This window comes from Notolepis coatsorum (assembly GCF_963971535.1).
Source record: "Notolepis coatsorum genome assembly, chromosome: 12".
Taxonomy (NCBI): domain Eukaryota; kingdom Metazoa; phylum Chordata; class Actinopteri; order Aulopiformes; family Paralepididae; genus Notolepis; species Notolepis coatsorum.
This window is the reverse complement of record NC_140176.1, coordinates 51940723-52012811: the sequence shown is the minus strand read 5'-3', so window position 1 is coordinate 52012811 and position 72089 is coordinate 51940723.

Sequence of the window (72089 nt, the reverse complement as noted above, 5' to 3'; positions counted from 1 at the left end):
ATCCACGTGTAACGATCAAATGTTGCTGCTGTGTAAGCCAGTTCTGGTTGGCACTGGCAAAACTGCACCATTTCCTGTAGGGTTTTGGTAGCTCTTACATCCTGAAATTGTCATGTTGTTGGTTTCTAGCATGTTGCGATGTGGGCATTTATTTATGAAGCAATCCGCAAATACTGATGTCATTACTTGAATCTCATGTGCCCTTACTCTCCTGGTGCCAGTTACGAAACGTTAATTTGCAAAAACCTTATTAATTATTTCCGTAATTTTCAAAAATCTTTTTTTTTTCATTGTGCATTCCAGGTAATAACAATTGAAAAACTGCAGTTGGGTGGTTTTTATCAAGTAAAATACAGAGGTAACTTACTAAATCATTATCGTAAAATAGTTTTATTTCGACTCCCGGAGTCAGCATTGCCTTGGCTTGGGCTGATCGCTATACTAACTTGTTTGGCTGGGTTAGGGGGAGGGAAGCCGTGGGTGGAAAACTGGCGTTGTGGACAGCGACGCCTACAGGTCAGGTCTGGGCGCTTGCTCAGCGGAGGCAGGACTTGAGGAAGGCAGCGTGACCTCCCACGCATTACACTTCACCAATGAGAGCCCTCGCTGCCAGGTGAGAAGAGAGCCACTGGCTATCGCCGCACGTGTCGGAGGAAGCGTGCGGATACTTCAGGGTTCCCTTGTACCGACCAGTAGGAGAACATGCGCACAACAACCAGCAGGTAGGGGAGGGGGGGGGGGATTGGCACAACGACTAAATTGGGACGGGGAGAAAACAGAGAAAAATCGGAGAAAGAGAGATAAAAAAAATAAATAAAAAAAGTTTTATTTCCAATTAAAGGTCGCTTTTTTGGCAAAAGTAGATGAATCCAAGAAGATTGCAGATTCTGTGCCATATTTTCGCTACTTTACCTTAATAATTTTCAGGCTATGGCCTCAAGGAAATAAACTCACTCACATCAATATTTTGTCCAAGAAATCCATCTATAAAGATGGCTTTGAGCCAAAGATATACAGCAATTCGCTTTCAGACACACAGTCCTGGGTAGCAGCCATATGTGTATCACTGAATACTGTGCAATGATTCGCTGTAAACGGATTTATCTGGTTCCGAAAAAAAAGAAAAAACAGCACCGTCATTTGATGGTGTGGTATCATTGACTTGGAAACTGTGCATTTCATAACCAATGTGTCTGTGTAAAGTAACCACTATGCTAAACTGTTTGTGTCACATTCTGTGAGAGTCTCTAGTCTAGAGAACTATTTCACAATTTCACTATGCTTAGTGTGGGAACCTCTGTTGACTGTAAATTCTCAGGATAACAGGACAATGAAGATGTTAATGTGGTCAGCGCTAAAACAATGAGACTAAATGTCACACCTCACTGTGAGCAGATTGTAGCAGAGACAGCTGGTCTAACAGAGACCAGAGGTCACAGACTTGCTAAGGAAGAATGTAATTACATTATGTTAGACTAGAACTAAAAACAACTATATCACACTAATCTGACTTATTAGATAAAAAGGGGATATTTGAATGTCATTACAAATTCAACTGTCTGTGAAGATAATGAAATATGTTCTGCTAATTCTCTGTTGAAATGTTTATTTAAATAATCTGCAAATCTCTATAGATAGTCTGGAAAATACAGGGTTTGTGTTGTTTCCTATGGAAGATTTGGTATCAAACTGGAGACAACGACTACACTGGGTTAATACTAGATATCTATAGTTCATTACACGAACCATGTACATTGGAAAATCAAATAGTACACAAGAAAGGTCAAAATGTCTGATTCATCTACATGGTAGCCTCTACATGCCACAAACAGCAGGATGCCGGGTGTGAAAATGACATGACCATATTTGGAAAGACCAACAGATGGAAGACACTGTTTTGAATGTAACTGTTGATTGGCCAGGCAGACCCAGGCCTCTTGTTTTTAGTATCAAGACATCTCATTGGTACAAGATATATTTGGATAATAACTCTGATTGGCTAAAAGATAGTCAAACCCGTGATGTCATATAGACTATAAAGATCTGATCTGTAGGGTTAAATCATTAGGCCAGACACCCCGTCTGGTCTCCAACCCACTGCTGCCACCAGAGAATGTGCTTTGCAAATACACGTGAGTGAACCATAGATCCACTGTTTTGGTGATATTTAGTTTAAAGGTAAGGTCCCTAGTTGGGACCAGAATAACCATGTGTATTGCATAGTATATTCCCTTTCATTGACAAAGCATGCAAATATGTGTGTACAGATTTGTTTGATGTGTAAGCATCAATAACCATTTGTGCATCATGCTTGATGTAATATGAAATTATCCCTGTATGTAATAACCTGCTTTTCCACCTTTGGGCCCCTCTGCAATAAATAATATGACTTTGTATTCAAGCTTGGTTGTCCTGACTGCACAGTTATTCCCTGCTGGCTATTGGAGTCAAAGGGGAACCATTCCACATTCTATTTCTTCTATCCAGTTAGCAAACCTGTGTGCATTGTAATTAACAATGGTTTCTGCAGTTAAACGGGAACTTGCCATGCATTTTCAATGGACAACTTTTTTTATCAAAGGATGGTGTTTATTCAAATACTGATTGAACTGTGAACACTACACAGACACTCTGACTGCTGCTGTGACTTCATTGTCACCTCCACTACCATTATTTGCAATAACAATGCATAGTGCACTTTATATCATTCTACCGCTACACTGTGAACTGAATGTGTGGGTCCCTTGAATTTAATTGGGCCAGGCTCAGTAGAGGAGCGAGGGGTACTCCCCCCCACTGAGCCAAGCCTGCTACCTCCCATGTCACCAAGCACCCCACCCCACGCACAACGACCCCACAACATACAAGACCCCACTCTCCCGGGCCAAACCGCGGAAACTATGCCCCCCGCCCCCCCCGAGATCCCCCCCCCCCCCTGAGTTAAGCCCGTAGAACTCCCCCATATCCCAGGCCGATGCGAGCGGAGCCGGGCCCCCAGCGACACGGGTCCCTTGAATTAATTGGGCCAGGCCCAGTAGAGGGGAGGGAAGGGGACTCCCCCCACCGAGCCAAGCCCGCTACCTCCCATGTCACCGAGAGCCCCACCCCACGCACACCGACCCCGCAACACACAAGACCCCACTGGGCAAAGCTCAGCCGCTCTGACCCCCATAAGAGAAACCCCTCCCTCCCAACCTCCTCCCCGAGAAACAGAACACCACCATATACTGGTCCACCATGCGCGGAGCCGAACACCTAGAGCCCCCACCCGCCCCCGCCCCGACCACCAGGCCCCCGGCCCACGAAAACACCAAGTCCAGGCCCGCAAAAGGCCAAAGCACCACGCCTCAATGGCACCGTGACCCCCCACGACCCCAAGCCCGGTGTCCCCCCGGCCCGGTGACCAGACCGCCAAAGCCACGGCAGCCGAGGGCCCCAGGAAACCCCACCCCACCCATACCGATCCCACAACACGCAAGGCCCCCCTCTCCCAGGTAGAACCGCCGGAACGATGGCCCCTCCCCCCGACATTCCCCCCACTGAACTCAGCCTGCCCACTTCTGTACCTCCCATGTCACCGATATCAATATATACATAACATGACTTAAAAAATAGAACTGAAAACACAATAGATGAAAATAAAATAAGTTATATGGCTAGCACTCTTTGCCTCCGTTGGCGGGTTGGAGGGGAATCAGCTCTCCTATGGTAGAAGGCCCCCCCCCCTAGTGATGGAGATATCCCCGATGGAGATTCTCCAAGCCTCTATCATTGTCCAACATCTTTTGAATTCCTGTCCTTCACAAATGTCCATGTGCACATTTAAAGCAACTGCTATTCTAACATAACTCAGACTCTAACACAACTCAAAGAAAAAAGACATTGGTGCTCCCATGGTGTTAGAGGATCTCAATTGTATCCCTCTGTTCCCCGTTGGAAGGGTGAGGAGTAATGGCTCTCCTTGTGAGAGGGCTCCCCCTAGTGGCGAAGTGCGCACTATATAAGACCAACATTCGTTCTGTGGACAGCGTCAGAGCTCCCGGTCAATGTTCTGAATTTGTCTTTCTTATGCTCATGTTCATTTGTATTGTGTGTCACGTGTAATCCTGTAATTCATAGGTGTCAAACTCATGGCCCGCGGGCCAAATGTGGCCCGCCACGTCATTTGATGTGGCCCCCAAGAGCTCTGGTAAAAAAAAATTAAATAAAAGATTTAAACATTCATCTTGGGTTAAAAAATAGCGGTGTTAAAATAATTGTGGGTTAATGCGTTAATAAAGCTTTAACTTTGACAGCCTTAGTTATTACACATTCTTACACATACATGTATGTTGAACATCTGAGGTATTGATCGGAAAAAAGCCAAAAGCACTTACTCCTCAGACATTCTTTGACAATTTTACAGCCCAAAATACAAAAAAGATCCAGGCGGAATAGGTAACAAAGGGTTGAAGAAATATTGTCTGAACTGTCAGATGCAAACTGGCTGTGTGACATAACCGAGCATCTCGCTCAATTGAATAAGAAGCTGTAGGGACGCAAACAAGTCCCACCCAAAACTTGACCAATATAGTTGTGAACTGAGACAACCCTTATTTTGTTATTTTTTAATACAGTTACAGTTGTGTGTTCATGCAGACACATAATAGCAATTTCATTACGAATTGAAAATGGGGGACCCTGATGTAAACAAATCGAAAGTCTTTCTCTGGTCTGCATCCCCCTAACAATTGTGTGTATCGAGCTGTACTGTACTGTACCCATTCTGCAATCTGTTAATTAAAGTTAATCTTCCATTAGTTGGATGTATGGCCTCTGCAAGGTTGTGTGCAGCCATTTGTTTTTGTAACATCTGCTACATCTGTCCCACGTGTTCTTTGCAGCTCACAGTTGTTAGTTCTGCCCCTCTTGACTGTGACATTTATTTTACATTACATTAACATTTATACGGTCTTTGGCCCTTTGAGGGCAACCATAATGCTGATGTGGCCCTCTGTGAAAATGAGTTTGACACCCCTGCGTGTAGTTCCTTCATACCAGTCCATTGTGTATTATTCCCCAATATGTTTCCTAATCAGCGTGTCCCTTTTTAAAAATAAATTTCAAATTGTTTGTCTATAACATGTCTATTGTAAATCATAGTGTTAATTATTCTAAATTCTGGTGTTATAGGTTTATACTACTTGGGGTATCTGTTCAATTATATTTCCTCTGTTGTATCTATTCTCATCCCCAGGTCCCCTGTGTGTATGTTTGTATTGGGTACTCTTCCACGTTGATTTTGTCTTGTATCTTTCCTTGGACCACCATGTCCCTTCATGACCCTTTCTCGTGTCCCTTTGTCGTTCTTCATAGTTGATCTGATTTGAATCGGTTCAGGTCCCATCTTTTCCTCCTCCCGTCCTCCTCTCCTCGTCCTTGTCTCTCGGTTCTGGTCCACCTGCGTGCCCTCTCCATCCTCTGCGTCAGCATAGGCCTAGGCCTTAGGCCTCTCTCCTTCCCCTCCCGGCTCCTTCCATCCTCTCCACACCGTGTCCCTCATCGCCTCCTGCACGTTGTTGGGACCTGGTTCCTTTCTTTTTCTGAATTTTCTTTATTTCTACATAGCTCCGACATTTCCTTGCCACCTCCGTTGGATTTTTCAGTGTTTCATTGTATGCTCCACATTGCTCCTAATCCAATCTGCGTGGTGGTCTGGTTAGCTTCTATGTTAGCTTGTAAGCTAGTTTGTATGTTAGCCTGTAGCTCCTCTGCACTGCATTCAGCGTCCCGCTAGCTTGTTCTACCTGTTGCATCATTGCCTCGTGTTGAGTCTTTTCCACCGGTGTATTTACTTCATCTGGGGTTGCTTTTCTTTCATTTGTCCTCGTGTTCATTATTCCTTCTTTCTTTTGTCCTTGAATCTTCACTTTTTATTTCGTTTTGAATAGTTTTACTTCCTTTTTTTGATATTCATTGACCGGGAGCTCTTTCATGTGGCTGCTCACCAGAACGTCGCAAACCGTAAGTCCTTTATTTATCTTTTTAAGATTCTTTATTTTAGCATTAAACATTTTCTTAATTTTTTTTTATTCTAGCTTAATCCTCGAGGCACCTTAGTCGCAAAACTGGTCAAATGGGTTAGGGTTTTCTTCACGTGTGTTTGTGGATAGCGTTGGCTAGATTTTATGGATATGCAAACAAAGTAGCTCAGTATCACATCTTGGACTCACATTACAATAATCCATGTTTGTTTTAAAAAAAACAATCACTATTAAGTGTCACACCTTTCACCCTAGTCACAGAACTGGACAGGTTACGGTTAGGGTAACCCTAGGGTAACCCTAACCCTAACCCTAACCATAGGGTAACCCTAACCCTAACCCCCTAACCCTAACCTGTAACGTTCGGGGTCCTGTCCTACCTTAGGATGGTACCCTACTGTCTGTCTGGATTACTTCACCTTGTTGTTTGGGTTGCACTAATTGTATGTCACTTCTGATTTGCTGTCTCGCACTGATTGTCTGTCACATCTGGAAGCTGTCACTGGCTGTCATTCTGGCTGTCACTAATTGACACGTTGGAATGTTGGAATGTGGCTTTATAATGAATGCTCTGTTCTCTTGTTCTTTGCTAGAGCTTCACTATATCCTACGAGCAGGACCGCCTGAACCAGTGCTGACTCAACTCTCTGTTCTGTTCTCTGTTGACGCTTGGCGTCTATATATTCCGTTACTACTTGTTCTCTTAATAAAGAGAATACCTTGTTTTGACAAGCAAACACTTCTCCGTCTCTTTCCTCGACCATTGGAACTCCCACTTACCTGCTATCGTAACAGAAGCTCTAGCCAAAAATGAGTTCCACCGAGGAGATGCGGGAGGAGATGGTAGCTCAGCGGGCCCAGCTGAGGAGTCGAGCTGGGTCGACTGGGAGACCTATCCGTTGTATCTCAGGAGACAGCTGATTCAGCGTTAGCTGCGGCTAACGAAGCGTGCTCTGCAGCCGCTGGGACGGCATCCACGATGGGCGCAGCGTCGGGAGCTTCACCGGTCGGCGTGGAAGGAGAGCTGAGGTATCCTTTGGGTCGTGAGGAATTCCGGGAGCCACGTCTGCCGTCACTCAGTGTGCTCTCGTATTCCAACTACAACCTCGTACTTTTCCTACTGATGTGTCTCGGGTAGCATATATTATCACCCTCCTCACAGGCCGTGCTCTCAGTTGGGCTACAGCAGAATGGGAGAATGGGTCTGTAATCTGCCGCAGTGTGGATGCCTTCATCCTGGAGTTACGCCACGTATTCGATACATCCAGGGTGATATCCATTTATGAAGCCGGCGGTCGACTGCCGGCAAGGCATTCGCGCTGTAGCAGATTACGCCATTGACTTCCGTATTGTAGCTCGAGAGGCGGCCTGGCCAGAGATCCCCTGCTGTGTCCTTTTTTTGCAGGGGCTCTCTGTGCGAATGCAGGACGAATTGTCAACACGGGAGCTACCCGAGCACCTGGACCACCTGATCAACCTGGCCATCAGGATGGACAATCGGCATCGGGAGAGGGAGCGCAAGAGGGAGGCTTCGTCACAGGTACTCTTCCGCCCCTCTTCTGGTGTCGAACGGCCGGCATACCATCCTACGAGAGAGCACCTGGGTGACGACGAGCCGATGCAGCTGGGAGCTCTGAGCCTCTCTGACGCGGAGAGACAGAGGCGGGTCAGCGAGAAGCGAAGCTTTCGCTGCGGCCGCACGGGGCATCGTTTCGCTACCTGTCGGGGTTCTCGGGAAATGGAGGGGCCCGCTAGACCTGGGGAAGGTGTTAGCAGGTGGGCACTTCTCTCCGGTCATGGATGACACACGCACGTTTTTTGATGTCACTGTGGGGGGATTCTCTTAAAACGACCAGGGCTTTGGTGTATTCAGGGGCAGCGGGCAACTTGATTCATGCGGGTGTGGCTTTAGAGTGGGGGGTTCCTTTAGAGACTCTAGAGGTACCTATTCCAGTCCGGTCGTTAGACGGTCAACCACTTGGTAGTGGAGTTATTACTCAGCGCACCGGGCAGCTGCGGGTTCAGGTGGCGGGCAACAATTGGGAGTGTTTACAATTTTATGTAGTCATGTCTCCTCACTCTGAGATTGTGTTAGGTCACCCTTGGCTTGTTGTGCATAACCCTCATATTAATTGGGCTATGGGTGAACTCTCCATGGGAAGCGGCGTCAGGGCTGACGCTGGCGAGAGTTCACCCCCCCCCCCCCTCTTTTGTCTCTCTCCAGGATGACGGTGAATGTTGCAGATTCTGTATTATCTCCCAACCCTGATTTAGCAGGTGTTCCTGCGGTCTATTTTGACCTGGCGGACGTTTTTAGTAAGACGCGTGCTAACGCACAACCGCCTTATATACCTTACGACTGCCCCATTAATCTTCTACCTGGTACTTCTCCACCCCGTGGGCGAATGTTCTCTCTCTCTCGCCCTGAGACAGTGTCCATGAACACTTATATTCAAGAGGCACTGTCCGCGTCGCATATCCTACGTCCACATCCCCTGCAGGCGCTGGCTTCTTTTTCGTGGCAAAAAAGGATGGGGGTCAGCAGCCGTGCATAGATTATAAGGGGTTGAACAACATTTCCATCAAGAACCGTTACCCTTTGCCTCTCATGGACACCGCCTTTGAGTGCTTACAGGGGGCACAGGTATTTTCTAAACTTGACTTACGTAATGCATACAACTTGGTCAGGATTAGAGAAGGAGACGAGTGGAAGACTGCATTTAATACTCCTAATGGGCATTATGAGTATTTGGTCATGCCTTTTGGTTTAGCTAATGCTCCAGCAGTTTTCCAAGCCCTGGTCAACGACGTGCTGCAGGATTTAATTGGGGTGTCAGTGTTTGTGTACTTAGATGACATCCTAATTTTTTCTCGCGATATGGTGCAACACCAACTGCACGTTCGTGAGGTGCTTCAACGTCTCCTTAAGCATCAACTATTTGTTAAGGCAGAGAAGTGTGTGTTTCACACTGACACCGTTTCCTTCCTGGGCTTTGTGTTGACGAAGGGTGATCTTCGCATGGATCCAGCCAAGGTGAGTGCAGTCTTGGATTGGCCACAGCCTTCGTCGCTCAAGGAGTTCCAAAGTTTTTTGGGCTTTGCACATTTTTACAGCCGCTTTATTCGCAATTTTTGCGCCTTAGTCAATCCCTTAACAGCTCTCACTAAGTCCTCTCTCCCTGGCTTTGAATGGTCGCCTATGGCAGAGTCGGCCTTCTGCAGTAAACGTCGATTTACCTTCGCCCCTGTACTGATCCGCCACGATGCAGAGGCTCCGTTCATTGTGGAGTTGGATGCCTCTGACACCGCAGGGGGAGGGGTGATCTCTCAGAGATGTTTAAAGGACGGTAAGGTGCATCCTTGCGCCTTTTTTTCGCGCCGGCTGTCTCCGGCCGAGCGCAACTACGAAGTGGGTAATCGGGAGTTGTTGGCAATCAAGTTGGCACTGGAGGAATGGAGACATTGGTTGGAGGGGGCGGCACATCCTTTCATTGTTTGGACTGATCATAAGAACTTGGCTTACATCCAAGGGGCTAAACGGCTTAACGTTCGCCAGGCCAGGTGGGCGTTATTCTTCACTCGATTTTGATTTTCCATCTCCTATCGACCCGGTTCCAAGAACGTCAAACCTGACGCCCTGTCACGTCAGTTTGATCCTCCGGGTCGAGAGGAGAAGCCCCACCCTATTGTTCCACAGACCTTGATTTTGGCACCTTTGTCATGGGGCATAGATAGGGTGGTAAGATCGGCTCAGGCACGGGAGCCCGATCCTGGTGGGGGTCCTCCGGGGCGGATGTATGTACCCAAGGCTGCACGCTCGCGCCTGCTGCAGTGGGCGCATACATCCTCTCTCACCGGCCACCCTGGGGCCACCAGAACCCTGGAGTTTATCCGTAGGAGGTTTTGGTGGCCAACAGAGGGGGGGGGATACACGCTCCTTTGTGGCGGCCTGCCCGGTGTGCGCGTGCAGTAAGACCTCTCGCCGTGCACCGGTGGGTCTCCTCCAACCGCTTCCTATTCCCAAACGTCCCTGGTCGCACATATCCCTGGATTTTATTTCCGGCCTTCCCCTATCGGATGGGTTCACTGCCATCCTGTTGGTGGTGGACCGGTTCTCCAAGGCGGCCCACTTCATTCCCCTTCCCAAGCTCCCCTCGGCTCGGGAGACGGCTGACCTGGTGGTGCAGCACGTCTTTCGGGTCCATGGGCTTCCAGTGGATATTGTGTCTGACCGGGGTCCTCAGCTCGCCTCCAGGTTCTGGAAGGCATTTGCCGCTGGCCTCGGTGCCTCCATCAGCCTGTCGTCTGGGTTCTAACCGCAGACGAACGGGCAGACGGAGCGCGTCAACCAGGATCTGGAGGGTGTTCTGAGGTCCTACGTTGCTGGGTGTCCGGCGACGTGGAGTAGGAGGTTGGCTTGGGCAGAGTATGCGCATAATACCCTCCTCTCCCCCTCTACTGGTATGTCTCCCTTTCAGTGTCAATATGGTTTTCAACCTCCTCTGTTTCCCGAACAAGAGCAGGAGGCTGAGGTTCCGTCGGCCCAGGCACATGTGGCTCATTGTCGCAGGACGTGGAACAGGGTACGGGCGGCGCTGCAGAAGGCCTCGGTTACGGCTCAGCGGCAGTCTAACCGTAAGCGTCGTCCGGCTCCGGTTTTCCGTCCTGGACAGCGGGTTTGGCTTTCCACCCGTGATCAAAATCAGACATACAAACAAATATGTATTTGTATTATTCTCTCATGTGTGTGTGTGTGTGTGTGTGTGTGTGTGTGTGTGTGTGTGTGTGTGTGTGTGTGTGTGTGTGTGTGTGTGTGTGTGTGTGTGTGTGTGTGTGTGTGTGTGTGTGTGTGTGTGTGTGTGTGTGTGTGTGTGTGTGCATGCTGTTGAAACTCAGTAAGCAGTGGGGAATCAAAGAATTAACGTTGAAGTGCCAGACAGGGCTGCAAGTGGCTCCTGGGAATACGGTAATGGCTCCAGCGTGGCAAAAGAGTAGCATGGGAATGAAGTAGGGGGGGCGGGGTAGTGCAGGTGGGTTAGAAGAGTTGAAGCTCTTCACATACTGCAGTGCCGAGGGAATACTGATCTCACATAAACCATCTCTGGGCGAGGTCAAAAGGCTTCTCCGTCTATTTTCTGGCTTAACTTGTACTGCACGGATTAATCTGATCTTCATTCAGAACCTCTTGACACGGTGCTGCAAACCTCATACTATATGCAATGGTTTGATGCATAAAATGGGCTGATTCCATACCTGATTCATGATAATAGGCTGCGAGTATTTATAACAAGAGTCTCCACGAATGCCCTCTCAAAGGCAGCTATGGAAGCCAGAGAGCTCCCCCGTGAAATAATATTCTTAATTTCCTGGTGTACGTGTTTGCGTTGGTATCGAGATTCAATACTGTGATTTATCGTGATTTATCACTCTGTTCTTTTCTTTCATTTGAACAATATCTGAAACAATATCCCTCATGGGATCCCTAATGGCAAGGCAACCATGTTTTATTCCATGTTCCATCATTACGGCCTTTCATTTTCAAACCCTCAGCATATTGGCCTATCTCAATCCCTACCCCCTTGATCATCCAATCACAACTGTTGCTTCCCTCTGACAATCAAGAAGAGGGCGGGGCTTGAGATAGGTCCACTGAGGGCGGCTGGGTGGCGTAGTGGAGATTGCGCTCGACACCAATGCAAGAGACTCCGGTCTCGAATCCCGGTGTCAGCATTGCCTGCGGCTTGGGCCAGTCGTCATACTATCTCAATTGACAGAGGTAGCGGGTGGAAGTCGATGGGTGGGGATTGGACGTTGTGGACAGCAACTCCTACAGGTCAGTTGGGTGACGCCTGCACAGCAGAGACAGGAAGTATCGGGGGCAGCGTGAGCCTCCCACGCGTTACTCATCGCCACTGAGAGTCCGCACGGCTGCCTCATTGTGTACCGGAGGGGACACGTGATGCAAGGCTTCTATCCTCACTACAGCCGACCAGTGGGAGGCATAGTCTAGTAACATTCAAGACAGGGGAGGGGAGAATTGGCTATACGAAATTGGGATGGGAGAAAAATAGAAAAACAAGGAGAAAAAGTGGATAAAAAAAAGAGATAGGTCCACTGGTTGGAGTCCTTTCTCAGTACAATTCTCATTAGAATCACATGAGTGGTTCCGTTGGCTAATCGCCAGCCACCACAATTTAAGTCCTTTTTTTCTTTTACAGTGGCCCCATTAAGTACAGTACACACTAGTTTTGTGGCTCACTAAGTTGGGGCTGGGTATCCAGTATGGAGCACAACATGGATTGTGCTGAGAAAGGACTCTACCCTTCAGCAGCATCATTGACGAGTATGAAAAAGGGGTTAGGGGTCCATAATTCTGAACTTTAACACTTTAGATAAGTTCATTTCAGATGAATGATTTCAGATCTTTGTCATCTATCTTTCACACCCCCAACGCACAGAAGCCATACAGTAAATTAAGTAGTGGAGGAGAGCAGGGGGGGAGGGGCTGGGGCTGTATGGTAGAGTGAATATCAGATAGAGATTCACTTCCTCCTCTTAGGGGAGGGGAAGTACCCATTTGTCAGGCAGTAATCTAATCAATGTTGTTGTGCACAACAACATAGACCGCCGCAGCGCATCATTGAACACTATTATTCTTGTTCTCATCGGCGTCCCCTCCAACTGCCCAAATCTCCTCCCATGCCTCAAAAAGCGGGTCCCGCAGAGTAAAGAGGGCGGATACACCCTGGGGCCACTGACGGTAAAAGAAGAGGTGGAACAGAGGAGGAGGTACGTGGGAGGCCATGAGAGGGTACTTTCCGCGCAGAGAGGAACCGCATTGACTGTTAATGTCATCGGAGGTGTAGCTGAGAACGCTGCATTATTATTAATACACACACAAATGCGACTGCGCGTCTTTAGCATCAGCAGGATCCGCCCGTCCAGGCAGTGCTCCTCAGACTGCCTCGTCATTTTCAGGCGGATGTTCTGTTGGGCCCCGATTGCCTATGGAGTTAATCTCCCGACTGGACGGGAGGAGGGCTCGGAGAGAGGAAAGAGAGAGAGAACGAGAGAGAACGAGAGAGAGAGAGAGAGAGAGAGAGAGAGAGAGAGAGAGAGAGAGAGAGAGAGAGAGAGAGAGAGAGAGAGAGAGAGAGAAGAGAGAGGTGGAGAGTAGCTTTTCTGATGGCAAACTGCCACGAGTTCACTCTGGGTCAGCATACACACACTGCTACACGGTCCATAAAGTTTTGTAGCTCCGGAGGAGGAGGAGGGTTAGGCGAGGAAGGCTAGTGGCAAAGTGTGTTCATATTTTCATACCACTGTGCCTATATTTAAGATGTGTTCACCATTAATTATTACGATCTCTCGTTTTCCATCTGTGCTCCCTCAATGCCCCCCCGGTGCTGTTTGTGTGTGTGTGTGAGAGAGAGAGAGAGAGAGAGAGAGAGAGAGAGAGAGAGAGAGAGAGAGAGAGAGAGAGAGAGAGAGAGAGAGAGAGAGAGAGAGAGAGACATAACTATAGACATAGCTATAGACATGAACACAAATCATGTTCTGAAGGCTGGAGTACTACATCAGAGTAATTGAGTGACAGTTGTTTCCTCCACAGAGCTCCACAGTCGACTCCACCCCTTTCTCTGGATCATCCCGGAAAACAACCAGAAGATACTCATTCTCCCATTCTGCTTTATTTCACCCTCTATGAGGATATATTGCATTCTATGGACTAACCTTTAACATTCAAAAGCCATAATATACACATCACTGCGTTTAAATAGAATAGCTTTTATATAATGCTGGTATATGGCAAGTCTTGTGAGAGTTGTGAAGTTACACATGAACCAGATTTCGTGAGATGGTTTTTCAGCTTTTCTCTTCATGGACATCAACTCACGTCACGCTAACATTTTGTCCCAAACAATCCTTCTTTAAAGATTACTTTGAGTCACTGCAATTCTCTTTTGCACACTGTTGTTGGTTATTTGTTGGGCATCATTTAAAAAGGGTAACTGTACATTGGATTATCAACGAAACCTTACTTGGTCCCAAGAAGAGGGTCTTGTGTATTATTGGGTTGGGTTAGGACATTTACAGGGGCCAGTTTCGAATTGTAGGTGCTCTTTGAGAGTGGTTTTGAAAGTGGGTAGTGATTCACATTCCTTTACAGCTGTGGGTAGGGCGTTCCACATTGATGTTGCATAATTGCGAAACGTGTTTAGTCCCTTGTTTGAGCCGAATCTGGGTTTAACATGATTTGTGGAGCTCCCTCTGGTGTTGTGGTCGTGGTATTCATCTACTATTGGATCTACTTTCTCTGTGGATGGTTTTGTGAATAAATCGCCATTATGCTTCAATTACTGTCTGTTTATTGTATAGCAATACGGTTGGGTGAATTGGGCCATTGTATAAAAGCATTACATCACTTGAAGTTGTGTGTTATACTCATTAGATCACGCCTAGGGGGGTCTAACAACCCTCCGCTGCGCCTCGGGCCTAACAACCACCCCTAGGCGTGATCTAATGAGTATAACACACTCCTGCGCGTGATGTAATACTTAAGTGCATCACCTCTGCTTGCATTCCCATACACCAAGAGAGCACACTCTCATGTGTACCACCCTCTTACACCCTCAGCCCTCCCCTCTACCTACACCGGGCTCGCATGACCAATAGCGTCACCTGTCAGCCCCAGGTTGATAGAGCGCAGAGTGACAGCTCGGCAGACCAATCACCTCAATCCCAGGGTTGTTACATTATAAAAAAAAATATTGAGAAACCCCAACATTACGTTATAGCATGAAAAGCTATCGATGTTAGCTAATTATTATTATTCAACTTCCTTGCAAAGTTATCTTTTAACCCCTAGCCATATTTTCAGAAGATTTGCCTAAAAGTTCATACCCAAGTAAATGGAAGATTGCTCCACTTCTACAAATCCATTTGCATTTTCTTGGTATCTAGGGACATCCATGTCAGAAAAAGTGTGTCTGTTACTATGCTTGAGTAAATTGTAATGAACCAAAGGTTCAGGTTTTCTCTTTAAAACCACTCTCAAGGAGCACCTACGGGAGACTGCAATTCGAAACTGGCCCCTGTAAATGTCCTAACCCAACCCCCTCCAATGTACAGTAAATGTCTGTGGTAACATTGACATTGAATTTCATAACTAATATGTGTGAATAATTAGAGAATCATAATGTAAAAGCAGGGCTCAGCAAAAGGTGATAGTATTGGTGTTACAAGAGACAGACATTCCAAAACCCCCCACTCTAACAGATGTAATCAGTGGAGAACAAAGACTGTATGTAAATATAAGTCACACCCAGCGCCTAACAGAATACAGGCAGAGAAACACAGACCAAACTTGCTTTTGCTAAGAGTTCATGGAAACTAATTCACAAACAAGTTATCTATTAATCAACTGTTTAGTATCAAAATGTAAGCCAAGAGTAAAACTGTGATACTACTAGAAGTGTGTAAATTCATATACACAGGAGATACATCTAGTAAAATGTTTATTGGAACATGCCTCTGTGCTCATCAAGAAGCCACAGCCGACGGGGGCCATGGGCCCCCCCTCTGATGCAGGAACAGGCCGACACCCACACAGGAGATCGATTAGGGACAGCCCCCACAGAAGACCACCGGATTGGACCAAAACGTACTACTAGACTGTTATGATTGGGGGAAAATGATAGTATTTAAGATCGAACACAGTGTTAATTCAGGAGCCCAGACACCCCAGGTCTGCCGCTCCCGATCCATCCAGAGAATGCTGTCTGCTGATTTTTCATGTGAGTAAGCTGGATGGAGTAGTCACTGTTTGTGATATATAGATTTAGATGCTTATCTTAAAAACCAGGCTTACTCATGTGTAAAGTGCTTACAGTAGATTCTCTATTTTCATTGATGTTAACATGACTGTTGTATGTAATCCTTTGTACAAACATGTTAATGTACTCTGAATAATCCTTGTATGTGAAAAAAGCAACCTTTTAATTCACTCTGAGCCCCGAGGCCAATAAATTAGTTTGAACCATAGTTCCTCTTTTGTCTGGCTGCACAAGCTTATTTCTCATCTGACTAAGTCAGATGAGGAGACCATTTGAATCATTGATAACCTCCTTTTCTCTTTCCAGATAGCAACCTCATTGTACTATAAAATCACCTTAGATATTGGGTAAGAATATACCACATGTCCTAACCCAGTAATACACGAGACCCTCTTCTTGGACCAAGTAAGGTTTTGTCGATAATCCAATGTACAGTTACCCCCCACCCCACCCACCCAACCACTTCCAATGTACAGGGGGATTTGTAGATACAGTACTGAATTTTGCCATCCGGACACATGCTATTTGAAATATGAATATAGAATATAGAATAGCAGGCCTATAAATGGCCTTATTATAGCCAAGTCATACGGGTCAAATCTCCTCTTTCCAATTGCAGAGTTAAATCTGGATCTAGTACGACCAGGCGCCTGTTACAGGGCAGCAAAGGCTGTGAATGAAATCTACTGTAAGTACAGTTACTTTTGTCTAATGTCCATAGCTCCATTTTTCACTGGATTGCGAGGGTTTTTATAAACGTTCATAGAAAGTTAAAGAAACAATATACGTTGTATTTTATGGCAATAACGTTGAGGTTTGTTCGACCCGTGATATAAACACAAAAATTAAGATTAAAATTACATGAAAAATCGTTGGAATTCCATTGTCGGTGGCTGGTGTGAGCTGGGTAGTGTAGTTTTATGAAATTTCAACGTCCTTCGAAAATTTTCTTAGGACTACAGTGGTTTCATGAGTGCTTCTTCTTCTTGCGTCTAAATCGTCCATTTTCCAGGGAGTATGCGCAGAGATTTTTGAAGAACACTTAAAATCGTTGGTAAACAAACGTAGTGCTGAAAATATACACTTTGACTGCTGTTTTGATAGGGTTAGGGTTTTTACTCTTGGCTACATTTGATAAAGAAACGCAACATTACTTAATATGGACTGTATTGATCTATTGACTGGGAGACAGGTTCTATTCTACAGTGGAGTAAACATTGTCATGCTGTCTGAAGTCTGCTCTGTTACCTGCCTTCAGTCCCTCTTCCTCTGATCTCCCAGATCTCTCAGGACTTCCAGTTGAGTACCAGGACTTAAGGGAGGTGTTTATCAAGGTAATTGCGCCATTGACCTCCTCCCTGGCTCATCACCACCCAAAGGGCGACTTTTCTCTCTATCAGCCCCTGAAACAGAGGACGTGGAGAGGTACATAAGTGACTCATTGGCAGCAGGCATCATCCGCTCCTCTTCATCTCCTCCCGGTGCTGTATTTTTCTTTGTGGGAAAAAAGGATAAATCCCTCCGGGGTCTGAATGATGACCATCAAAAACAGGTACCCCCTCCCATTAATTTCTTCAGCTTTTGAACTGCTGCAATATCCCACTGGGTTCACCAAGCTGGATCTCAGAAATGCTTACTACCTTGTTCGCATTCGGGAGGGGGACGAGTGGAAGATGGCGTCCAATACTCCTAGTGGCTACTACAGTATGAGTATTTGTGAGAATGGGTTTAAGCAGAGCCCAATCGCTGAACACAGGAGAAGAGAGAATGGAGCGTTTCAGGGTATTTAATATGGTTTCCCCAAGCAAACAGGTTTGACAATGAATGTGCAACAGACAGGGTTAGAATTTGTTCTTGGAGCAACGAGGAACAGGTGCACTCCAGTGCAGCTGTGGACAGAAGACACAGGTCCGTGTCAAGAGAGAGAGCAGGAACTCTTTGTATCGCTCCAGGGGGTCCAGACAGGGAGCTTCACTGGAACGGAGGTCCTGGGCACAAGAGAGGCAACATTAGAGCAGGGAATAATCACAGGAGGAGGTCTAGCAGGTCTTCAGACTGAGTCGTTGTACCTAGGTAATGAGAATAACACCACAACGAGGTCTTGGTCAGAATCTTCCGGTATAGTGTCTTGTTGATCAGGGAATGAGATACAGCTGTGTTGAGTGAGGTGCCTGGCAGCGTGTGCATCAGGAGATGAGGTGCAGCTGAGTTGAGTGATAAGCTTGACAGGGGGTGAAGGAGTGCTGACCATATATGGGTGTGAGGCTTCCGTAGTGAATGGGAGGGAGGATGAAGAGGAGTGAGGAAGGTGTGTGGTGGAAGTGGAGGGAGGACGAGGAGGAATGAAAAAGGCTCTTGCTGTGATTATGACAGTATTTGGTTATGCCTTTCGGACTCACCAATGCTCCTGCAGTGTTCCATGCCTCGGTTAACCCCTTAAGCATACCCCACATTTTGCATCAAACACCTGACGATTGCATACCCAAAGTAATTTGCGATTTATTATACTTTATACTTATACAGTAGAACATGCATGAGTCTACTTTGAGTGCTAATGTATTAGAGAAACAGAGGTTTGAACATAAAATATTTGCTCATTACTTTTGTGTTGACTTGTTGCCAGATGCCTGTTTCTGGGTTCCAGCTGAGAGGTAGGAGCTGGAAAACATAACGATTCCATAGCCTGAAGTCTTATAGTCATACCGGTCCAAAGTTTATAAAAATCCCACGGAAAATTTGTGTTTTACAAAGGTGTGTACCGCAATAATTCAGCGTGATTATCCAAAATGACCGTCCGCTTCCACTCATTCAGACGTGTGAGTCAAAACAAAGAACTTGTTGCTCTTCTTCTGCCCCCTTCTCGTTGCAATCAGCGCTCGTCTGGGATCGCTTTCGGAGCAGACGCTCCTTGGCTACAACGGTGGTCAATCATTTTCGCCATCAGTGGTGACTGGTCAGTTCAGGACCATTTACAACCGGACATGGTCACTCGTTGGAACGGCTTGTCAAAATGAGAGACTCCTGGAGAACCGGCTGTTCGCAAAGGCAGAGAAGTTTGAGTTCCATGCTGCTGAGGTGTCATTCCTGGCATTCATTATCAGAGCCGGACGCAGTCGGATGGATCCCACTAAGGTTCAAGCAGTGGTGGATTGGCCTATTCCCACCACCCAGAAGAAGCTGCAGCAGTTCCTGGGGTTTGCCAATTTCTAGCGCCAGTTTATCCGCAATTATAGTTCTGTGGCAGCTCCCCTGATGGGTCTTACTAATCACCATAAAGTACAACAAAGAACCACAAAGTACCCCAAAATATACCCCACAATACCACAAAGTACCATAAAAATACCCCAAAGTACCACAAAATACCCCAAAGTACAACAAAATACCACAAAGTATTTGGGGGTATAATTTGGGGTATTTCCTGGTACTTTGTGGTATTTTGGGGTATACTTTGTGGTATTTTGTGGTACTTTGTGGTACTGTGGGGTCTTTTGTGGTACTTTGGGGTACTTTGGGGTATTTTTAGGGTACTTTGTGGTATTTTGGGGTATACTTTGGGGTTCTTTGTGGTACTTTATGGTGATTAGTAGGACCCCCCCCCCTTACGGCTCTCACTTCCCAGAGGGTCACCTTCCAGTGGTCTCCTGCTACTGAAAGAGTGTTTGGTGAGGGTCACCTGCACCCCACTGGCCACTACACTCCTGGTCAAGGTTTGGCTGTCCACACATGACCTCCCGCTCTGGGTGGAGTCAAAGAAGTTGGCCCCACGGTTTATATGCCCTTTCCCCATCAGTAGGGTCATCAACCCTGCTGCAGTCCGTCTCCGCCTTCCCCAGTCCATGAGCATTCACCCCACTTTCCACGTCTCCAAGATCAAACCTGTTAAAGAGAGCCCCTCTACTTACCAGTGTTGTGCTAGTTACTGAAAAATAGTAACTAGTTTCCATTACTAGTTACTTCATTTAAAAAGTAACTCAGTTACTTTACTGATTACTTACACCAAAAAGTTATGCGTTACTGTGAAAAGTAACTTTTTAGTTACTTAAAAAACAAAAACAACATTATTTAAATTGCTCCCATTAACCTCTTAAGCCTGACGAGACCGGTACCGGTCTCAAAATTACATCATGTCATAAATCAATATCTCCAGACTGTTTGACAAAAGTGTCGTTTTTATTTTCAAACGTATTCAAGTATAAACATCGTAACCATGTCACAACAGCATTTATAATGTATATTATCATCAACACGTTAGTTTAGCAATATGTTAAAGTGTTATTAGATAGATTTAACTTTTCAATTTGGTCTGTTTATTTCGCGAGAGGCGACCATTTTGGAAATTTTTAACCATGGGAATTGAAGTTTTTTTGCTGCAATATTGTAGAGGACTGCTAGCTCTGGATCTGCATTGGACTTTTTCAGAACTACACTTCCTGAAAGCCTCTATGGGGTTTCAAGCTTTATAGTTCTGTATGCATTTTTTTTTTACTATTATTATTCTGGATAATAAGCCACAAAACGTAACATTATTGACAAATATTGAAGCGCAGTTAGTTTCTCTTCCATATTTTTTGCATGCAGCAGCAATTAGATTTGAAATTAGTTTGAAAACGGTTGCACCCTGATCAAAATAAAAAAGTACAGTAGATTACAGTAAATTTCATTATCTGTTGTTATGCACGCCTGGTGATACTAAATCCAAATTGAACTCGGCCATTTGAAAGATAATATATGTATATATATATAAATGTGCGAATTGGCTATAATAAGGTAATTTATAAGCCTGCTATTCTATATTCTATAATAATATTTCAAATAGCATTGGTCCGGATGGGAGAATTCAGTACTGTATCTACAGAACCTTCTGTTTAATCATCTTCGCTTTATTCATTTCCTTTTTGTACACATGATCTCAAGAAGGTACTGAACGAGATCAGGGGCAGTTCTTCATGTCTGGTCATTATTAGCATGGTGTTATTCACTGTCAAAGATGCAAAGAAAAATCATCATCTCCTTTGTTTCATCACAATTTAATCAAGCCTAGTAATAGACACAATATTTCTGACACTGGGAATACATTCACTGAGGTCCATATATGTCCCTAGATACCAAGAATATGCAAATGGCCTTGTAGAAGTGGAGCAATATTCCATTTACTTAGTCTTAGGTATGTATTTTAGGCAGATTTTCAGAAAATAGGCTCCGGGCTTAACACATTGGGTGCCACGCCCCTTTGCCCAGATAACCCTTGAGTGCCAGCGCTTTAGTCAATGGGAGGTCAGGAATATTTGCAAACGCTTAAACTATATCTTAAATTATGGCTATGGGTCTAAAACACCCCTCGCTTATCAATGACTTGCTTGCAGTCAACATGTACGAAACGGATTGTTTTTTCATTGGTACATTTTCGCTTGATACCGTTTTGAATATGAGTATAGTTTCAGAGAGTTCTAGTAATTTCAGAGCCCTTTAATGGAATACCCAAAACGCGTTGTCATTTTTCAAGTATCGATAGTATATGTGTACTTATGCACGCTAGAGAAGCGGGTTGAAAAATCTATTATCCATGACCTGGTCAGCGCTAATGTTCTGCAAAAAGATTAATCCAATTCCTGATCGCCATTCCAAATATTGATCGGGTTTATTGATCCAACATTATAGTCCGAAACACATAATCGAAGCTGCTCCCAGCCTCGCCAGTGAATGTGGTAACACGACACTGCTTGCCAGAGATGGAAAACCCTGGACCGGACTTTTTTTCTGATGCACATGGCCACTCAATCCAATCCAATGATGTGCATTACCATCCGGGATACGATAGGCGGCGGTATTTGCCCTTTTGGAGCTCAGAGCCATTCCCAATGATAACGTCAGGCTGGATGGATGAAAAATGAATGGTTATCGCTAATAAAAGAAATAACGATTAAATAACGAGAAAACTCGTCATTGGCACTCAACGCATGGCGAGTTAGGACGAGAAATCTCGTTGTTGGCACTCAAAGTGTTAAGAGGTTAATGCCCTTACAGATTCTTACAGTCAACATTTTTTGATCAACTTTCCACGGTTTCCTGGTTTACTGTCACCACCTTACAGAGGGAATTACCCCGAAGTCCGGCTAGCTGTAACAAGCATGTTATATGACCGGCACTTCGGCCCTGGAGGGTTAGGAGAACGCTCCCCTGTACTCTACTACGGTTCAGATTAATACAGGAAACGGTAACATTTTAACAATACATAAAAATAACGCAGTAACAAACCATTTAGTAATGGTAATTGAGTTACTGAATTTAAAAAGTAATGCGTTAGAGTACTAGTTACTGCCAAAAGTAATGGTGTTACTGTAACGCGTTATTTTGTAACGTGTTAGTCCCAACACTGCTGCTTACCCACTAAACTGTTCCTGCCTGCTCCCTTACTGGATTTGTTTGCCACATGGACTGATATACTGCAACTTCTGCTTTCCCATTAAACTGTTTATGCCTGCCACTGAACTGTCACTGTGTTGTTGCTGTTGGGTTCTTGTCTGCCATACTGGTGGCCGTTACAACAGGTATCTTTCTAGCTGCAAACAGTGTTCCTAGAACCCAATTTTCCTGTGAGGACAGTTTGTTATTCAGTTATGAAAATATACATAACTTTCTTTTTTCCCCTCGATCTCTGTCTCTTCCAAAACTACATAGTGCATCTTAAAAAAATAAAACAATAATAGGTAATAGATGTTATCATAGATGACTACAATCATCTCCACACCAGCTCTGTCTTAATCACAGTTCAAACGATCAATGTTATGTATCGACGATGGGGGTTAGGTTAAGTTTTGATTGGCGACTCATTTTGAATGTACGCCGTGCCAAAATTCCTTTGAGCCCAGCAATACCACTAAAAGCACCTTTATGGGAAGTAGTAAATCACGTTGGCCTCTATCATAAAAGGATGTTCCATCATTGATTTTTGTAATATAGCACACCCTGGACCTTAATGCCTGGCCTACATCTTGTCCTTCACTGTGTGCTCTTATCATGACGACAAGGTCAACCGCCTACACACTGATGAGACATCTGACAACTGTGTGTACTGTACCTGCGGGGAATCTATAATCCGGGTAGCTCATGCCATGGCTGAAGAACTGAACCCTTCAGATGAAGAAACAAGTTTTACGTTTTCAGATATTATATATATATACGTGTGACCGGTGTGGTAGGGTGTACTCTCTGACGGCGTTGTGTTAAGGACGACAGACATGGATGACTGTTGACGGACTTTATTTCCCTCCTGTTAGGTTACAAAGGCAACAATATGCAGCAGCATTAGGAACACGACATCTGCAGCACGAGTCCACGGACCTCCAGGTGGAACTGGCTCATAAGAATGACACATTTTAATATACAATTACATTGGAAAAATATACACAATTGAATACAAAACGGACACATGGGAGCTACTGTACACACATACCTGTTAGGTTACAAAGGCAACAATATGCAGCAGCATTAGGAACACGACATCTGCAGCACGAGCTATGGTTGAGAAAAGACGTGACTGCATTAACTCCCATGTCACCAGCGCACGTGTGTGCAAACTTCCTACATGCTATTAAAGTGCATTTTACCCAGTCAAACCTCCCACAAAACAACTGCACAGGTACATATTAACAACAGTAGTTACATTACAAACTCGTTTCACAGTTTTAGGAATGTAACATACAATATTTAACAACTTTTAGACCGAAGTCTTTCACTGAACATAGGTAGTAGTACTCACTCCACGGACCTCCAGGTGGAACTAACTCACCACCGGAAAGCAGGCAAGATGCGTGTCCCGGAGGACCGGAAATGTACGTGTGTCGATTTCAAAATAAAAGCCTTAACTCCCAAAAGTGCAATAAAACAAAACGAAAGGAATGAAATCAACTTAAATCAATAAAATAAAACGTTTAGGAGTATTAGTGGAATGTATTAAAGTGTATTTTGTGATGGGGTGTAATTATCTATACAAGGCAACAAGGCACTTGTTACATTCACCCCACAGAATTACACCTACATCGAAGAAAAAAAACTGTGCCTACCTCGTGTCACACTAGTCACAAGCTTACTATGAGAACCACACACTGCGGAACAATCCAACGATACCTGTCACCTAATAAAAGGCCAGGAGGGCACCAGGAGTGGCCAACTCCCACCATACCTCCAGGGATAACGACGGTGCCTTATACACCATCCAGCTACACTTGACCATACCATGACGAGGGCACATACACATAAATAAAACTGTTACTCCTCATCACCACAAAGGACACTGTATCAGGCCGTAAGTGCTATACACAACACCGTAGCTGACCTCACACATGTCTGATAGAGGCTTGTGGCTCGAAGCCCATCATACTCTCAAGTTGGACCATTGTCTCTATCAGCCGAAAGACTGGCTTGATGACCCTACCGAACCTGGACGTGTAGTGTTCAGTGGTCTGTGGACCCTGGCTCTGACCAGGCACACTGACACTCATTAGCTCAGGAGTACGCCCTGGTTGTGTGGACACAACACTGTCATCATGCTGGACTACAGCAGGGGGGGAACTCGGTGGAGCAAGCAACAGTGGGGGACTGGCGGCACTTGCCACTGGAAGCTCACTCAGAGCAGGGGACATCCCCTGGGGGGAATACGGACGTAGCCCGTCATCCTCACTCTCCACTGAAGACTGCTCTTGCACCCATGATGCGGTGCGATCCCCATCTCCCATGGAAGGCTCTGCTGCCACACTGTCCACGTCTGAGGCGCTAGCTTCAGGCATGACTGAGAGGGAGGCTTCCTCTTGCACCCATGATGCGGTGCGACCCCCATCAGGTCCATCTCCCATGGAAGGCTCTGCCGCCACACCGTCCGCGTCTGAGGCACTAGCTTCAGGCATGACTGAGAGGGAGGCTTCACCAGGCGCACAGGTGTCGCTGTCCGCGGCTAGACCCTCATCATCAAATGACCCGTCCAAGGGGAGGAAGTTGACCTGAAGCAGGAGGTTTCTGTGGACTGTCTTCTCCCGCCCAGTCCGGTCTCTGATCCGATATATGTGGCACTGTGGTCTGGAAGCGATGACGGTGTAGACGTCCGGCTCCCATTTGTCCGCCAGCTTCCGCTTCCCTCTGGCGCCCTTGTTCGCCACCAGGACCCGATCACCCACCGAGAGGGGCAAGCCCTTCATCTTTTTGTTGTACTGGTCAGCCTGATGCCCCTGTTCCACTGAGGTGTGCCTCTGGGCCAACAGCATAGCAGACTGGAGATCGGCCGCCAGGGACTTCACATAGGCATCATAGTCACAGACCACCTCGTCCTGGAGCACATTCTTAAACAGCAGATCAACTGGCAGACGCGGGACCCTCCCGAACATCAGGTAAAAGGGGGCAAAGCCAGTCGTCTCATGCTGTGTACAATTGTAGGCGAAGGTCAGGCTCTGGACCATCTGGGGCCATCTGTGCTTAGACTCCGATGGCAGGGAGCGCAGCATTCCACCCAGGGTCCGATTGAATCTCTCAGTGCCACCATTCCCCATAGGGTGATACGGAGTGGTCCGGGACTGCGTGACCCCTGCTAACTCCAGCAGCTCCGCCATCAACTCACTCTGGAAGTTCGCTCCTTGGTCCGAATGCAGGCGCTGTGGGAAGCCATACACACAGAAATAGTTGTCCCACAGCTTTTTAGCAACCTTCTTCGCGGTTTGGTCTTTGCAGGGGAAGGCGTGGGCCAGCTTTGTAAAGTGGTCAGTTATGACCAGAACATCCACAGACTTGTTGTTATTATCTTCAGCTGACCAGAAGTCGATGCACACCAGCTCCAGTGGTGCAGAGGTTATTATGCTCTCCAGAGGGGCTCTGGCCGCCGGCTCTGGAGTCTTGCTGAGTACGCATCTGGGACAGTTCCTCACATGGCCCCGCACATCCTTCTCCATGTCATACCAGTAGAAACGCTGACGTACGAGAGACAGCGTTCTAGGTTGACCTTGGTGACCAGCCAAGTCATGCACTCCAGACAGCGCCTCCGACTTCAAGGACTCAGGCAGAACATACTGGAACCTCTTGTGCCTGGTCATGTGGTCCTTCGTAACCCTGTACAATATGCCGTTCTGCATAGCGAGCCTCTCCCACTGCTTCAGCATCCTCAAGGCGGGCTGATCTTCATAGCAGCGCTCGCGTCTGGAGGGTCTGCGGCCCCTTTCAACGTAAAAGATGACTCTGGAGACGGTGGCGTCTTTTCGCTGGCGGGCCTGCAGATCGGCCAACGACAAGGAGGAGACTGCGTCGTGGTCGGCAGTGACAACAGTGGACAGGTGACCCGCCATAGATACTGCCCTGTGTCTTGGCGCAGAGTCCCAGTCTTCCTGGGAGGAAAGCACCGTGGAGGTCTCATCCGCCGACATGGACACATCAGCAACCGCACATCCAGAAGGGGTCACTAGAGCTTGGGGCTGGCATGTCAGACGGAAGATATCCTGCACCCCCCTGTTCTCCACATCACACACCTGCTCCAGAAGAGCGGAGTAAGGCTCGGTCAAGAGACGCCGGCTGAGCGGCCTCACGAAGGGATCTCTGCTCAGCGCATCGGCCACTGTATTCAGCCTCCCAGGCACATGCTTGATGTCGAAGCAGTAAGGGGCCAGCTTGGACACCCAGCGCTGCTCGCATGCGTCAAGTTTAGGCTTGGTCATGATGTACGTGAGTGGATTATTATCAGTCCACACAGTGAACTTGTGACCCTTGAGCCAGTGACTGAATTTGTCACACACTGACCATTTGAGGGCCAGGAACTCCAGTCTGTGGGCAGGATAGTTCGCTTGACTGCGGCTGAGCGACTTGCTCGCAAAGGCGATTGGTCTGGCCTTCTCCTCCCCGACAGGGACTTGAGAGAGCACTGCTCCAATACCGTCCAACGACGCGTCAGTGGAGAGGATGAACGGCCTCTCAAAGTCCGGGTGAGCCAGCACTACACATTCGACGAGCGCCCTCTTGAGCTCCTCAAACGCAGTCTCACAGGCGGGAGTCCAGTCCTCAGGAGTCAGCTTCCGGAACGTACCGGCTCTCGTACGACCAGCACTGGTCTTCCCTTTTCTCTTCTGGCCAGCTGTCAAGGCAAAGAGGGGCTTGGCTATACTGGAGCAGCCATGTATGAAATTTTGGTAATACAACACCATGCCGAGGAAGGATCTCACTCTCTTCGGAGCGGGAGTGCGGCCATCCGACTCCATCAGATCCTCTCTCTGGAAGCCAGAGATGACGGAGACCTTCTCTTGGTCGACAGATACTCCACTGGCATCGACCACATGACCCAGGAACCTGACCGACCTCTGTAAGAAGTTACATTTCTTCTGTGAGAGCTTGAGGTTGTTCACTCTGAGTCTGCAGAAGACCACCTCCAATCGCTTCAACGCCTCCTCCTCAGACGGCGCAAACACCAGCAGGTCGTCCAAGTAGCACAAGAGGCTGGAGTAGTTGAGGTCGCCAAAGATGCCGAGCATCATACGCATGAAAGATGCCGGACTGTTGCACAGGCCTTGCGGGAGTCTGTTGTACTCGTACAAGCCCAGTGGTGTTGTGAAGGCAGTGTACCGCCGGTCAGACACATGGAGAGGGACGTTGTAGAACCCTGAGGTCAGATCCATGGTGCTAAAGAAAGCGTTCCCACCAAGGGCAGCAAGGCAGTCGGACTGATGGGGCAACGGATGAGCATCTTTGACGGTCTTTGCGTTGAGCCAGCGGAAATCCGTACAGATCCTGAGGTCTCCATTCTTCTTCCACACCATGACCAGAGGTGAGGCATACTCGCTCATCGACTTGGAGATTATCCCCTTCACCTCCATCTCAGTCAACACCTCTCTCAGTTTGTGATAGTCAGCTGGGGGGACACGCCTAAAGGGCAGGCGGAACGGACGGTCGTCCGAGAGGTGGATACGGTGCACAAAGTCTTTGACCTTTCCACAGTCCAGCTTGTCCTTGGAGAAGACATCTTGATACGTCACCAGTAGGTCAGCTAGCCTCTTCTTCCCATCAGGAGACACATCACATGACTTGATGTTCACGTCCTCCAGTCCACAGTCGGCCAACATCTGCTCAGCATCTAACGAAGAGCCAGGAGAGGCGGAGGAGCTGGAGACACCAGACTGCTGCTGACACAGGCCCTGAGTGATGGACAGATCTTCAACAGCAAGACAAGGTGAGACATCAGCCAGTTTGGCATTACGACGGAGTGTGATGGGGCTCTGTGTCGGGTTCAAGACCTTCATGGGGACCCAGCGGTCGCCCCACATGGGAGTCACCACTCTCCCCACTATGATGTTGCGAGGGGCCGACCTCGCTGAGGTGGGCTCCACAATGACTGTACTCCCAGGAGACACATGTGCACTGGCTGGTAGCTTCCCCCACACTAGATACTCCTGCTGAGGGAGGAGGGTAACCGCCTGGCATAGCTTCACTGTGCCTATCACCCCGGGCGGGTCTGGGCCCGACCAGCGGGAGGTGCAGCTTAAGAGCTCAAGGAACTTCTCACACTCAGGGTCTCTGTTTCTGCAGGACACAAGCTCCCAGTACTTTTCAGTCGACTTCAGCCTTTGGAGAACGGACTTGATTACATTAGTGCCAATTATAAACTCGTCTCTCTGACCTGGCACAACCAACGTAGGAACCACAAATTTTGACCCACAAACTTCAATCTCCAAATCATAGACACACTTTGGTCGAGTAGTCAAGCCACCACAACCAACCAGCACCACATTCACAGGTGCCGGCTGGACACGAGGGAGAACACCAGCGGTTTGTAACTTTTGTTCACCTTCCTCACTGAGCGTGCATGACATACTACCAGAATCCAACATCCCCCTCAATGTGTACTTGTCACTGACTAACACTGGAGCATAAAACAGTTCACTAGCTCCGTTCACTCTCTGTGACCCAACAAAGATGGCTGTTTCGTTTTCTGGAAGTAATCTGCAGCTGTTTACATAGATGGCTTCTAAGTCTGGTTCTCTCTCGAGGGTTTCATTCACTTTGCCCATACTATCCCTCTCATTGCATGGGCTGGCTAGTTTAAAGGGGCAGCATTGACAGGATGGGTCTGAGCGGGTCTGTTGGAGGGAGATGCTGATCCAGCTGATGGCTGGGAGATGCCAGGGCATGAGTCCTCATAGTGACCAGGGCGGAAACAGCGGTGGCACAGCCGATAGAGCATACAGTGTTGATAAGTGTTATGCCTGCTGTCTTGACACACTTTGCATGGGTCGTGCTGGTTGTGCAAGTAACTCTGCTGATTCGGTCTGGCCTGGTTGCGCGAATAACCCTGCTGACTCGGTCTGGCCTGGTTGCGCGAGTAACTCTGCTGACTCGGTCTGGCCTGGTTGCGTGAGTGGTACGTCTGCCCATTACTTGGCTGGATGTGGGAGCGAGACGGCTGACCAGGCTGAGCCTGTACTGCTGGGGCCAGCGAGGCCGAACACAGTGAGAGCACACGGTCTAACAAGTCAACCACCTGATGAAGGCCAGGGTCTACAGAGGGGGGACACGCCGGGGCAGGAGTCATTAAGATGGGTGTAGGAGGGCTGAGGGCCTGCGCTGCGGCTAAGACCCTGTGGGGCTCACCAAGCTGTTCATGAGAAGAGCCAAAGGAGGGAGGCTGCTGTGACTGCACAACAACAGAAGACTGCTGGGCCCCACCATACAGGACAGGAGGGGATGGGCCACCAGCCATGGGGCTCTGACTGCATGCCGAGATGTTAATCTGCTGTGCCCGTGAACTGGATCTCCTTTGGTCTCTCTGGTAACCATCTAGACGCTCCTGGACCTCAGCTGCAGTCCACTGCTCCACAGGCTTCAGCTGGAAGGACATAGCTAGACTGGGATCTGGGCAGTGCGTGATCAACATCATCACGACCTCGGCGCTCGCATCATCAACACACCGACCCCGGCGACGTAGACACTCATCTGCAACATCGATTGCTTTATTCAGCCGGACCCAGTAATCCATCACTCCCTCACTAGGCCTGGGAACCATGGCATAGAAGTCGGCCATGGGCATACTGGAGTATGTCAGCTCGCTGAAGTTACGCTTTAAAATGTCAAACACAGCTGCAGGGGTCATATTGGCAGACAACTCAGGCCGGCTACGCAGTGACACCTTCACTATGTCTCTAGCTTTACCAGTCAACCTGCCCATCACTAGATCACACAATTCTCTGTCGGTTTTACAACTCGCTCTAGACAGATACACTAGCATCATGTCTTCCCACTCATGTATGGAGACTGGCTCAGTGCGATCACCTCTGAAGAACGGAGGTGGTTTAGTCTCCGCCTGCACTATTACTTTCATCCTTGACATGTCTGCACACCCAGAAAAACATTGTGGTTGGGGTGCGGGGACCTTGGGCTCAGGGGCGGGGACCTGGGGCTCAGGGACGGGGACCTGGGGCTGATAACTGGTCTGGTGCATGGCATGCAGAGTAGATGCAATTTGTTCTCCTATCTGTATGGCAAGGTCTGTGACGAGGCTGCCTAAATCCTCTGACCTAGCGAGTTGCGGGGCTGCATCATTGCCATGCGTGATTGGAGTAGATGTGGCCACTGGCCCCACTGCTTCAAACACTGACTGGCGAACTGTAGACTGACTCAGTTCCACAGGTCTTCCCCTCCCACACATAAGAGCTGACTGACCCCTGCCATATACAGGCATCATACCCACCATCTCCAGATCTGGTGGTCCTGCTTCAGACATGTTCAAGAATAAAAAATAAAAATGCTTTAGAGGGCTATAAACAAAAGAAAAGTATGTGTGAATGTGTTAAATGGCCGCTTGTTACTGCTCAGACTTTAAACACTAGACTACACACGAATACATGTAGGCTACTGTATGGCTATCCATTCACAATTTACCAGAACAGATGGGGGGGGGGAAAATAATATATATATATATATATATATATATCTCATTACCAGCCAACCATATAAACAAATTAGTTCCCAATTATATTTACAGTGGGCATGTGTTAGATAGCAACACTTGTTACTGCTCAAACTTTGAACATTAGACCATAGGCTATCTATTCACAATACATAACAGATGAAAGAAAAAGAAAAAAAAATACAATGGTCTTGTACAACTAGTGTCGTCTCCAATTACTGTATCATTACAATAATATTTACAATTACAATCTATAGCATATTATTATCAAACAAAAACAACCAATATCACATATGCGCTTATCCTATGCGCACACGTTAACGTTCGACGTTGTACTCAGCACAGCCAGTTGAATGAAGAAGCGGCGTGCAGACAGCGTCCCCGGTGGACAGGCGAGCGTTGTCCGTTGTCCGAGGTCAAACGGCACCACGTGTGACCGGTGTGGTAGGGTGTACTCTCTGACGGCGTTGTGTTAAGGACGACAGACATGGATGACTGTTGACTGACTTTATTTCCCTCCTGTTAGGTTACAAAGGCAACAATATGCAGCAGCATTAGGAACACGACATCTGCAGCACGAGTCCACGGACCTCCAGGTGGAACTGGCTCATAAGAATGACACATTTTAATATACAATTACATTGGAAAAATATACACAATTGAATACAAAACGGACACATGGGAGCTACTGTACACACATACCTGTTAGGTTACAAAGGCAACAATATGCAGCAGCATTAGGAACACGACATCTGCAGCACGAGCTATGGTTGAGAAAAGACGTGACTGCATTAACTCCCATGTCACCAGCGCACGTGTGTGCAAACTTCCTACATGCTATTAAAGTGCATTTTACCCAGTCAAACCTCCCACAAAACAACTGCACAGGTACATATTAACAACAGTAGTTACATTACAAACTCGTTTCACAGTTTTAGGAATGTAACATACAATATTTAACAACTTTTAGACCGAAGTCTTTCACTGAACATAAGTAGTAGTACTCACTCCACGGACCTCCAGGTGGAACTAACTCACCACCGGAAAGCAGGCAAGATGCGTGTCCCGGAGGACCGGAAATGTACGTGTGTCGATTTCAAAATAAAAGCCTTAACTCCCAAAAGTGCAATAAAACAAAACGAAAGGAATGAAATCAACTTAAATCAATAAAATAAAACGTTTAGGAGTATTAGTGGAATGTATTAAAGTGTATTTTGTGATGGGGTGTAATTATCTATACAAGGCAACAAGGCACTTGTTACATATATATATATATATATACTGTGCTGTATAATGACAATACATTTGAATCTAATATACATATATATTTATTTCCAAACAGAATTTAACTGAAGACGGTGCATTGCCGTGTTGTGTGTGCACTCATAGCTAAAGGCAGCAAAGACTTTGAGGTGTCCAAGTGATTCCTCGTCTCACGAGTTCAATTAGCAAAAGGCAGCGATCGGCTTACATTTCTTTACAGAGAGAAGTTCAAAGCTTTTTTCCTTCTGTTTCAATCCACGCAGATTTATTTTTCTATTTTTATAGGGTTCTACCCGTGCGTGCATATATCAAGGCATAAAGACAGGAAATAGCAGACAATAACTGCTCTACCAAATAAAAAGCTGCTAAAAAGTCTGCCAACAACTTTAGAAACTATATGAATCAGCCTACCATAATAACCTAATCAAGGCTGACAAACAACATTGTATGTGACCCCAACCACGTCCTGAAGAGTGAATATGAATTGTTACAAACCATCATAATAATAATAATGTATTTAATGCATAAGGCGCCTTTCAGGACACTCAAGGTTGCCGTACAACAATTAAAAACAGTTCATGTACAATCACAATCAAGTTTAAAATAAAATCAGACATACGCCTGCCTAAACAGGTGGGTTTTGAGGTGGGTTTTAAAAAAAAATATAGAGATTCAGTGTTCCACAATTCAACATGGTTAGACTGAAGCACTAAATTTAACTAAAATTAAATATATCTTATAATCTTGTCTTATCTCATTTAGCCATGGGTTCTGCTACTTTTAGATAGATTATTAGAGAGGAGGTGTTCTGGCCTATTATTAGCCAGTGATGCAATGGGCCTGTCTACACTCTCTGTATTTGACATAATTGATCACACAATTTCTTGACTAATGGCGACTTCCCTTCCCCTGAGGAGGAAATGGATGTGTGTGCGTGTGTGTCCGCGCACATGTGTGTGTATGTGTGCGCACGTGTGTGTGTGTGTGTGTGATGTATGTGCTACTCCCACCGCTGGGGACAAAGCTTTGATCTCACTAATGTATTCAAATAGGATGACCGTCCGGGACGCTCGTCTCACGGCACCTTATTGTTTAGGCTCCGAGATCCGTCTCTCCACTGACAGACACCCAAAATCATCTTCCTATCTACGGACCCAGGGCCTCTGAATACTGCAATATACAAATGGTGAGTATGCACACACACACACAAACACATTCTACATTCCATTTATCTCTCAAATGTAATGCACATCAAGCACCATACAATACAAAAGATACATCTCCAGGAATAACTATATTGTGTTATGTTGTCTGCATTGGTATTTAAAGCTTTTGAGTACTGACATGTTAGCAGCTTATTAACTAAACAATTGACAAGCAGCATGTCTGTTTGTGGCATCGCCTCACCACTGCTTACTTATTCCTTTTACTCTTTGCAGGACAGCTTCTCATGACCGCCAAACAACTGCAGAGTCATGAGTCCTGCGTTGCATAAGCACAAACACCATACACAACATGTACCATAGCGGATACACACAAGTTATTTCACATACAATGTTGTATTACATTCAATGGAGTGTGATCTCCATTCCACGCTGTACAATACAACGTTGCTCATCCTTAAGAGTATTTTCTTTCTTCTTTTTTGTTCCCCTTCATTTGCTATTAATTTCTGTATGTTCATTAAAAAATGAAAATAAAGAAGAAATGTGGATAAAACCCAATTAATTTAGTATTATCTCTCACAGAGGATGAATAAAACAGCCATTAAAAATGAGTCCCAAAGTAGCATGAATTTCCTTGCGTGAGCGAGGTCATTTGGAACATCATAAGTGAATCATTTGCAATTCAGTCGCTGCTATATATCACATTTTAAGTGTTAGGATGTCTGCACTCGGCACTGGCAGACTGCTTGAGAATCCAAGGATGACCGCTTTGCTGATCACCCAGGAATGACAATGCTAATGAGTCTTCCACTGTCTTATGAGGATTTTCTCTGAGCAAGCAGATCAATAAGATATTATTGCCCATCCTGTGAAACGGAATATTAGAAAATAGCATGGATACATTTTGTATACATTATTGGTAAGCTTCACCATCAATCTACAATGTCAAAACAGAGATTTACACCAACATGTTAAGTCCTGTTTTGGGACTGACATTTTTCAGGTTGGGGTCTGGGTAAAGGGGAACAACGATAATTATTATTCAAATTGATAGTTATTAAAATTGACAGTGGCCCAGGTGGTAATCAGAAGGTTCCCGGTTAGATTCTGGTTCCTCCTGGGTAGCGTGTCAAAGAGTCCTTGAGCAAAGACACTTAACCCCTCACTGCTCCAGATGAGCAGGTTGGCACCTTGCATGGTTGCCTCTGCAATCTGTGTGTGAATGTGTGATTGAATAGGTGAATGTGGGGCATAAGATGTAAAGTGATTTGTATAAAAGCACTGTATAAAAGTCCATTTAACATGTTAGAAAGCCTGCACTGTACTCATGCCTATGCATTCATCGAGAGAGAGAGAGAGAGAGAGAGAGAGAGAGAGAGAGAGAGAGAGAGAGAGAGAGAGAGAGAGAGAGAGAGAGAGAGAGAGAGAGAGAGAGAGAGAGAGAGAGAGAGAGAGAGAGAGAGAGAGGGAAATGGCGGAGTGTGAGTCAGACATGGCACAGAGTGAGTCAGAGAGGGAACTTCAAAATGAGAATGAAGATGAGGGACTATAAACTAAAACAAAGAGGAAAATATTTCCTCCATCTTTAATTAACAACGACCCGTATACTGTCGCGTTCGTTAAATTGACCTTGAAGGACGATAGAAGAGGGTTTAGACATTTCAAAGATTTATTACAGAGTGAATATTCAATATTACAGAGTATACACACAAACAGCTGTGAGTGGACACAGGTTACTACTAGCCGGGGCTCAGCAAGAAGTGCGTGCAGCTTCTTCCATCACATAGACATTTTATACTTTTCTGGTTTGTGTTTCTGAGCGAATGAGGTGGCTCTCTTCCAATTTACCAGCATCATTCAGGGCTAAGGTAACAGTTAAAATAGCAAGGATCTAGAATTACAGTTTTGTCTCCTGACTTCAGTTTTGAAGGACAGACTGGGGTCATCAGTGAATTCCTATATACATAGGCATTTGCTTGTTTTAATACAGTATAATAGCACACTTTGCAATGGTACACACATTTGTAGATATTTGTCTATGCATGACCTACATTGTGTTTCGGGAAGAGGAGTGGGATGAGGTTTTAGAGATAGTCTATTCATCCTCCATCTGTGTGCTGTGCCCGCCGGCGCCACAGCCTCATTCAACTGAAGCTCATTCATCGAATTCACTGGACTAAGGTCAAGCTGTCTAAACTTAAACATGACATTGATATGTGATAGATGCAAGCAGGCCCAAGCACTGATGCATATGTTCTGGTATTGCCCTGCTTTGCTCTCCTTTTGGAAGTCCATCTTTAATTCCACGTCCAAAGCATTGAGTACTGAGTTATAGACTCTTGTCCATTAGTTGCTCTTTTGGGCCTCTCACCAAAAGAAACACACCATTCTCAAAGGATGCTCAGGTGTTCTCCACTCGTATTGCCAAGCGATTCATTATTTTAAATTGGAAGCACACTCATCCACCCTCCCATAGATGATGGATGAGAGATCTGATTGGTTGTTTTCTTGAAAAGATAAGGTACACAAGGTAGGGCAAAGAAAGTCATTTAATTTCTTCTCTCTTAATGCTAAAGTGTTCACTCAGCTACTTACAGCCTGGGTTTAATCTTTAATATAGACCATGCCAAAACAAATTCCATACCCATTATATTCTTTATTTATTATTTGATTTCATATTTGTTATTGATAATTATTTGTACTAAGTATAAAATTATAAATAAAATGAAATGAAAAAGAAAATGAAAGACGTTTCAAGTGTGCAGATGCAGCTCTTAGGACTCTGAGCTCTGCTCTGCACTGCTACTGCGGTAATCATGCACCATTAACCTGGAAGTGCTGTTAACAAGGTGTTATATTTCGTATTTGCATCGCGTCCCGCTCTGAGCCTTACGAGATACTTCTATCTCCTGTGATACCTAATGTATCTCCCACGAACAAAAAACACATGCACCCCACCTGTATGGGGCCCCGCCCCTTATGGTGGCACCACCCATATAACCATGACTCTGGTCATGAAACACCCTTCCTCTATTTTCGTCCCAGCGTATTGGATGCGTGCACCATACGAGCTAGCGGAATGAAAAGATTAAGGAAGATTAATAATGTTGAGGGCTTACCGGAGAGTTGTTTTCCCCTGGATTCTCTGGAGCTTGTTTCGGCGACACATGAGACCTATGCTGGTGGTTCCTCGGCTGACGGCGACGGACCGAGGGGCAGCGTACAAGGTTTGGCTAACGGGTCGGCTTGTACAAAGGTGAGGTCTGTGTCAGTAGGCGTCAATGTCGGTGTTGGTCGTGCTGTGGAGTATGTTTCGGCACCAGGGCCGGGGCGGCTTGGCGATCGTTCCACTGTAGTGGGCGATGTCTTGGCGATCCTGGAACATGCTGTTGACGCTAATGCTAATGCTACTGCTAATGCTAATGCTACTGCTGCTTCTTCTGCTAACGCTGATGTTGACGCTGGAATGTCTAATAATCCCCGCCGCGGGATTCCGCTTTTCCCTCCTCTTGTCAGTCGGTGGTGGGTGTGGGGGGGTTCGCTGAGCTCTATTTACCTTTTTTGTGGGTGAAGGGGCTGACGACGGGGTGCAGCCCGGGGGTACCTTGGCTAAGTAGCCAGGTAGCTTCTTTTTTGTGCCCAGGCGGGGATGAACGACGTTCCGCCCGGCCGTTGCTTGATAGCATGTCGGCTCGGAGGGTGGCAGTATGGACGAATGAGTGGTATACTGCTGCAGGATGGCATTTAGCGGCGGCCAGTGTTGTGGCTCAGCTGGCTACTTTCCTATCCAAGATGGCGTCGGGTTGTAGGTCTTTGGGTCCAACCGACACTATGAACGTGATTCATGTTTGTGGTGTTATAGAGATCTTGACTCAGTCGCAAGCTATAACTGCGGGGAGGATTCGGATGCTATCGACGTTGGTTGTTAGGCATGTTTGGTTGGAGCAGTCTCCTCTTGGGGAAGAGGATAGGTTTTCTCTCCTCACGACTCCTTTTTCCACAGATAGTATTTTTGGGCGTTCTGTGGAGGCGCAGGCGGTTTTTGATTCGGGTCCTACACCGCCTCACGCTGTGCAGCCAGGGGTGGGAGCACGGTCTCGTCAACGACTGTGGCGAGATCCTCGACAGGCGGCCATGTTTCCCCCGCCAGTGGTGCCCTGGTTGGAGAATCGACAGGGTTTCGCAAGGCCGACAGTCTTGGCGGCCGAGGGATCGGCCATTTTGGGTGATTTCGGGGTTGGTAAACCACCCCGTCGTCATTTTGCCGCGAGCAGCCCGCTCCCCGTTCAGTCCGCTTTCTGTTACCCTCAGAAGCGGGGCTCTGAGTGTTCTCCTTTGGCTGCGGGCCGCGAACCTTCTTTGAAGCGTATGCGGCCCCATTCTTCACTTCTCATGGAGACAGGGGCTGACACCCAGTTGATGGCTGAGCCTGGGTCTGTCCGTGAGAATGTTCCGTCGTCGCGTGGTTCCTACACCGCAGGTTGTGGGTGGGTGGAACCTGGTGTTACAGCTGCCACTAGCTCCAGTGGTCAGCAGGGGGACTCGGTGCCTCTTCTGTTGAATGCTCAGCAGGGGTTACCCCGGCTTCGCCCTCGCCAGGCGGGGTATTGCGCTGTTGCCTCCCACTCCCGTCAAACCGGCAGTGGTCTGCAGAGGAGAGGCTGGCGTGATTTGAGTGGTAGCAATATCACTGCAGGGCTTCGGCGTGTAGGAGCCCATGGGGTCCTCAGGCCTTGCGTGTCTGGCTGCGGAACGGCTCCTCAGTACGGAAAATGTGGCGGCGGATATAATGTCTCGGGGCGGTCCTCGTCGCGACGAGTGGGAACTCCGCCCCGACATAGTCGGACAGATCTGGGATCGGTTCGGGAAGGCCTCGGTAGATCTGTTTGCGTGCCGACGTTCTCACAAGTGCCCCTTGTGGTTCTCGCTCAGTCGAGCGGATCATCCCCCCTTGGGGGTGGATGCCTTCTCGACCTTTCCATGGCCGCCCGGTCTTCTGTACGCCTTCCCTCCTGTACAGCTGTTGAGTCAGCTGTTGGAGCGGATACGGAGGGAGCGCAGGACGGTGATCTTGGTCGCGCCGGACCGGGGCACGTCAGTGTGGTTCCCGGTCTTAATCCAGCTTCTGGTCGCTCCTCCTTGGGTCATTCCGTGGTCAGCGACGGCCCTCTCGCAGCACAACGGAGTGCTTGTCCAGCCTCCGGTGTTGGGTCAACGCCTGGTGGTGTGGCTGGTGGGAGGGTGAGTCTGGAGAGGATGGATCCCGCAGTGGTTGATACCATCCGGTGTGCGCATGCTCCCTCCACTGTCGCGGTTTACGCGGGCGGGTGGCGTGCGTTCCAAGAATGGTGTAAGGGGGGGGGCTGGGACCCAGTCTCCTGCCCCCTGGATGCTGTTCTGGGTTATCTCCAGTCTCTTCTTGGTAGGCTGTCGGCTTCGACGGTGAGGGTATATGCGGCAGCTACTATATCCTCCTGTCATGAGGGTTTTGAGGGGACTGTTTTGTTCAGCCACCCTCTTGTGAAGCGTTTCCTGCTTGGCGCTCGACGCGTTAAGCCGGTGCAACGCTCCTTGGCTCCGACTTGGGATCTTCAATTGGTCCTCGGTCGGTTGTCCTTGGCCCCGTTTGAGCCGCTCAAGCAGGCGCCGTTGGAACGGCTGTCTTTCAAGACCGCGTTCCTACTGGCTGTCACTTCCGCTAAACGCGTGGGTGAGCTCTGTGCTCTCTCGGTACGTCCAGAGTGCCTGTCTTTTCGGACCGATTGCGGTGCCACTCTGCGACCTAATCCTGCTTTCGTGCCTAAGAATATCCGGAGTTCCTTCCGCTCCCGGGATATTGTGGTTCAGGCTTTTCGTCCTCCTCCTCACGCTAGTGAATTAGATGCGGGCCTTCACCTGTCATGTCCAGTCCGTGCTTTGGGGATTTACCTCAGCCGTACTCAGGGCTTCAGGGTTACCAACCAGCTTTTTGTCTGTTACGGTGGGGCTCGTGCTGGTAAGGCACTGTCGAAGCAGCGCCTGTCCCGTTGGTTGTGCGAGGGTATTGCCCTCTGCTACACGTGGTTCCGCCTGTACGGTGTGTTCAAGGGGTTCTGGCTCCCTCTTGTTCGCATTCAGGTGGAGTTGACTGCGCCCCCCCTTCGTTAGGAAGGATGGGGTGACAGGGCTCCCCGCACCCCTTGATGTGGGCTTACGGGTCCTCAGGGGGTACATCTGTCGGGTCTCGCGCCCGCTCTTCCCCATTATCTCGTAAGGCTCAGAGCGGGACGCGATGCAAATACGAAATATAACGATAGGTTATGTAGATAACCTAGTTATATTAGTATTGGCTAAGCGTCCCGCTCTGCGCGCCCTGAGTTCCCTCTTGAGGGATCTTTTCCTGGGACGGGTTTTTGGCGAGGAAGGGTGTTTCATGACCAGAGTCATGGTTATATGGGTGGTGCCACCATAAGGGGCGGGGCCCCATACAGGTGGGGTGCATGTGTTTTTTGTTCGTGGGAGATACATTAGGTATCACAGGAGATAGAAGTATCTTGTAAGGCTCAGAGCGGGACGCTTAGCCAATACTAATATAACTAGGTTATCTACATAACATATCGTTAACGACGCTGCACCCTTGCAGTAGAGGTGCGATTTTTAAAACCTGGATCTGTAGGTAGTGGACAAATAGGAAAGGGGAAAAACATTTCTCATTGGAATGAGAACGATTACAACAACAGACAGGGTTTTCAGTGATCCACACCACGTAAGAAAGCCTGTGAGAAAGGAAATTGGAGATGTGCGATCAGTCAAGATCACCAGGACTGATAGACTGCTGATAGACTGATAGATGGCGCCGCTACGACCGGCTGCCTGTCTGTGCTTCCTTTTTTAATATTTATAGTTTTAAGAGTTTTGTCTGTACCAACAGTAGGTGCATTTAATGTGTATGACCGTCAGTCACTTATAGACATTGGATTACGGGAAACGTACCGACTGGATTACTCTCTGGATCAGCTCTCTGAACCAAAACAATGGCCTGTTGAGATCTTGAGGACATCAGGACCGGATCTCGCCCCCAGAGACAAGGAATCAGACGGCGAGGGAAGAGAGCTGGAGTCCGTAATAGATTGAGAACCAGGCGACATAGGACACCACTACCCAGTATATTGCTAGCCAATGTACAATCAATAGACAATAAACTAGACGACATCCGAGCAAGGATTCAATTCCAGAGAGACGTTAGAGACTGCAATGTTCTCTGCTTCATTGAGACGTGGCTGTCGCCAGAAGTCCCAGATCACGCCATCCAACCGGCCGATCACTTCTTCATTCACCGCAAGGATAGAACAGCAGAATCCGGCAAACAGCGTGGAGGTGGAATAGCCTTCATGTTGAACAACAATTGGAGCGATCCAGCCAACGTTAAGGAACTATCGAACCACTGCTGCCCCAACCTGGAATATATAACCATCAAGTGTCGACCTTTCTTCCTCCCGAGGGAGCTGACGGCGATCATCCTGGTCGGAGTGTATATTCCACCGCAAGCCAACAATGGTGCCGCGCTCTCGAAGCTCCACGACGAAGTAAATAGAATCCAAGGAGCGAACGTTGATGCTGCTATTGTGGTTGTGGGTGATTTCAACAGCGCCAACCTGAGAAAGGTTTTGCCTGACTTCTATCAGCATGTGACTTGTAACACCAGAGGCGGTAACATTTTAGACCACTGTTACACGCAATTCAAGTGTGGATACAAGTCTCAGGCTGCTAGTGGCTTTGGAAAATCAGATCATGCGGCCATCTTTCTTTCACCAAAATATAAACAAAGAATCAAGAGTACTCCGGTAGTCTCGCGAGAGGTGCAGAAATGGTCTGTGGAGTCAGAGGAGACGCTCCAAGCTGCGCTTGAATGCACAGACTGGAGCGTGTTCCGCGACACAGATAACATTAATGTCTACACGGAGACAGTGCTGGACTGTGTTCGTACTTTGGTGGAAGAAACAATCCCCATTACCACAATTCAAGTTTACCCAAATCAAAAACCCTGGGTAGACAAATCCGTCCGTGAAGCTCTGAAAGCGCGCACCACAGCATACAACGACGGCCTGGTGGCAGGCAACATGAATGACCACAAGGTGGCGCGATACAACGTAAGGAGGATAGTAATAGAGGCAAAACGGCGCTACAGGGATCAAATTGAACTCCAGTTTGAACAGGCTGACTCCAGAGCTATGTGGCAGGGCCTCAAAACGATGACAGACTACAAAGGCACCTCCCTCAAACTGAACAGTGACATCTCCTTAGCAAATGACCTCAATACCTTCTATGCGAGGTTTGAGGCTGGTAATAACACCAGCCCACAAGCCACGGCAATGGGGGGGGGTCTGCTGATGGAGACTCAGTGTTCAGGGTAACAGAGCATGAGGTGAGGCGGACCTTTAAAAAAGTGAATATCAGGAAGGCAGCAGGACCGGACGGCATCCCCGGCCACGTCCTAAAAGTCTGTGCCGACCAACTGGCCCCGGTATTCACTGACATATTTAACCTGTCCTTAGAACAGGCTGTCATCCCCACCTGCCTGAAGAAGTCCACTATTATCACTGTACCCAAGAAATCCAAGCCTGCTTGCCTCAACGACTACCGCCCTGTAGCTCTCACCTCCATAGCCATGAAGTGCTTTGAGAAGCTAGTAAAGGGCTACATCTGCTCCTCCCTCCCCATCAACCTGGACCCCCTGCAATTTGCATACCGCCCCAACAGGTCCACGGAGGACGCCATAGCCCATGTGCTGCACACAGCAGCATCACACCTGGACAAGAGGAAGGGGAACTATGTGAGAATGCTATTCATCGACTACAGCTCGGCATTCAATACCATAGTCCCCTCCAAACTCATAGCCAAGCTCAGGGACCTGGGCTTGAACTATGACCTCTGCCAGTGGGTCTTGGACTTCCTGACGGGCAGACCCCAGGTGGTGAGAGCAGGCAACTGCACCTCCTCATCCATCACCCTCAACATAGGGGCCCCCCAGGGCTGTGTTCTGAGTCCCCTCCTCTACTCACTGTACACACACGACTGTGTGGCTCAGCGGAGTAACAACACAATCATCAAATTTGCTGACGACACAGTAGTGGTGGGCCTGATCTCTGCAAACGACGAGAGGGCCTACCTGGAAGAGGTCAAGATCCTGGCGGGATGGTGCAAGGAAAACAGCCTCTCCCTGAACGTCAGCAAAACAAAGGAGATGATTGTGGACTTCAGGAGGTCGGGGGTCAAGGACTACAGCCCCCTCAGCATCGACGGGGCACCGGTTGAGAGAGTGAACAGCTTTAAGTACCTCAGAGCCCACATATCCGAGGACTTGACATGGACCACACACATTGAGTGTTGTGAAGAAGGCACGACAACGCCTCTACTTCCTCAGGCGCCTAAGGAAGTTCCAAGTCAGTCAGAAGATCCTTAAGAACTTCTACTCATGTACAATAGAGAGCATCCTGACTGGAAACATCACCTCCTGGTTTGGGAATAGCACTGCACAAGACCGAAGCAGACTACAAAGAGTGACACGTTCAGCCGAACGCACAATTGGAGGGGGGCTCCCCACCCTCCAGAACATTTACAACAAGCGGTGCAGGGGCAAGGCTAAGAGAATCATTAAAGACTCCAGCCACCCGAACAACTGCCTCTTTGAACTGCTGCGGTCAAGCGATACCGGAGTCTCAAGGCGAGCACAGAAAGACTCAGAAGAAGCTTCTATCCCCAGGCCATCAGGCTGCTCAACGAACAATAAACACTACACAACAACCATCAAATGCACATAGCACACACATCCACATGCACACACTCACTTTAAACAAACACACTGCAGCACCCACTCTCCACACTTTATATTTATTGATAAAGGTTTTGCACTACACCTCGTACACCTTACTGTAAATTGTACCTAAATTGTACCTCATCCCATTTCTGCTTTGCACTATATAGTATTATATATTAGTACACTGCATAGTATATTGTATATTATATGGTAACTCAGTTACGTCTATTCTGCATCGAACATTGTACATATGTCTATACTGAACACTGTGACCTCATTTTTTTTACTTCTAATTTACATGCTATACTATGTTATTTCATACTTATCTTGTCTAGCACAGTCTCTGGAGCGTAACAGTAAGAAGCATTTTGTATAAAAGTATTCTGTACTTCTGTATGACAACTATTAAAGAAACTTGAAACTTGAAACTTGCTGCACAAAGTGTCCGGGAATTAGAGCCTCGGAAATTGATGCATTTGGCGACAATTGTGTAGAGTGCTTTGTGTGCACGTCCAAAACAAAAAGCAAGGGAGCGATACGTCATGTGCCACTTTATATAGCTGAGGAAGGCCTTTAATGATGCCCCAGGATCGGGTAACGTACTGTACACCGAATGACAAGATTCAGAGACGGAGAACGGGAGGCCAGTAAGCCAGTGGTTGTGAGTTTTGTCTGCGAGTTACCAGACAGAATAGTTTCTAGATTAGGTGTGTTTTGGGGCCATGTCTCTGCGGTATGCATAAGAGGAGTTAAACGACGTGGGAGGAGGTGTGGCAATAGTGTGAAGATAGGTTGATAGCATTGTATATATGTATATACTGACATGTTTTGTCAACGTACTTGACTTGACTATTTTATACTTGCTATACTTATTTTATTATCTATTCTTGTCTAGCACAGTCTCTGGAGCGAAACAGAAAGAAGCATTTTGTATAAAAGTATTCTGTACTTCTGTATGACAACTAATAAAGAAACTTGGTGTGGAATGGAGAAAGGGCAGGCGAGAGTGTTTACACTGCAAAGGAGAGTGTGACACAGGATCAACACAGGGTGAGGGAGGAGAAAGTGATCAGAATGAGAGCAGGAAAGGGAATGACTTGCGCTGAAGCAGTACGGCAGTGGAGGGAAATAAAGAGGCGTTGAAGGTGCGAAAATAGCCGGGGAAGCAGGACAAGAGAGACAGTGAAGCAGGACAAAAAAGACAGTGAAGCAGGGCAAAGGAGACAGTGAAGCAGGACAAAGGAGACAGTGAACCAGGACAAAAGAGTCAGTGAAGCAGGACAAGAGAGCCAGTGAAGCAGGACAAGAGAGCCAGTGAAGCAGGACAAGAGAGACAGTGAAGCAGGACAAAGGAGACAGTCCTTATAGCATAGCAAACCAGAACCTACTGAGCTGGGACAATATTGTCAAATTCGAAGATGCCTGCCTTACCTATAAAATCCTACATGGCTTGGCTCCTCCCCCCCTCTGTACTTTCATAAAACAGAAAGCATCTGCTGACAGATATACCAGGTCTGTAGTCAGAGGGGACTGTGTAGTCCCAAACAGGAGGTCTGCTTTTAGTCAGACAGCCTTTTCCGTGAGAGCAGCCCACACCTGGAACAGTCTGCCAACACGGCTCAGGGAGTATCAAAGTTACATTTAATTTAAAACTAACTTAAAATCATGGTTGAGAGATGGTCAAGTGTGCGACCATTTTAACTGAGGGGTTGTATTGTAATGTATTTTAATGTATTTATTTGTATGTATTTTAGTGTAACCCATACTGATTCCTACTGTGTTTTAATTATTGTACTATGTTTTAATTATTGTTGTGCTCATGTCACCTGCCCCAGAGACTACAGTTGAAAATTAGCCAACTTGGCTAAACTGGCATATTTACAGTTAAATGTTCCTTAATATGCACTGTCTCTGTATTTTAAACCAATAAATACAAATACAAATACAGTGAAGCAGGACAAAAGAGACAGTGAAGCAGGACAAAGGAGACAGTGAAGCAGGACAAGAGAGACAGTGAAGCAGGACAAAGGAGACAGTGAAGCAGGACAAATGAGTCAGTAAAGCAGGACAAGAGACCCAATGAAGCAGGACAAATGAGTCAGTAAAGCAGGACAAGAGACCCAATGAAGCAGGACAAAGGGACAGAGAAAATCAGAGCATCTGTATGGACCAAAGAAGATTCTCATTTATTGCAATGGTCACAAACTTTGCTTTTGGAAATAAAAACGAAAGTCAGAGAGAATCAACATGGTATTGATCGCTGCCAGTAGACATAGGCAGCATTGCAGACTTAGGAGAAGAGTTGGACGAGGCATTTGCCCCATCGTCACAGATCCCTGAATCGGATTGATTGTGAGGGCTGCATGATGGGAATTACTTAGATGAACGTTATAAATGCTATTATCATTATCATTATTATTATTATTATTATTATTATTATTATTATTATTATTATTATTATTATTATTATTATTATTATTATTATTATTATTATTATTATTATTATTATTAAGTAAATAAGTAAATACATGTAAATACAGCCCCCTAAGTAGGCGGCATTATGAGATAAGATAAGAATATTGTATTGTCATTATAGGCCTACTGCTGTGCAAGACAACAACACACATACAATTACGATGGCACTCCCTGATATTAGAAACAATATAAAATAAAGTCAAATAAGAGCAGTACTTGCGGCCAGGTGGCATAGCGGAGATTGCGCTCGTCACCAATGCAAGAGGCTGCGGTCTCGACTCCCGGAGTCAGCATTGCCTTGGCTTGGGCTGATCGCTATACTAACTCGTTTGGCTGGGTTAGGGGGAGGGAAGCCGTGGGTGGGAAACTGGCGTTGTGGACACTGACGCCTACAGGTCAGGTCTGGGCGCTTGCTCAGCGGAGGCAGGACTTGAGGAAGGCAGCGTGACCTCCCACGCATTACACTTCACCAATGAGAGCCCTCGCTGCCAGGTGAGAAGAGAGCCACTGGCTGTCGCCGCACGTGTCGGAGGAAGCGTGCGGATACTTCAGGGTTCCCTTGTACCGACCAGTAGGAGAACATGCGCACAACAACCAGGTAGGGGAGGGGGGGGAATTGGCACAACGACTAAATTGGGACGGGGAGAAAACAGAGAAAAATCGGAGAAAGAGAGATAAAAAAATAATAATACAAAAAAATTACAAGAGCAGTACTTAAGTCAAAGTACTCCAAGTGCTCCAGTGTACTGGTAAACTGAGGTGCGCAGCTGAGTTATTTTCAGTAACCCCGCCAAATCTTTCATTATTCTAGACATGAACGGGGTACCTTTTGTGAGTCAGAATTTCATCTGGTATCCCGACCCTGGTAATTAATACCATGAGCTCCCTGGCTATACCTTTAGAGGCCATTGTACGGAGAGGGATGGCCTCGGGCTACCGGGTGGCATAATCCATGATCACCAGGATGTACTGATGGCCCCTGGCACTGTGGGGTAAGGGTCCGGGACCCATGAGGTCCATCCCAATCCTGCTAAAGGGGACAGAAATGATAGGCAGGGAGATCAAGGGGTTACGCACGGTGGGCCGTGGGGCCACCATTTGACATTCGGGGCAAGAGTGACAATAGTCTTCCACCGCTCTTCTTACTCCCGGCCAGGAAAATCTAGCCTTAATGCAGTTGAGGGTTTTCTCGACCCCTAAGTGTGCCCCTAGCAAGTGTGAGTGGGCCAGGCGTAACACCGTATTTATATGTGGGCGGGGAACCAACAACAGTTCCGAAATGGTTTCCCCTTTTTTAACCACCTGATAAAGCAGTGTGTTTTTAACGCAAACATTTGGAAATGTCAGTTCCCCCACCCTCTCCTTCTTCTTACCGTCTGTCACGGTTACCTGGCGTAGTGCTGGGGCCAGGTTCCCGTCCTCCAGCTGGGCGGAGCCGAAACGTCCCGTCAGTTGGGGTGGTAATGGAGGGGTGTCGTCATCGGGGTTGCCAGGGAACAGATCTCCCCAGCCTGGTCCAGTTTCGTCGTGGTGCGATGACTCCTCCCAGCTGCTGTTGACCGGTGGCCCTTCGTCCGCTGGTGGGCCGGCGGTGGGCTCTCCCTCGTCGTTGTCCTCGCTGACTGGGCTGGAGTCTTCCTCTGGTAGGGGGTCGGTTGAAGCCTGGGGGTCCACCTCGTGCAGGCCGCACATCCGGGTCTGTCGTATCCGGGCTCTGGTCGGTGTGGTGGTGGATACTGTCCAGGGGGGGCAGCGTCTTTCGACAGTGGTCGGAATAATGTACAATCCATACCAATTAATACGGCCACCGGGAGGTTTTCAACTACCCCCACGGTTGTCGTGCATTTGCCCTGGGTGGAGGTCAGTTCGATGGTGGCGGTCGGGTACTGTCTAGTCTCCCCGTGTACACAGGTGACTCCCACAGTCTTTTCCAGGAGGGGACCGTCCACCAGTTCTGGTTTCACCAGTGTTACAGAGCTCCCTGAGTCTATCAATGCTGTCATGTCATTATTATTAGCTATTTTTTTTCTCTCTCTTTCTCCAATTTTCTGTTTTTCTCCCCGTCCCAATTTAGTCGCCGTGCCAATTTAGTCACCGTGCCCCTCCCCTACATGGCTGCTGTATGCATGTTCTCCTACGAGTCGGTACAAGGGCATCCCGAAGCCGACTGCACGCTTCCTCCAATACGTGCGGCGACTGCCAGTGACGTCTTTTCACTTGGCAGCGAGGACTCTCATTGGTGAAGTGTAACGCGTGGGAGGGCACCCTATCTCCACCAAGTCCTGCCCCCGCTGAGCAAGCGCAGAGACCTGACCTGTAGGCGTCGCTGTCCACAACGCCAGATTCCCACCCACCAGCTGCCCACCCCCTAATACTGTCAATTGTATTAGTATGAACGACCAGCCAAGCTGGTAGCAACACCGAGAGCTCAAACCCAACATCTCCTGCGTTGGTGACGAGCGCAATCTCCGCTACGCCACCTGACCGCCCACTTTATTATCAGCTCTTACTGGAGTGAGTGTGGATGCAGTTGCGTCCTCTGCCCAGCAGGCGGTCGCCAGCGCACACGGACGGGCCAGCTGTGAATCAGCTGTTTTTGTCAGCCCGGTGGATACGGACTCCGTGCTGTTACTCCTCTGGTCCCGTGCTTCTGCTGCTTGGAATACCTCCATTCCCTCTATAACGTGATCGAAGCATGAGGGTTTCAATTTGGCTGATGGATTTTCGTGCAACGGCAGGTAAGGCACGTAAATATTTATCCATTGCCATTCGTTTGACCGGAGAAATGTTTTGAGGCTTGGCAAACTTTTCGCCCGTCGTAGCAAATCATGTGGTTGTTCTCTGGGGGATAAATTCCCATCGTATGTCCACTCGTGGTACCTCTGGGCTCTAGTGAGAAAGGTTATTCCCGACCGCCATAGTATCTCTGTTTTCAGAACTGCATAAGTTCGATCCGCCAGCGGGGCGGAGTCTTGAAAAGCCATCTGGGCTATCCCGGATAGGAATGGCGCTAGCAAACTAACCCATTGATCCACTGGCCAGCTCTCCCGTTCCACTGTGCGTTCAAACGCTAACAAGTAGCCCTCGATATCATCCTCGCTGTTGAGTTTGACCACGAAGCGGGATTAATATTGCCATCACGTCTTTCCTTGCTGTGAGCCTCCGCACGGTGTAACGAAACGAGCACTTCCTGTCTCCATCTTCGCCGTCGCTCTCGCCTCGCCCAGGATCTCGTTGTGGCATTCTCGTGCCTCCTGCATCGCCTCGTCATGCCGTCTCTGATCCACTCATTGTTGTGCTTCGGAGTACTTTGTCCACTCCAAAAACAACGCCTTCCCATCGACTGGATCCGCCATTGCACTTGTGTTTTTTCTTAAAAATGTGTCTTTGTTTGTCTTTGAACCAACGAACGTCGCCCGTAGTCTCCACCAAATGTGACAAACCTGATAGGGTACAGGCTCGCCACGGTTCAAATACAAACAAATGCGAATGTCCACACAAGAGCAATATCAATCAATACAAGTATTAATTGAATTTACGGCAGAATCCAGAGGGAAAAAACAATAGAATGGTCGTGATCTGGTCCGGGGGTCAAAAACACAAAACAGGCTCGCAGACAGGAAAGGGGATTGTTCACAATTCAGTTGTCCAGTCCAGGGTCAGTACACAAGGGGGAATCTCAGCCAGTCCAGGGTCCAGTACACAAAGAACACCTATCTCGCTTTCTCCTCACCTTTCACTACCTCTCACTGTCGCAACTCTGAATCTCAATCTATCTCTCTCTATACCACAACTCCAACTCCTTACTCCCCTCAACTCAACCCTCTCTAACCTAGTGTTAATGTAGTGTGTGGGACTGGGTGTGTGCATGTGAGATGTGGTTGGACTAATGATGTGCAGGTGTGTTCAATCAGTACTAATCAGCTACCTAATTGACTCTACTCCTTCCGTGATGGACATATCTTACATCCTTCACATATCCAAAGGAGGGGGGAGGAGATCTGTCACAATAGTAAGAGACACAATATTTCTGACACTGGGAATACATTCCCTGAGATCCATAGATGTCTCTAGATTCTAGAACATGCAAATGGACCTTGTAGAAATGGAGCAATCTTCCATTTACTTAGGTATGTATTTTTAGGCGGATCTTCAGAAAATAGGGCTAGGGTTTAACAGGTTAAGCAAGATCGTTGATCAGTAGAATCAGTAGAGTAGAAAGTAATTGGTAGATACATTAAGGCAACCTCCTTTATTCTGTAATCTCAACATTTTCTCAGTGTTTCAATTAGGCAGGAGGATCCAAGAGCCAGGGCTGAATCAATGTTGGGTCCTCTGGTCAGAACAGCTGGCCAGGGCAGAGTGTGTGGTACCTTCCTTCTGGGGTTGGAGAGAATAGAAAGCTAGATGAGCCTGCCAACAGCGCACTACCCGCCAGGACTACTTGTACTTGCATCTATATATTATGCATTTAATCTTTATTTAACCAGGTTCGTACTTTTTCGCCAAGGAGATGTGGCCATGACTGCAGACCTCACACCTCCTGGTACTCATACCTCACGAACCCCGATCCTCACGTAATCATGAGTCTCAAAGCATAAATGTGACACTGCAGCGGTAACGCGTTGAATGAGGCGCCTAATAGTGCTTTAAAAATGCATTGAAAACCTCAATGGGGCTTGAAGCTCAGATCTCCCAGAGGGCTGTATTACAATAGGTATTATGTGAGCTATTTGTTGTCTAGCGACAAGGACTATCGGTAGGTAGCGAGCGATAATAATGGCTTATTTAAGTAGCCAATTTTATTTAGAGGACGCGGGTAAAAGTGGTACATTTTACAAATGCACCACTGTTTGTTTTAGTCTAACAACAACATACCATAATTTCACCCTCCATTTTCATCAACACACTAGATGTGACCTTCCTCTGATGCCCAGAGAGCATCTCCCCTGCAAACGTTTCGCAGTACACATATCAGAGTCTACTAATTAGAGGCCAGGGTGGAACCAAGAGAATCTCTCTCTCTCTCTCTCTCTCTCTCTCTCTCTCTCTCTCTCAAACATACACACTGGCTCTCTCTTGTGCTTTCTCTCACACACTCTCTATCACTACCCACCCCCACCCCTGTTTCTCTCTCTGTAATGTACCAGACAGGAGCTTGGACCCAAGAGCAGGCAAACAGGCAGGATGCAGATGACGATGCGAAACCCAAAGGAGGATATTTAATGAAAGCAGACAGACCGATACAGGCAGGCAGATATGGGCAGGCGGACAGGGGGAGAGCTCACTGTCTACTCTAGCAAATAACAAGCAGTCAAAAATAGAACTATAAGTAGTGGCTAGTTAACCCCTTAAGCCTGACCGGCCCGGTATCGGGCCAAGATGTATTTCACGTCATGAATAGATTAACCCCTTAAGACAATACTTTTCATGCCATAAATAGATCAATACAGTCCGTATTAATTAATGTAGCGTTTATTTTTCAAATAAATAAACACAACCCTATCAAAACAGCAGTCAACGTGTATATTTTCAGGACTACGTTTGTTTACCAATGATTTTAAGTGTTCTATGAATACATATGAGTTCATAGAAATCTCAGCGCATTGAGTCGGAAACCAGCAGATATTGATGAAAGAATATGAAAGAAGAGACCCAGGGTTTTCAATGGACATAGACATTTCAAAAAACTACACTACCCAGCTCACACTAGCCACTGTCAAACTCGGAGCTGTCTGACGTGAAAATATTTTTTATGATTATATCATGGGTCGAACAAACCTGAACGTTATTGCCATAAAATACAACGTAAACTGTTTCTTTACCTTTCTGTGAAAGCCAAAAAAATAAACGCGTCGAAATCTGGTGGAAAATGTTGGACATTATAAAAAAGTAACTACTTACAGTAGATTTCATTCACAGTCTTTGCTGCCCTGTAATGGTACTGAATCCAGATTTATTTGGCAATTATTTATAAGGTAATTTATAGGCCTGATATTCTATATTCATATTTAAAATGGCATGTGTCCGGATGGCAACATACTGTATCTACAAAAAACCCTGTAAATCATTTGCCCTTTATTCATTTGCTTAGATTTTGGGTACACTTGACATGACTGTGTGGCCAGGTTCAGCTCCAACTCCATAGTGAAGTTTGCGGACAACACAGTGGTGGTGGGGCTGATCTCTAACAACGAGAAGGCCTACCGGGAGGTGTTACGAACGGGTAAGTGACTTCCAAGTTGTCGAGGTAGAAGAACGAGACGGAGAATGTATTACTATAACAAAACAGTTGAACTGTTTATTTAACAGGGGAAAAGCATAAACAATAACAGGAGAAGACAATCTGTCTGTGCTTGTCCAGCGGTAGGTACGTCCGTAGAATAGGTGAAGCTCTAGCAAAGAACAAGGAATAGAGCAAATGTTAAATACGTCACATTCTCAACATTCCACGCTGTCAATGAGGAGCAGCAGTCTAACAGCCAATGACAGCATCCAGGTGTGACAGACAATTAGTGATGACAGCAATCAGTGGTGACATACAAGGTGAACAATAACAACAGGAGTGACCCAGGTAGACAGTGGGAGACAATCCTAAGGATGATAGTCTCCCGAACGTTACAGTATCCCCCCCCGACGAACGGCACCTGACGTTCACCTAGGGGCCTCGGGATGCAGCCGCCGGAAATCATCGATCAGGCTGGGATCTAATATGTCCCGTTGAGGCACCCAAGAACGCTCTTCTACCCCGTACCCCTCCCAATCCACCAAGAACTGAAACCCCCTACCCCTCCGCCTACAACTCAGGATTCTCCGCACCGTATAGACAGGCTGACCGTCAATAATGCGGGGCGGAGGAACCGCAGGGAGTGGCGGGGACAAGGGCGATGAGAGGAATGGCTTCAACAGGGACACATGAAACGTCGGATGGACCCTCATAGAGGCCGGAAGGCGTAGCCTGTAAGCCATAGGATTCACCCGACGTACCACTTTAAAGGGCCCTATAAAGCGAGGAGCCAGCTTCCTGGACTCCACCCGGAGAGGGAGATCACGAGTGGAAAGCCAAACCCGCTGTCCCGGACGGAAAACCGGAGCCGGACGACGCTTGCGGTTAGCTTGCCGCTGAGCCTTAACCGAGGCCTTCTGCAGCGCCGTCCGCACTCTGCTCCACGTCCTGCGACAGCGAGCCACATGTGCCTGGGCCGACGGCACCTCCACCTCCTGCTCCTGTTCGGGAAACAGAGGAGGTTGAAAACCATATTGACACTGAAAGGGAGACATACCAGTAGAGGAGGAGAGGAGGGTATTATGCGCATACTCAGCCCAGGCCAACCTCCTACTCCACGTCGCCGGACACCCAGCAACGTAGCACCTCAGAACGCCCTCCAGGTCCTGGTTGACACGCTCCGTCTGCCCGTTCGTCTGCGGATGGAACCCAGACGACAGGCTGACGGAGGCGCCCAGACCGGCGGCGAACGCCTTCCAGAACCTGGAGGCGAACTGAGGACCCCGGTCGGACACAATATCCACTGGAAGCCCATGAACCCGAAAGACGTGCTGCACCACAAGGTCAGCCGTCTCCCGGGCCGAGGGGAGCTTGGGAAGGGGAATGAAGTGGGCCGCCTTGGAGAACCGGTCCACCACCACCAGGATGGCAGTGAACCCATCCGATAAGGGAAGACCGGAAATAAAATCCAGGGATATGTGCGACCAGGGACGCTTGGGAATAGGAAGCGGTCGGAGGAGACCCGCCGGCGCACGGCGAGAGGTCTTACTGCGCGCGCACACCGGACAGGCCGCCACAAAGGAGCGTGTATCCCCCCCCTCTGTCGGCCACCAAAACCTCCTACGGATAAACTCCAGGGTTCTGGTGGCCCCAGGGTGGCCGGTGAGAGAGGATGTATGCGCCCACTGCAGCAGGCGTGAGCGTGCCGCCTTGGGCACATACATCCGACCCGGAGGACCCCCACCGGGATCGGGCTCCCGTGCCTGAGCCGACCTCACCACCCTATCTATGCCCCATGACACGGGTGCCAAAATCAAGGCCTGTGGAACAATAGGGTGGGGCTTCTCCTCTCGACCCGGAAGATCAAACTGACGTGACAGGGCGTCAGGCTTGACGTTCTTGGAACCGGGTCGATAGGAGATGGTAAACCGAAATCGAGTGAAGAATAACGCCCACCTGGCCTGGCGAGCGTTAAGGCGTTTAGCCCCTTGGATGTAAGCCAAGTTCTTATGGTCAGTCCAAACAATGAAAGGATGTGCCGCCCCCTCTAACCAATGTCTCCATTCCTCCAATGCCAATTTGATTGCCAATAACTCCCGATTACCCACGTCGTAGTTACGCTCGGCCGGAGACAGCCGGCGCGAAAAGAAGGCACAAGGATGCACCTTACCATCCTTTAAACATCTCTGCGAGATTACCCCCCCCACCGCGGTGTCAGAGGCATCCACCTCCACAATGAACGGAGCCTCTGTGTCGTGACGGATCAGTACAGGGGCGGAGGTAAATCGACGTTTGAGGTCGCAGAAGGCCGACTCTGCCCTAGGCGACCATTCAAAGCCAGGGAGAGAGGACTTAGTGAGAGCGGTTAAAGGATTGACTAAGGCGCTAAAATTGCGAATAAAGCGCCTGTAAAAATTTGCAAAGCCCAAAAACCGTTGTAACTCCTTGAGCGACGAAGGCCGTGGCCAATCCAAGACTGCACTCACCTTGGCTGGATCCATGCGAAGATCGCCCTTCGTCAACACAAAGCCCAGGAAGGAAACGGTGTCAGTGTGAAACACACACTTCTCAGCCTTAACAAACAGTTGATGCTTAAGGAGACGTTGAAGCACCTCACGAACGTGCAGTTGGTGTTGCACCATATCGCGAGAAAAAATAAGGATGTCATCCAAATATACAAACACTGACACCCCAATTAGATCCCGCAGCACGTCGTTGACCAGGGCTTGGAAAACTGCTGGAGCATTAGCTAAACCAAAAGGCATGACTAAATACTCATAATGCCCATTAGGAGTATTAAATGCAGTTTTCCACTCGTCCCCTTCTCTAATCCTGACCAAGTTGTATGCATTACGTAAGTCAAGTTTAGAAAAGACCTGTGCCCCCTGTAAGCACTCAAAGGCGGTGTCCATGAGCGGTAAAGGATAATGGTTCTTGATGGAAACGTCATTCAACCCCCTATAATCTATGCACGGCCGCTGATCACCATCTTTTTTAGCCACAAAAAAGAAGCCAGCGCCTGCAGGGGATGTGGACGGTCGGATATGCCCCGCGGACAATGCCTCTCGAATGTAAGTGTTCATGGACACTGTCTCAGGGCGGGAGAGAGAGAACATCCGTCCCCGGGGCGGAGAAGCGCCGGGTAGAAGATCAATGGTGCAGTCGTAAGGTCTATGAGGCGGTAGTGCTTTAGCACGCGTTTTACTAAAAACGTCCGCCAGGTCACAATAGACCGCAGGAACACCTGCCAAATCGGGGTTGGGGGATAATAAAGAATCTGCAACGTCCACCGTCAACCTGGAGAGAGACAAAAGAGGGAGGGGGGGAGGGACGGATGAACTCACGTCAGCGTCAGCGCTGACGCCGCTTCCCATGGAGAGTTCACCCGTAGCCCAATTAATACGAGGATTATGCAGCACAAGCCAGGGGTGGCCTAAAACAATGTCGGAATGAGGAGACATAACAACAAAAAAGTTCAAATATTCCCCCTCGCTACCCGCCACCCGAACCCACAGTTTCCCGGTGCGCTGGGTAACAAATCCACAACCAAGCGGTCGGCCGTCCAGCGAACGGACAGGGATGGGCACCTCTAGTGTCTCTAAAGGAACCCCCCATTCTAGAGCCACCCCCACATGAATCAAGTTGCCCGCAGCCCCCGAATCCACTAAAGCCTTGGCCGTTGTAGAAGAATCCCCCCACCTGACAGTGACATCAAAAAAAGTACGTGAGTCGTGATTAACGTTTATGACCGGAGAGACATGCCCACCTGCTAGCACCTTCCCCAGGCCTAGCGGGCTCCTGCGTTTCCCGAGCCCCGACAGGCGGCGAAGCGATGCCCCGTGCGGCCACAATGGAAACAGCGCTTCTCGTTGACCCGCCTCTGTTTCTCCGCTTCAGAGAGGTTCAACGCTCCCAGCTGCATGGGCTCGTCATCGCCCCGGTGCTCTCTCATTGGCTGGTATGCTGGCCGATCGACACTAGGAGAGGGACGGAAGAGTACCTGTGACGAAGCCTCCCTCTCGCGTCCCCTCTCCCGGTGACGATTATCTAACCGAATGGCCATGTTAATCAATAGATCCAGGCGTTCGGGTAGCTCCCGCGTCGCCAGCTCGTCCTGCATGCGAGTGGAGAGACCATGCAAAAAATGGACACAGCAGGGAACCTCAGGCCAGTCCGCCTCCCGAGCCACAATACGGAAATCTATGGCGTAGTCTGCTACGGCGCGAATGCCCTGCCGGCAGGACATAAGTCGACTGCCGGCCTCGTAAATGGAAATCACCCTGGAGGTATCGAATACACGGCGCAACTCCAGGGCGAAGGCATCCGCGTCGCGGCAGACCACAGACCCACTCTCCCACTCCGCTGTGGCCCAAGAGAGAGCGCGACCCGTGAGGAGAGTTATAATATAGGCTACCCGAGCCACACCACTGGGGAAAGTACGCGGCTGTAGTTGAAAAATGAGAGAGCACTGGGCGATAAACTCACGGCAGCCGGTAGGAGCCCCTCCATAGCGCTCCGGCGCCGGCAGACGTGGCTCTCGGTAGTCCTCCCGATCCACCGGATACCCCCGCTCGCCTTCCCCGCCGATCGATGATGCTCCTCCGGCTGTGGATATCCTTGTTGATGTCGTAGAGCGGGCCTGGCTCACCGCCGCCAACGCTGTCTCCGCCGTCTCCTGAGAAGCCAGGGAAACATCTCCCAGTCGACCCAGCTCGACACCGACTGCCATCTGCCGCTCCATCATGATCCTGAGCTGGTCCCGTAGGCTCACCATCTCGTCCCGTATCTCCTCGTTGGAAGTCATGATGGCTAGAGCTTCTGTTACAAACGGGTAAGTGACTTCCAAGTTGTCGAGGTAGAAGAACGAGACGGAGAATGTAGTACTATAACAAAACAGTTGAACTGTTTATTTAACAGGGGAAAAGCATAAACAATAACAGGAGAAGACAATCTGTCTGTGCTTGTCCAGCGGTAGGTACGTCCGTAGAATAGGTGAAGCTCTAGCAAAGAACAAGGAATAGAGCAAATGTTAAATACGTCACATTCTCAACATTCCACGCTGTCAATGAGGAGCAGCAGTCTAACAGCCAATGACAGCACCCAGGTGTGACAGACAATTAGTGATGACAGCAATCAGTGGTGACATACAAGGTGAACAATAACAACAGGAGTGACCCAGGTAGACAGTGGGAGACAATCCTAAGGATGATAGTCTCCCGAACGTTACAGGGAGGAGGTTCTGGCACGCTGGTTCCGGGATAACAGCCTACTCCTGAACATTGGTAAAACCAAGGAGCTGATTGTGGATTTTAGGAGAATACAGCAGGGGACACACACGCCACTGTGGATAAATGGGGCTATCGTGGACAGGGTGAGCAGTTTTAAGTACCTGACAGAGACAACACACATAGACTCTGTGGTAAAAAAGGCGAAACAGCGCCTCTATCACCTGAGACAATTAAGGAAATTCAGAGTATTGGGGAAGATACTTCACTCCTTCTATTCCAGGGCTGTAGAGAGCATTCTGACTGGAAACATCACTGCCTGGTTTGGAAACAGCACAGCCCAGGACAGGAAGGTGTGGTTATATAACCAAGTTATTCAATAATCAGTCTATTTCCTTGATGAAATCAAATAAACCTGGGACAAGTTGATTAGAGAGGCCTCAGGAATCTCTGTGTGTGACTGAAACTTGACTGTGGTCAGCTGCTAAAATATTTGAATATGAAAGCAGCTCTGAGTAGCGGCTGACCAGCAACAATAGGATGATGCCAGGTGACACAAAGGCGTGTGACCAGCCAACTTCCTCTGTGATACCGTCACGCAGGAACAGCTGGAGGGGAGGATCTAGCATCTTTATTATTAGAGAAACCATTTTTTTTTTTTTTTTTTTTTAACTTTCAATATCACTGCAATGATGTACTCAATTAGAGGAATGCACTGATATTAGACATGAAATGGTTTATAACTTTATTCACAGATCCAGAATGAGAAATATATATTTGGAACAACTGCATATATTCAAAACCGTACAATATAAAATAACTGTTTGGAAGGACATTCTTTTAGGTCAAAGAACCAATCTAGAATATGAATTTGAGTCAAATAAATGACAATATGTAGCCATTATTTTGTATAATGTGGACAACTGGTTGTAAAAGATATCTATGTGTGTGTCAGACAGAGACCAATCAGAAGATGTATATACTAAATTAAATCGGGTAAGTTGATTTGGCAATAAATCTATTTCTGAGACTAGGAGCTCAGAATACAGTTGGGAGGCGGGCCAAGGCTGTCTCTTTTTTCAAATTGACCAAAACTAATCTCTGATTGGACGAACGTTTCCTTGGCGTCACCCGGCGTGACGTCACGCACGCGCGTCTCAGCTCTTTCATAAAAGACCGCCGTTGCGCAGAGAGAAACACAGATGGAAAGTTGAATGCGGAAGAAGAGGACAACTCACCGGACATCTCTCGTCGATAAAGGCAACATCTCATCATATACTGTAGCCCAGAAGAAGTCTTTGTTATTTTGCGTTGTTTTGTTCAGAATCTTTGTAACAAGTGTATTTTTGATAGAGGTGGAGATCGGTGTAACCTGTTTTTGGTACATCCGGAATCACCTATTCTCAGAGAGTATGCCGACGTGTTTGGAGGGGGATTTTGGGCTGACCACAACTCCTACGATACAACTCTGAGCACTCGTGGAAATTCCAGTTACTTTCACACTACACCTCCACCTTTTTGGGACATTGGAAACACAACGTAGGACCAGTATCAAGCCGCATTTTACCACAAAGGCCCTACAGAGAGTGGTGCGCTCAGCAGAGCGTACTACGGGTATTGCACTACCACCAGGGTGCGATCCACGAGGGGAGCTCGGTGAGCCATGGCTCCCTTAGATCAGACATCAGCTCACCTGAATACATGATTTGTGAATCTTTGGGGGGTCTCTAAATTACTGAAATAAATGCTATTTTGATGTATAAATGATTTCCGCACAAATTCACCGTAATAGACAATAGGTTGCGGGCGGCACTGCAGATATACCCTACTCGTAATACGCATGGAACATGCATGCTATTCTTGCGTTCACCATTCGGAGCGTGGCGGCGCTGCACTGCAGTCTGCACTCTGCAGGCACAAATAGACACATCCAGGATAATGTCGAAAGTTTTTCTAACCAATTTTGATTTTACAAAGAAGACGAAGCAACTTGCTGCGGGGACTACTTCTGTGACATGCAGATTTTGAGAATTGGGCAGACCATCAGGACAGGACAGGTCGGTGGCGATAATGTTGCATTTTTTTTACTACTGGAGATGAGGAGTGACTTTTAATAAAACTGCAAGAAAAACAAATGTAATTCTCTCCGCGGCAGTGAGCTGGAGTCTCTCTCTCTCTCTCTCTCTCTCTCTCTCCGCGGCAGTGCAGTGAGCTGGACTCTCTCTCTCTCTCTCTCTTTCTCTCTCTCTCTCGCGGGCGTCTCTCTCTCTTTCCGCGGGCGTCTCTCTCTCTCTCGCGGGCGTCTCTCTCTCTCTTCCCCCCCCCCCCCTCTCTCTCTCTCTCTCTCTCTCTCCGCGGGCGGGCGTCTCTCTCTCTCTCTCTCTCTCTCTCACGGCAGTTGCGAGACTCAGGGAAACGCTCTGATTTTTTTTTTTGCGCCTGACCAACCCCCCCCCCCCCCCCCCCCCCCGCTCCCCCAAAGATCCTGATATGGATCGCACACTGACTACCACCCCTGCAGGACTTATATAACAGGAGGTGCAAATCCAGAGCCTGCAGAATAATGAAAGACCCCCACCACCCCAACAACAGCCTGTTCAAGCTGCTGCAGTCAGGTAAGCGCCTACGCATACACGAAACAAGAACATAGAGACTAAGGCTCAGCTTCTTCCCCCAGGCCATCAGAACATTGAACACTGATCTCTCCACACACAAGTACACATGAGCACACACACACACAACACACATTCTGCATTCGCTCACACACAAACGGTCACTTTAAACACAATGAAAAGGACACTTTAGAGGAACAAGGGAAAAAAGGTAATTTTAAGGAAAGAACTGTTGTGGTTCTTGTATAGTATAGTTTAGAAATAGCAAGTATAGCATAAGGATATAGAGTAAAACTGTATATTGTATAGTAGTTACATAGGACCCAGTACCTTAATTCGTAGCTAACATTGCATTGCATTTATCTCAGGACTTTAACATGTCTATTATATCATGTCTATTTTATGTCTATTTTATTATCTTCTACTTATTTTATTTGGTATTGTATTATTGCACAATCAAAGCAGGCATGGCTACCTGCATTTCACTGTATGCCCTGGTATGTATAAATAAACCTCTTGAATCTTCAATCTTGATCTCAAGAAGGTGCTGAATGAGCTCAGTGCTCACGTCTGGTCAATGATCCTCATTTTCGAACGGACATATGTGAAATTTACCAAGGTCTTACAAGGAAGTCCTTTGTAACTCGATTTACGTACTTAATCGGCATTCTCGAACAGCTTCGTATTGTAAATTCGTTGTAGAATTTATGTAGGATTTACGAACTCGAAAAGGCAGTCTTAAGTCAGACAGACCGGTGTGTGCCCGTGTTTTCAACAGCTTTCTCTGGGACAAGTCATTGGGGTTTGCCGATACTACAAACATCCGTGGAATTAAATAATTATAATGATAATAAATACGACTATGTCTCGATGTATTGGCGTGCACCCAAGTTTGGAACAGCATTCTCTGGGACAAGTGTGAGATATTCCATCACGTCGGTTCAATAAATTGTGAAATAATCACGTATAAATTGTCAAATAATGACGTCGGGCCTTCACCCAAATTGACACGTATATCTGACTATATGCAATATCCAAATTGTCAAGGTTATCAATAATATCCAATAATGAAAGGTAGAAACATCTTTCAGAAAATGTATTCAAAAAGTATCAAGCAATTAGTTACAAACAGGTATACGTTGTAATGTGGTTCATTGCAACGGGCAGAGTATACACATTTGACAGTCTGCCAAGAGAAGGATGAATCACGCTTATTTTATGTCGTCACTAAGCCAATGAAGATGCTTCTTAAGAAATAGGATCAGAAACAAGACTGACACAAGACCAAATAAAGATTGGTCAGCTAGTTAGGGTTGGATTACAACTGAGCTCAACATTCTTAGAACACAGACTCTCTGGTGCCGTAGTGTGGAATTCCCTGTATGAGCACACATCAGAATACAGGGCCAACACAGTAAATAACAGTTGATTTTACACACTTGTAATTTACAATAGATACAATTACAGACGGATAGATATATGGATAGATAGATATGGTGGATTTATAGATAATGTACATTTATGGATATTCTTTACATTAGCAAAAAACCTGCCAGGATCTGACAGTCATTGGGGATTGCCATAAGACATCCGTGGAATTACATAATTATAATGATAATAAATACGACAATATTTGTATCATTAACAATCACATTTTGCATAATAGTCATGACTCAACGAACCATGTCCGAAAATAAATAAATAAGAACTAATGTTACGGTTTGGTAGGTGTGTTGGACCCAGGTGCAGTGCAGAACAGAGACGATGAGAAACAGATGTTGATTTTCGAATAAATTAGAGTAGCTGAATGAACACGCACATGATGGTGATAAACAAAAGGGGAGAAATCTCTGTCTCCAAAACACGCTAAATCTATTTCACAATACAAAGGTATTCATCACAATAATGGGGGAAAACAAAGGGGAGAAAACAAGGTCTCCAAAACACACTGAATAGTAACTCCGTCAAACAATAGGATAAGAATAATCCTTTATCAACTAAATTCAATTGGCAATCAAAGTGGCACAGCGATTCAAAACATTGCGAACAAAGTTATCCTCCATGGCAAGGAGCGATAAGACTAAACAGGTAGGTATACTCACAGACAGTTTCAGTGATCGACTGACGGTGTTTGTGTGACACGGAAGAGAATATAAAGAGAGATTTAACGAGTCACACCAGGTATGAATGAGTGTATTTAGGACAGGTAGACAGGGAAATTACCCACCAGGTAACGCTAGAGGTTTGCTCCCTGAGGAGAGCAAACACCAAACGTTACAACTAACCGCGATCGCTGCGGATATAGCTATAGTGGAATAGACTATTAATATTCCATATACCGTCTTGTTCTTATATTATTTATTGTTGGGTTTATTTATTTATTATATTGCTTGCGCACATCACACAAGAGCCAGTGTAGAAATGGCTTGATTGTATATTACTGTTACACTTTATTTGCACTCTGGTTGGATGTTGTATTGTACTTGTGCTGTATGATGACAAAACATTTGAATCTAATCTAATCTTATTTTGGGAGATTATATAAAAGATTATTATTATTTGGAATCGCAAATTGCTGTCACGCTATGAAACGTGCGCACGTGTGTGTGTGTGTACAGTATGCAGTATCCTCACAATATCTGCTGCATTGTTAATGAGCTAGAGATTTATATGGAATTCGTTAATCTATTCTTAGTGTATTCCACTTTATCGCACGATTGGGTTATGCAGCAGGTGAGGCAGGCAGCTTAGTGAAGATACTGTATATACGGAACGGGCACGCGCTGCCAGTTTAACTCATTGGGCGCCAAAAACGAGTATACTCGTGTTTCGTCGCCAACGCTTGAGCGTTTTTGGGTCCTTTGATATTTTCCCTTTGATCCCCGTTCTAAACACTCACTCTGAGCTGCCTGTGTCTCCCTGGCACAGCTGCCTACGTTGGAATTGCAATGATGATTGAATCCCGCCAGGTGGCAGTATCGCCTACCTTTTGAACTGGGGATATCAGTTGTCTTCCAGTGTTACCTCCGACTGCTTCCGCCTCGGAGTGGATCAGGACATAGCAATCGGTCGGAGATTTGGTGCCTCAGACCTATTCTTTCCTGTATGATAGCCATGCCCAATATACACGAGTAATTGCGATCGCCATGGGATGACTGGGATTTATTCATTTTGGAGTACCTTCTGACTGAGGTAAGGTCTATTTTAGGTAACCTGCTGGTCTTTTTTTTTTTAACCTAAAACATGCTTTTGTACCGATCACACTCCCCCCCCCCCCCCGTTTTGGGCATAATGCATATAACGTGTCATATCTCGCAATCTATGAAAAAATACAGGATTATTTTGGAAAGGGCCGATGTTTAGCATGGAATAGCACCCAAACTAAAGTATGTAGAGATTAACTGGTTAGTCAGTGTTGGACTATGAACAATGCCTGCCAAATTAGCCATACTATTGTCTCCATAGCTATAATATAGAACACACAATGGGTCCGCAAACATTGCTAGAATGGTCAATAACGCTGACGCCATTGAGTAGAGATGGGAAAACAGCGTGGCGGTCAATGAGTTAAGAATGAGTGACATAGAGCGGCTGGGTGGCGTAGCAGAGATTGCGCTCGTCACCAATGCAAGAGACTCCGGTCTCGACTCCCCGAGTCAGCGTTGCCTGCGGCTTGGGCCAGTCGTCATACTATCTCAATTGGCAGAGGTAGCGGGTGGAAAGTCGATGGGTGGGGATTGGACGTTGTGGACAGCGACTCCTACAGGTCGTTGGGTGATGCCTGTACAGCAGAGACAGGAAGTATCGGGGCAGTGTGAGCCTCCCACGCGTTACTCCTCGCCACTGAGAGTCCGCGCTGTCTGGTGAAAAGATGCGACAGGCTGCCTCCTCGTGTACCGGAGGGGATACGTGATGCAAGGCTTCTATCCTCACTACAGCTGACCAGTGGGAGGCATAGTCTAGCAAGGTTCAAGACAGGGGAGGGGAGAATTGGCTATATGAAATTGGGATGGGAGAAAAATAGAAAAATAAGGAGAAAAAGTGGAAAAAATAAAAAGAATTAGTGACATACTTCATTCAGCGGAGCACAGCTGTGAACATTTTGGCCACTTACGAAGACTCGTTCAAGGAATCGGGAGGAGGATTTTTGTAAATGTGTTGGTACAACATTTTTACCAAGATATTTACAAAAGCACTTACGAACACGTTCGAGAATGAGGACCAATGGTGTTATTCACTGTCAAATATGGGGAAAATGTATATTCTCCTTTGGTTCATTACATTTTACTCAAGCATAGTAACATACTCAATATTTCTGACACTGGGAATACATTCCCTGATGTCCATACATGTCCCTAGATACCAATAACATGCAAATGATCCTTGCAAATGGGCTACATCTGCTCCTCGCTCCCCATCAACCTGGACCCCCTGCAATTAGCATACCGCCCCAACAGGTCCACGGAGGACGCCATAGCCCATGTGCTGCACACAGCAGCATCACACCTGGACAAGAGGCAGGGGAACCATGTGAGAATGATGTTCATCGACTACAGCTCAGCATTCAATACCTTAATCCCCTCCAAACTCATAGCCAAGCTCAGGGACCTGGGCTTGAACTATGACCTCTGCCAGTGGGTCTTGGACTTCCTGACGGGCAGACCCCAGGTGGTGAGAGCAGGCAACTGCACCTCCTCATCCATCACTCTCAACAGGGCTGTGTTCTGAGTCCCCTCCTCTACTCCCTGTACACACATGACTGTGTGGCACAGCGGAACAACAACACAATCATCAAATTTGCTGACGACACAGTAGTCTCTGATCTCTGCAAACGACGAGAGGGCCTACCTGGAGGAGGTCAAGGTTCTAGCGGGATGGTGTCAAGAGAACAGCCTCTCCCTGAACGTCATCAAAACAAAGGAGATGATTGTGGACTTTAGGAGGTCGGGGGTCAGGGACTACAGCCCCCTCAGCATCGACGGGGCACCGGTTGAGAGAGTGAACAGTTTTAAGTACCTCGGAGTCCACATATCCGAGGACTTGACATGGACCACACACATTGACAGTGTTGTGAAGAAGGCACGGCAACGCCTCTACTTCCTCAGGCGCCTAAGGAAGTTCCAAGTCAGTCAGAAGATCCTTAAGAACTTCTACTCATGCACAATAGAGAGCATCCTGACTGGCAATATCACCTCCTGGTTTGGGAATAGCACGGCACAAGACCGTAGCAGACTACAGAGAGTGGCCCACTCAGCCGAACGCACAATTGGAGGGGGGCTTCCCACTCTCCAGGGCATTTACAACAAGCGGTGCATGGGCAAGGCTAAGAGAATTATCAAAGACTCGAGCCACCCAAACAACTGCCTCTTTGAACTGCTGCGGTCAGGCAAGCGATACCGGAGTCTCATGGCAAGCACAGAGAGACTCAGAAGAAGCTTCTATCCCCAGGCCATCAGGATGCTCAACGAACAATAACACTATGTAACAACCATCAAATGCACTCACAGCACACACATCCACACGCACACACCCACTTTAAACATACAACTCACTGCAGCACCCACTTTAACCAATTTAGAACACCTAACCACACTTTATATTTATTTGTAAAGAATTTGCACTACAACCCATACCTCATTACACCTTACTGTAAATTGTACCTAAATTGTACCTCATCCCACTTCTGCTTTGCACTGTATAGTATATTGTATGGTAACTCAGTTACTTCTACTCTACATTGAGCATTGTATATGTATGTACTGTATATACTGAACATTTTTGGGTAGCACTTTATAATAACACCCTGTTATAATACATTTATAAGGTATTTGTAGATAATGAACTAATCATGAACAAACCATTTATATACATTCATAAATGATTATTAAATCATTTATAACTATATTTGTATAACATTTACAAAGTATTTATAACGCATTAGTGGATAATGAAACAATCATGAACAAACCATTTATATACATTCATAAATGATTATTAAATCATTTATAACTATATTTGTATAACATTTACAGATTAGTTCTACATTATTTATAACTCATTATCAACATTGTTTGTACTTGATTTGTTCATCATTAAATAATGTTGTTTAATGTGTAGTAACACATTTGTAGATGCTTTGAAAAATGGATATGAAAAAACTACTATACTGTATCTCCATTTATTTTTCATGTTCAACAAATGATTTGTTAAGACATTCATTTGCAGATGCTATTGTGTGCCCTAATCTAAAGTGAAGCCTATTCATCATTAACAAATGTATAATACAGTTAATTATTTGTTTACTTTTTCATCACATGTTACAAATGTTGTAGACAGCTTTCGGATACACCCTTCTTTGTGACATCAAACAGTGACAGAATTAGGACTAAAGATAAATGCAATTTCATTAACATATAAAATACATGTGCATGACATATAGTGTAACATGGGGGGGCACTAGGACCCAGGAGTACCCTGGCCAGGTATTGAAGAGTATCTAGAGAGGAAGTCTCACATGAGTGGGACTTGACATCATGTGTGTTGCCGTCTGTTTGAATGGAAGCACGATACATGCAGAACCAAGTTATCCGTGCTGCTCCTGCCCCACGCTTTTAATAAGGTATGAGCAGGTTAAACACCTTTTTTGTTGGTAAATCTATTCCATCATTTCCGACCTACAAACAACTCTTATATGTTGTGTAGACGTACTTGATGTGGTGGGCGCTAACGTTACATTTGTTCCTAATGTGTGCTCAGTGCTCAGTATATTGCGGTATGTGATGATGACACGACACACAAGAGTAATAATTATTTGTATTTTCAGGCTGTATCGGCTCCTATACAGTCTGAAAATACAAATAATTATTTGTGTTGTGTCATCATCACATACCACAATATACTGAGCACACATTAGGAACAAATGTAACGTTAGCGCCCACCACATCAAGTACGTCTACACAACATATAAGAGTTGTAAGGTCGGAAATGATGGAATAGATTTACCAACAAAAAAGGTGGTTAACCTGCTCATACCTTATTAAAAGCGTGGGGCAGGAGCAGCACGGATAACTTGGTTCTGCATGTATCGTGCTTCCATTCAAACAGACGGCAACACACATGACGTCAAGTCTCACTGAGACTTCCTCTCTAGATACTCTTCAATACCTGGCTAGGGTACTCCTGGGTCCTAGTGCACCCCCACGTTACACTATATGTCATGTATTTTATATGTTAATAAAATTGCATTTATCTTTAGTCCTAATTTTGTCACTGTTTGATGTCACAAAGAAGGGTGTATCCGAAAGCTGTCTACAACATTTGTAACATGTGATGAAAAAGTAATATACATTACATATACATTATACATTTGTTAATGATGAATAGGCTTAACTTTAGATTAGGGCACACAATAGCATCTGCAAATGATTTATAGATGTTTTATGAATGTCTTAACAAATCATTTGTTTAACATGAAAAATAAATGGAGATACAGTATAGTCGTTTTTTCATATCCATTTTTCAAAGCATCTACAAATGTGTTACTACACATTAAACAACATTATTTAATGATGAATAAATCAAGTACAAACAATGTTGATAATGAGTTATAAATAATGTAGAATTCATCTGTAAATGTTATACAAATATAGTTATAAATGATTTAATAATCATTTATGAATGTATATAAAAGGTTTGTTCATGATTAGTTCATTATCTACAAATACCTTATAAATGTATTATAACAGGGTGTTATTATAAAGTGCTACCCATTTTTGTCTACGTACTTGACTTGTAGAGGTGGAGCAATCTTCCATTTACTTGGGTATGTAATTTTATGCGAATTTTCAGAAAATATGGCTAGGTTAAGACAGACTGACGAACAAGCACTGATTAACGGGGGGAACAGACATAAATACAAAGGGGGTGATGACTGATTGGAGACAGCTGGTGACACACCAGAGATTGGACTGCATGTAAATGGTTGCACATGAGGGAAACACAAGGGCAGCATATACAGGACCCGGGTAGAAGCACGAGAGGGAGAGACACTAGGGAGGAGAGGGGGACAGGGTTAGTAGAGGAGCTACTAACTACTAAAGGAGCTACTAACCCCCCCAACCCTCTAGGTGCGGCTCCCGACATCCCACTGGGCCGACCAGGACAACAGTGATGGAAGTCAGTGATCAGTGCTGGGTCCAAGATGTTGCTGGCAGAAACCCAGCACCGCTCCTCTGGACAGTCTCCCTCTCCACCTCTCTCTCTCTTTCCATCTCTCTCCCTCACACGCCCCCTGGGCTCTATTTCCCTGCCAATGCAGGTGCTGGCGTACGTGTATTGACAATATTTGGTCAGGCACAATGGGAATTATTTTCCCGCTTGCATCTGTTTGGTAATTTCATGGCTCGACATGAACCCGCCTGCGCTGAGATGGGTGGGGCGGCTCAGTTGGAGGCGTGTCGATAAAACATCCGCTGGCACAACATTGTAGTCTGTTAATCACAACAAGCTAAGCTTCACACTTATAGTTATTGAATTCATGTGTTGATCACATTGTCCTATAATGATGCTACAGGTGTTACAGGTCGGCATATTACTGATGCTAGATCTCAACATTCTGTCCCTGGTTGTTGTTATTTTTTTTTATCTTTTTCCCCCTCCATTTTCCTCCGATTTTCTCCCATCCCAATGTTAGTCGTATGCCAATTCCCAATCCCTTCCTGGTCGCTGCGCACTTACCCCCCACAGTCAGATCATCTGGGAGAGTGGAGGCTATCAACCGCTTCGAATCCAGCTCACAGCTTCGGGGTTGGTGACGAACGCAATCTCCGCTACGCCACCTAACCGCCGGTTGTTGTTATTCTGACGGAGCTCCAGGAATACTAGCTGGATGCTATGGCACCAGCTAATGGGGATCCTTAATAAAATAAAATCACTCGCACTGGGCAGTACTTTCACGTCTGTGCTCCTCATCCTGGCTGGACACAATCCACAAAAACAAATCACCCCATTTAATAATTTTTTTCTCTCTCCTCTCGACCACTTTGTTGATAAAGTCTCAGACTGTAGGAAATGATTGTTTCAGGGGCTTTCATAAAAATAAAAGTAACGTTATGCTTTAAACCACTGATTCTGTCTAAAGCCAGGATGACATTTGATAACTTTCATCAACTCCAGCTATGAGGAATGGAAGGCGCGGCTGAGCCCTATCTCTCTCACTCTCTCTGTACTGTGACAGACTCAGGGGTGTCACGAGCTGTCACTAGATTGGAATGAACAAAACCCACACGGCACAAGGTAGAAGCACGTTTAACAGCAGTTGTATTACTGTTTAGAGGGAAAGGAGAGGTTAGGGTAATCGTCAGCCAGTCCGTAATACAATAGAATTGTCTTGGTCCATTAGCGGGTCCGGTACACATAGAGCGATTCTCATACGGGTGGGGGCTGATCCGGGAGAAGAGACGTCAGACAAGCAGGGGTCGATACACATGCAGGTTCTCAGATGGTCGGGGGTTACAGCACACAGCAAGGTCCTCCTTCCAAAAGCAGATAAACAGCGCATTGGTCACACAGACAATAATCAGCTCCTCTTCTCTTCTCTCTACTCACGTCCTCTCCTTCCATATGGTTTCGCCTCAGCTACTCCCCTGCTTTTCTGTCTCCATTTTCTATGCTACTTTGATTGACAGGTGATTGCGCTCACCTGTCTCGGGCGTGTCAGGCACAGGTGTGCTGCATCTGTGCTGATGCGCTCTGCATGGGCGGGAGTCTCTCCGGAACCCCTAATATGGGCATATGCCCCAGTACCTTGGCCGACACATAGCGGCCGTCTATTACCACGCCAGCCGGTCTGCCACAGTACATTCAATGATTTGAAGTAGCCAACACTATACACACTGGATAGTTGATTATAATAAATATTTCACTTCATTAGCAGAAAGAGTCTAAAGTGATTAAGTCTGCTATAAGCTATAGCTTAGTGTATAAGCTAGTATACTGTGTGTGTGTGTGTGTGTGTGTGTGTGTGTGTGTGTGTGTGTGTGTGTGTGTGTGTGTGTGTGTGTGTGTGTGTGTGTGTGTGTGTGTGTGTGTGTGTGCGTGCGTGCGTGCGTGCGTGCGTGCGTGCGTGCGTGCGTGCGTGCGTGTGTGTGTGTGTGAAAATGGGACATTGTTTGATTTTGGTCTGCGTTCACACTACCCTTTTTGGTGCGGATCTAATTTGTAAACAAAGGACATACAGTCGCATCTATTGGACTATAGCACTCACAAACGTAAACAGTTGCCGGCAGCGTAATGAGAGAGATACTATTACGAGCACGGCGCAAGTCGACTAGAGAGTAGAGAGAGAGAGAGAGAGAGAGAGAGAGAGAGAGAGAGAGGGGAAGAAAGAGACTGTCCGCACGCGGCACGAGTCTAGATTTTAGAGAGAGAGGAAGAGAGAGGCTGTCCGGAGTGTCCGCGCGCTGCGCGAGTCTAGAGAGGAGATAGAGAGAGAGAGAGAGAGAGAGAGAGAGAGAGAGAGAGAGAGAGAGAGAGAGAGAGAGAGAGAGAGAGAGAGAAGAGGGAGAGAGAGAGAATGTCCGCGCGCCTGTCATTCATTTGAGTTGGGTCGTGCGCAAGCTGTCACATTGGCACTGTCAAGTTGGGTCGTGCGCCAGCCGCCACTAGGCGTCTGTCACTCATTTGCTCTAGATTAGGTACTATATAAAGTTCGATCGCGTTCACACCAACAGCAAACGCACCATGGACCACTTTGAAACAAACCGAGTGCCAACTTTTCAAGAGGACCATGGTTCGGTTGTTAGGTCCTCAAAATAGTTCGGTTTGTGTTCACACCTGTACAAACGAAACGGACTATTGATCTAAAGGGACCATGGTCCACTTAAAGGGTAGGTGTGAACGCGCCCTAAGGCTCAGCTTCTTCTAACGACCACCCCTAGGCATGCTCTAGATCTCATAACGCACTCCTGCGCGTGATATAATGTCTTTTATACAATTGGCGCATTCATCCAAAAAGAAGGGAGAAGTTGCCTCTCGGAGGTGCGCTGTTTCAAGGCAAGAATGAAGTGAGCGTGTGTTATTGGTTTGATTGATTGATTGATTGAAAATCTTATTACAGATAGACAGTGCTTACATCTTTATACAATTGCCGAATTCATCCAACCTTATTGCTATACAATAAACACACATTAATTTAAGCATAATAGGGAGGCAACATATTTTTTTTTTTTTTTTTACCTACTTTCTCTATAGAAGCATCTAAGAATGAAGTGAGCGTGTGTTATTGGAATGATTGATTGAAAATTGTATTAATGTCTGCCTTGTTTCGAACTGGTTATGCTTTGGCCCTCTTTCAAAGTTGGTTATGCTTAGAGTTTGGAATCAGGGCTGGTGGTCTATCGCCCTTCTCTAAAGATAAACTCTAAGCATAACCGACTTCGAAAGAGGGCCTAAGCATAACCAGTTCGAAACAAGGCGGACATTATAAGATTTTCAATCAATCAATCAATCATTCCAATAACACGCGCTCACTTCATTCTTAGATGCTTCTATAGAGAAAGTAGGTTAAAAAAAAGAGAAAAAAGAGATGTTTTTTTTTTTTTATTAATGTCCGCCTTGTTTCGAACTGGTTATGCTTAGGCCCTCTTTCGAAGTCGGTTATGCTTAGAGTTTATCTTTAGAGCAGGGCGATAGACCACCAGCCCTGATTCCAAACTATAAGCATAACCGACTTCGAAAGAGGGCCTAAGCATAACCAGTTCGAAACAAGGCGGACATTAATACAATTTTCAATCAATCAATCAATCATTCCAATAACACACGCTCACTTCATTCTTAGATGGTATGCACCTCCGAGTTGCTTCACAGCATGCCCTCTAACAGTGAAGTGAGCGTGTGTTATTGGATTGATTGATTGATTGCTTGAACATTTTATTTTCTAACAACAGACTTCCCGCGATTTATATGACCAACCAATTACATAATCCAACATTGTGTAAGCAACTAACACATTCCACGTGACAGAATCGTTTTTGAATGAGTCGTTATGACGCTATCAACACATCCATTCGTAAAGATTATTGTCCGCCATCTTGGTTTCATTTCTAAAAACTCGAACTGGTGGAGTGATTGTAATTCGGTTGTGGGCGGGTTCTGGGATCACGAGCGTGTGTTATGAGAAATAACCACGTCTAACTTGACTGTTTCAGCCAATCAGAATCTTTTGCATGCCATTGTATAAATACACACACACACAACACAATATTCTGCACTTGCACACACACAAACGCACCATAGGTCACTCTAAACACACAATAAAAGGACACTTTAAAGGAAGGAATAGGACACTTTAAGAAAATAACTTGTTGTGATTGTTGCATAGTATAGTTAGTAACAGCAAGTATAGAATAGGGACATAGAAGAAAAACTGCACATTGTATAGGAGTGTACATAGGATCCAGTGCCTTTAAGCGATGTATTAACATGTCTATTTACCATGTCTATTCTAGTTATCTTTTTATTATTATTACTATTACTATTGTTT